The 60,948-nt window shown below is 35.1% G+C and overlaps 1 protein-coding gene across 1 annotated transcript; it reads left to right on the forward strand.

Annotated features, from left to right (window-relative positions):
• The first annotated feature begins 8,387 nt into the window (after window positions 1-8,387).
• ar (androgen receptor) lies at window positions 8,388-58,408 on the forward strand. Its single transcript, XM_088924483.1, has 8 exons — window positions 8,388-9,961; window positions 29,155-29,306; window positions 32,789-32,905; window positions 49,006-49,281; window positions 51,298-51,442; window positions 53,363-53,493; window positions 54,816-54,973; window positions 56,547-58,408. Exons 1-8 carry the CDS (start codon window positions 8,520-8,522, stop codon window positions 56,703-56,705), a joined length of 2,580 nt encoding a protein of 859 aa, XP_088780609.1. The 5' UTR covers window positions 8,388-8,519; the 3' UTR covers window positions 56,706-58,408.
• The last annotated feature ends 2,540 nt before the right edge of the window (window positions 58,409-60,948 follow it).

Here is a 60,948-nt window from a genome sequence, read left to right on the forward strand (position 1 = left end):
TAAGAATTACAATTGAAAGCAGTTTGTATACATATTTCATTATTATACATAGTTCATTTGACAGCAGCTATATTACCCTGCAGCTCTCAACTGGCTATTCATTAAAGCTAAGCAGGGCTGAGCCTGGTCAGTATCTGGATGGGAGACCTCCTGGGAAGCTATGGTTGCTACTAGATGTGGTGTTAGTGGGGCCAGTGGGGAGCACCCACCCTGCTCTGTGTGGGTCCTAATGCCCCAGTATAGTGGCGGGGACACTATAGTGTAGTGGGTGTTGTTTTTCGGATGAGACTTTAAACCGAGGTCCTGACAGTGGTCATTTCTGTAACATGATATGACATAGTTCATTCTCACCATCCATAAAGTCAGCTTGTACTTCTTCATACTCCTTTTACAAGGCAGCCATATCGACTAAGGCCTTGGAGTACTCTCCCCTTTTCATCCAATGTATAGTAGTAACTACTGTAGTATAATACTGTTATTCTACAGCTTTCCTAATGTAATATATAATATAATAGATAACAAGAAAAATAAAATAAAAATAACAAGAAAATACTCATTATCATTACACTGGATTACAATTTTTTACTATATTTTTGTATCGTTTTGGCCAATTCCTTGGCATTTAAGTGATACGAAGATATCAGTATGAGTAAATTTTATGGAAGTGCCACTCCTTGATAGTAATTACCTAATGCACTTAGGCTTTTTTTACACAATAAAATTGCACTACAGACAACAGATTTGCTGGCTGCTAAATATACAATCTAATCAGGTGTGAGAACACAGTAAAAAATGAAAGGGATACGGACTGTAGACAAAAGCAAAAAAAACATACCAGTATTTTAATGCAGTTTAAATATTTATGGTTAAAATGTAGATCACAATAAATTACCTCTTAAGGTTACATTTTTATGAACCTTCACAGGCCTTTTTTACAGAAATCTTCAACAATGGAAGAAGAGACTTTAAAATGTGCCAAGGCTCCTAATTGCTAAATAAACTCTAGGTGGTGCATATTTCATAAGCCTTCAAAACCTCAGGGTTGCTTATTATCTTTTGTATTCAATTTTTCATAAAAAAACCCAAATCCAAAGTGGGGATTAAAAGAATGTGGATGGAAGTGTCAGTTTTAGAAGCCTATGAACTTTTACTGCTGCAGATTCTACCATTAACATCACACAATGACAATTTTGTAGTATAGTAAGGACAGTCATTATACCTGAATCTTTGCCATTTGAAATATTGGCCACAGAATTTGAGATGAACCTTCTGCATTTGTTCAAACGCAGTTCACATTACAAATTCTCATTCTCTTAAAAGAAATAATGTCATTTATGCTATATTTTCAAAGGTTGTGGAACTAAACTGAGTGTTAGATTAAGCATTACTACAGTTGAAACTGGCTGTGTTTTGAACTCCATTACAGGCACTTCTACAGATCTAGTTTTTGAAAGATCTCTGGTGGAATATTATACCTTTTGTGCTTCAGTGTCCAGCTTCCTTCAGAGGTATCTTTTGAGTGAGGCTTAATTTTCTTTTACTCTTCTGTAGTTTCCTGCAAGATCTTACTTCTTTTCTTATCTTCTCATATTATTTTTTTTCTGTTAGAAGTGACTATGTTGTTCACCATGTCAACAAATTATTTGGGCAAAATTAAAACTTGAAACTAGACTTCACAGAGCTCCGTTTCTGCTGATTTTCAATACTGAATACATTTGTCAGAAGCAGATTAATAATGTAGTAAGGATCACTGGCAAAACATAATCGAAGCAGAACCAAAAAATACATTGTAACAAAATGTTTAATTTTCCTAAAAATATTTATTTTAAACAGAAAATGGGAATTCTGTTATTACATTCTATGAGGCAGAGCTGTGCCAAAAACTTTCAGATTGTTTTCTCATTTTGACCAACATAGCCTAAATGTGGTTATGCTTCCAAACTGAAACACACGATGCTGGTAAATTTATGATCTGACATCTCCGAACTTATTTTTGTTCTTTCGATGCAAGTTAAGTGTTTACAATGCTCCAGAATAATCATGTTTGGTTCCCTGAAATCAAATTTAATGTAAGGTTTGAAATCCTTACATGAATAGAACATAATAATCATCATGGTCAGAGTAGTACGCTAATCAGCTATAGTTTTTTCAGGCAAAAACAAAAAATTACTGATTCTCACATCTGAACAGAAAAAGGATCTGTGAAGAGCAGTTTGCAAATTAAAATGTTTACATTTCCTGTAATGTAACAGAATATGCTGCGTTAGGATGTCAGTATTTAAACTAATAAACTTATTTCTTTGTAATATCATCTGTATTATTTACTTAACATAATGTTTTTAACTGCTGAAAACTCCCTAAGTGTACCCATAAAACAATAAACTAACATACTGTACATTAAACGAAATACTGCAAAAATAGTTGTATCAGAATTCGGTTGCGACCACAAGGTCATCTGGATAACAGGTGTATGTCAGAAAAGTATACAGTATGTCATTTAAAAAACATAAAACAGAACAGTAGCAGTGTTATCTTGCTGACCTAATATAACCCCTGCACTGTTCAAACATGCACAAAGACTTCCATTAGCTTTTGTATACATTTAATTGCTTTCATTTTCCCTGTTTTGTTTGTTACCGTTATGGCTGACAAATCAAACATAATATGGACAAAGGCTCATAATTTTAATTAAACTTTTTACGTTTGACAACCAGATGACCCATATGATTGGTGGGTCAAAAGTTACATTAAAAATTAGATGAGTTTGCAAATTAAAAAAAAATCTACATTGCCTGTAACAGAATATGATGCATTGGATTGTTGATATTTTAACTAGTAAACTTATTTCTTTACAATATTATTTGTATTATTTATTTAAAAATATAATGCAAAAAGCTTAAGCTATTTTGCTAACATTCCTCTGGGACAGTCAGGCAGTTTTTAAATACCACTCTCCACTTGTGGCATATGGCAGAAATATTGCCTACACGAAAACCAAGCAGCTGCTGCAAGCTACTGGTGGACCAGTAAGTGGCAGTCTTCCCCAGACCAATGCCCCAGTAGAATGACTATGGGAGGTACTGTCTTTCAGATGAAAAGTGTTATGAGGTTCTGACTACATGGTCATTAATGTTTCTGTGTCACAGTTTGTAAAAATCAGGTGTTTTAGCCCCGCTTTGCTCTTGAACAAAGTGGTCTCCCAAAATTTCCCTCTTCATTGAACAGATAAAGTAATTTTTCTAATGGTGATAGCACATCACTTCAGTAGTGGATGAAGTTGGTCCTTTCCATCTATGGAAACTGCTATGCAAAAACTTTTCTCATGTGGAGACCAGGGGCGGTGTGGTGGCTCTGTGGCTAAGGATCTGCCCCTGTGGCTAGAAAGTTGTTAGTTCAAATCCTGCAGACGAATCCTACACCATTGTGCCCCTGAGCAAGGCCCTTAACCCCAGCTGCTCCAGGGGTGCTGTATAAATGGCTGACCCTGTGCTCTGACCCCAAGCTTCTCTCTCCTCATTTATGTACCTGTGTGTATCATTGAGAGCAAGCTGGGGTATGTGAAAAGATAAATTCCTAATGCAAGAAATTGTATATGGCTAATAAAGTGATCTTCTTATATGATTTGGCCCATGTAGTTCTTTTGGTATTTAGTAGCTTTTAAGCTGAGAATCTTATACACCTATTTCTTGAAGGGAACAATGGTATGGGCTGTTACAACAATGTTGACTAGTTTCATCTAGATTCTTAATTAATGTAATAAAGGCGCTTCCACTTCACATTTTAATAGTGAACAACCTAGTTTCCACTTTTGTGGAAAAGACATCCATAGGTCTGATATTGTCAGTGCCTTTGAAGATTTTGAATAGATGAATCAGGTCTACTTGTTGTCTTATCTATTGTTATGTGAGCAATTATTTTTATTATAGAGACATGGCAGTGACTAAATGGAGGGCTGCTGCACTCGGGCAAACATTAAAAACAATATATTACAGCAAGAGCCTTTCATTACATGTGTAAAGATAATGGCACTGTGCAGTTCACACTTCTTCTAGGAGATTCACCTTTATATTAAATAATGGGTATGATTGAGGGAACCATATTGAGTATATATTGTATTTTTGGGTGTTGTATGCATATGGAAAATATATGATTGCTCCATTGTTAATGCAGATTTCTAATGTTCAGAAGCTATAATGGACATGTTCTCCATTACCAAATGGATACTTCATCTAAATTTCATATGAATATACTGATTCCCTGCCAGGTATAGATTGCTCCAAGATATTTTAGAATTGTGGTATTTAGTATTTAATTTCCCTTTTTTTCTGGACAGCATGCTCTCTGTCAGCATTGGGACTGTGCAGCAGACTTTCTAAATGTACATTAGGAAGGGGAATCAAGGGATTACAGTTGTTCTTTTATCTCGATCTCTGAAATCTAGAAGCAGACCTTCCTTATTTTAATAATACTAAAGCTTTAGCAAAGTCCCTATAGTCTGCAGGTCACCAAAATGGATGGATGCAGTATTCATTCTTAATTATAAGGGAGAAAAATCAAAGAAGTAAAAGGGATGGCTTTCTGCCCATCTAATTCAGTGTATGGGGTCATTACTTATGTAAACCTGTATGACAGGTACACTAGTTAGCCATTTTTAAATGATTTATTTGTAATCTTTTTACACATATAACTTTTCTTCTTATACTATTTTCATGTTGAAGAAATATATGTGTGTTGATGTTGTTTAACTATGTCGTTAAATAAATACACTAAGAAAAAAATAAAGAAAACATGAAAGCCATATTCTATACTAACCACATTCTTCACTTACATTCTATATTAAGCAAAAATTAAAAACAATTACCTTTCACTGTAAATTTCAAGCAGATTTGAGAGTAGAAAGGCATGTATTCTGTGAGAAACAGATGTTGCTGAATCCTGTCGAGTATGGACCAAAATCAAACAGTGAGTGTTTTGTATTCAGTGAGTTAGGTCTTGTGGCTTACATGAGTCCTTTTCTGTTTTAGAACTGAAGACAGGGAGATTTGGGTACTTAGAACAGGTATTACATTTGTGGCACTAGAGTTTACAAAGCTTTACTTAGTCATAAATGGGTACAACAGGGGTATCAATAATGTGTATTTATCCAAATGGCCCTATTGAAGTATACCAGCCAAGTTTTCCAAAACATCCTTTCAGTAGTTGAAAAGATTATAAAGGCATTGCCAAGCCTGCTGTAGTACTGCCCCTTTCAAATGCAGATACTTAAGTCAGCTGAACTGAAGAATCGCTCATATCATAATTTTATAAAATACACAATTGTAAGTGAAACTTTCATAAAGTTCATTTGTGTGCCAAATGAAAGTTGAAAAATGTTTTTCACTAGTAGGTGAACTGAAACCTATTAGGTGAAACTTCAGCACTCAATGACATGTGCAAGTTTCTTTTTTAACAGTATCTTAAACAGTAATAGAGAGTAATTTCAGCCTAGTAATAAAGATTACAAGTCAATAACTGGAAAGGTTAGTTAAGGTCACATTTGACAAAACTGATTTAAGATTTCAGAACCAACTATAGAATTATCAGTCCTTAGTTACATCATAATACATTATGAATAATAGACATCTAAATTAATTAATATCTTAGGATAAATAGTTTTTGAAGTAGAAATGCATTTTGCGGGAGACACTGTTGTACTTCTGCAGTTACAATTACTGAAAATACCAAGAATAATAAAAGAAACAGTGAAGACGTTTATTTTATACCAAAAACAAGCTTTTGAATAATTATTTTTCTCCTGCTAAAGTACTGTATCTAACCATCTGCAGTTTTTTTTCCATATAAGTGTAGCTACTACTGTTTTGTGACAAAAAAAACTAATCCAAAAATGCATTTTACTTAACCAAATAAAGAACTTTAGATTTCCCCAAGTTGTCTAATCAATTGTTCTATTTATTTTCCAATTTGATTCTTTTTGGGACAAAATATCTATAAGCATAATCAATATTTTCAGTTTTTCTTAATTCCAGACAAGGATAAAACAGCCTTCATTTTTATTGTTTTTGGTATAGATGTGTATGTAAGGGTTGCAATTTGCAATGCAATGGCCTTTCAATAGTATATCTGTCTAAAAAAACACCCCAAAAAGAAAAAAAACGTTTTGGTTTCTTGCCAAAAAATTCTGTCCTTACCTTTTCTATTGCTGAGAGTTTAGGCTGTCATCAAGTCATACTTTTATCTTTGAATTCAGCAAGAAAATACTGACAGGTGGTTTTGCAAATTTGGTATGCCTTTATTTCAAGAATGCAGAAAGAAATTCAGAAAAGTTTTTTTTTCTTCACTAACAACAAAATAAACTGAAAATTCTTATGATTTCAAGAAGCCTCCCAGTGAGTGCATGGATGCCTAACTATCACCCTGTGAAAATACATAACTGTAGACTGTAAACTGTCAATATCAAGTATAGTATCATTGTGATAGAGACAATAAATAACTTTGAAGGGAAAGGTTACAAAGATTACTGATTAGCCTATGTGTGAATGAAATCATAATTTTACCTTTACATAAATGACATTCAAGACAGAAAATACGAAACATATCTGTACAAAAAAGGAGCGGGTGACGTAATTATCCTGTTATGTTATTCAATCGCATTACTTTAAATTCTGCTAGATGAGCTATCCTGATTGCTTAAACAGCAAATCACCAAAAACGCTAGCTACTGTAGATATCCGCAGATAGACCTAACAATACATGTATTGTTTATCCTTCACACATGATGTATGCATAGGTCAGAGGTTGTTATTAAAAACAACTACTGATTTGTTTTTAATCAAACTTTTTGACCCCATATACGACGACGAAAGCATTATTCACATACTGTATGAAAAATATCGCAAGTGAGCTTTACCGCAGTAACTAAAGTTTATTCGCGTTGGTTAGCTCATATCCCAATAACAAGCCTAACGTTGCGTGCACATCTTACATGAAGCAAATCAGTCTGTGACTGATCCAGTCGCTTTGGAGCAATTGATTCGATCTGTACATGGTGAAGTCCCAATTGTCCCACTGTTTTACCTCCCGTAACCTCAGAGTACACTCCCAACACTCAGCCAACTGTCTCATCCCGAAATGTCCTGGGGGAAGGCAGAAAACAGTTACAGACTTAATGTACAGTAATTTACTAGAATTTTACATTCTTAAACGCTTCTCATTCCAGAGCATTTATCTAGGACTATTAACAAATATTTACAAGTTAAATTTAAGATTTAATATCATGTATGGAATTTAAAAAACCTGCCAGATTATTGCTCTGAATAATAACAATAACAACACATATTATTATTATTATTATTATTATTATTATTACGAAGCATGTTAATTGCAAACCCACGCAGTGGTTCAAAAATCCCCGAACCTTATCTCAGAGTAACTATAAAATAGATGTGTTCATAGTTACTTCAAACCATTATTTAATGATGAAACAAGTTGATCATTACACCTCTTGGTTATATTTTTAAACTTTGTTTTGATTGACACTGCAGACTGGCCGTAACCCAGGAAATTTCATATTTTTCAGCCAGCAGGGCTAGATGCCAAACTCACTGGCAGACAGCGAAAAGACATGCAGTAGCGCAAGGACTTTGGAAGATAGCATTGTTGCTTTACGTAAACTTGCAGCAAAACAGGCAGTCATTGCGAAAACACAAGCTTTTAACATTGGAACAGAGAGCCGTGCCGGTAGGTCACAAGCAGATGGAAAATAAATATTCTTAGCCAGGACTGCTAATGCTTTCGACGGTCAAAAGTGTAAGAAAGCGTCGACTGCGTATGATGAAAGTAGCCTGGACCGTAGCACACCGATCTAGTGACAACATCTTTTAAAGATATTTCCTCTAAAAAAACTCCATGTTGTCATCGTGTATTGCCAGGGAGAAAGGCTCAGAAGAATACAGCCTTCACAGGACAAACGTCCGAGAGAATAGCTAAAACTTTTTTATTCTTCGAATTGTTGAGCTGCATTTTATTGTGTCTGGGTCTTGAACATTGTGGCCTGTTGGATCCATCTTCTGTTTTTATCTGTTACTAAATTAGGATTTTGTTGGCTGTAGTTTTGCTGCTACTGGTTTATTGCATGCAGCTTTCGTTCTGTATATCGGTTTTAAATTGATGCGCTGAGCTTCTTATATTTAGCTATACAATTCTGTGGAAAATATTGCATGTATACCTTTGAAGGCTAGTCTCCGAACCGAACTAAAATAACTGATATTTATTTTATTTGTTTTATATAAAACCAGTTCTGCCGCCTTCTTATTCCTAGCAATGTCTAGGTAAATTTCATTCCTATTCAAATCTGGGTTGTTGGTATCCAAGTCATTTTATCGCTCGAAATAATTATAAAAGTTTTTGAAAGAAACTTTTTGCTGTCGTTAATGGAATTATTCAGTTGCGTGTACGCCAGTGAGGCTTTACAAATAACCGTACAACCTATCGCAGTGCCTGAAAGGCGCTGACTGTGGGCTATGGAGATTCCGGTTGGGTTAGGAGGAGTTTGCGACTCCCCGAACACTGTGTTTCGTGGAGCTTTCCAAAACGTCTTCTATAGCGTGCGAACTGCGTTTCAGAGTAACAGCGCACTCTGCGACACCCTAGACTTTCCAGGTTCAAAGTACAGTGTTTTGCAGAATTCGGACCCCTGGGAAATGCGCCAAACTAACCGGCAGTTGCCCCACAGAGGACTATGCATTGGAACGTCGCATATTTCTGACACCGGCGTAAAGGAAGTCCAGAGTATTAGCTTTCCCAGACAGACCGATGTTTTAGCCAGATCTAGCCATTTTGCGAAAAGATTACTGGGCAGCAGAAGTGAGTTTTCATCTGTGACAAAGGCAGATGATGTGGAGGAGGGAGCTTACGGCTTTCTCCCTGGCTTGCAAGGCAACACGGAACAAAAATCTTCCATACCTATTCCGCCCCATCACAGAAAGGAGACTAAAACTCACGGTGACGCCCGCGTAGAGAGTAGTAATAGCGATTCTGCTTCTACTACCATATCAGAAACTGCACGGGAGCTCTGCAAAGCCGTTTCAGTATCTTTGGGTTTGAACATGGACCCAAATGAGATGAATGACCTGGGAACAAGTCACGATCCATCTCTTGTTAGTGACCGAAGTCAAGAAAACTATCTCTTTCAGATGCATTTAGCAGACCGTTCTGCAAACGGAACAGGTGTCTCGGTAACAGACTACAAATGCCCCATTGCAAATGATGGAAGATCAGTGCAAAGTCATGAGAATATTCGGATGTTAAAGGGAGTCCACGCAAACACTACGCCTGAGGTAGTCCCTTCGCAGCATATTAGTGCTGCGCATTCTAAAGGGGATGGACACGAGTCAAGGTTGAATGCAGAACTGAGTAACACAACTTGCGAGGACTCTGAAAACCACATGAATATGGATGGAGGACACACTGTCTTTTGCCAGTTTGACCAATCGGTGCAACCGAACCCAGCAGCCTATGGTCAAAACGACCCATTGTCAGTGGAGCAAAGCAACGTTGCGTCTCATGGCTTGTACAAATGTGGAGCTTTTCCTAATGCATCAGAAGAGAACTCAGAAGACGTCGCTGCTTACCCGCCAGAGTATAGAGTCAGGATTAAGAAAGAAGTAAGCACCGAACATGCGGAGTTATGGCCTGTCCAGTACAGATACAGTGATAATAGTAATGCACCTTACGGACTCATTAGACAATTTACTCATCCTCAAAATAGCGGCCAAGGTACCGGTAGTTCTTTTGCCTGTAATGCTTATGGATACGGAAGAAGCTGTGGTCTGGTTGCAGAGGATGGAGTTTCACCAGAACAATGGTACTCAGGTGGAATGGTGGGCAGAGTGCCATATACCAGTTCTTCATGTTTGAAAAACGAGATGGGTGACTGGATGGAAGTACCTTACACGGACATCAGGTAAGCATTTTTTTTAATTAGGACTAGTTAAAACATAAATGAAAGTTTGTCAGATTCATTATGTTCCCACAAATCAGACATTGCCAAGTTTTTCATGTTGCTGCTATAAATGTTTGCTACAGATTTTATGGTTTAATATGAATGTGTATAGTTGCCTGCGTTATATGTACAGTACACCACATGTGTTGAAGAATAGAACATAAAAAGCAAGTTACAGACTTTAGTTTTTATTTAAGTAAACTGGCAATGTTTTATACTTGTATTACATAAATTACTGTCGTAGTTACATGAAATATTAAACAGTACACACAGTAGGTAGAAAAAAATAATATTGAAGTAATATGTAACAGACAAACAACAGCTTTTTGCCATTAGTATCTCATAATTAATAGAATAAATAATAAGGTGAAGTTGTTTAAATTTTGTGATGTAGAATTTGGAACCTAATTGAGTTGATATTTACAAGTCGTAAGCTTTCGGCGTACTATTGTAAACAGTTTGCTTTAAATACAAACATTGACTGTTTAAAATGGGCTCTTAAACTGTATTCAGAACTTTAACACGGTACTCTAATATGTAGTAGGTACAGTTTATATGAGCACATTATGGGTTTTATATTCTCTGGACCCTTTTGAATTTCTGCTTCCTCGTGCTTTCAGTCTCCACATACTTTATATTGGCGTAATATTGACAGCTCAGCTTTTTAACAGACACGATAAACGTCCTAGTGTACTGTATATACTGCAATAGTCCGGCAGTTCTATTATGTTATTAGGATAAATTCAATAAGTGTCATCTTTTATTAGGCCAAGTAGCATTTTCTTTCTGATGTTTTAAAGTGTTCTCGCTTTTTCAGTTCTCTTGTTCTTTTGGGGTCTCGGCATGTTTAAACCCAGGTACATTTTAGTGTATGTAAAACCTAAAAATTCACAAGGAGCTCAGCAATGCTTACACATAACGTTTTCCTCGAATTATTCTGTCTCCTTAACTTATTTTATTTCATGTTCAGGGCAAATGCTGAAATTAAAGCAATATTGCAAACGGACACACCCTTGATAAAACAAGTCAGGAATCGGAAAACTGTATTGTATTTATTATTCAGACCAAGGATTCCATGGGTACAGTAACAGTATAGTGATAATTCTAACAGTTTGGTAGCCCCCTGTACTGCGTTATTGAAATACAATGCGCGCTTAGTTGTTTGCATGTTAATGCGGGTTATCTCCGTGCGCTCTGGTTTCTCCCACCATGCACAGACACGCTGGGTAGTTACTCACATTGAGTGTTGTACAATCTAGCCTAAAAACTTAAGTTCTAAGATGTGCTTTTGTGATTGTTTTTTTTTGTATTTGTCCTGTTTTCTTCTTATTAATTTGTAAATTACCGATACAGTATGTGTTCCTTATATGCTGTAAACGCATTGAGAAGATTGCTTTTTAAGGTGCTGTAAAAAAAGTTAACGAAGTTTATTGTGACTTCTGCCACAACTAGTTTCAAATCCAGATCGTCGTGGTCCCTATATTGTTCTGAAGAGAGATGGTGAAAGGGAATACACAGTGGCTCATGGTGCCTAATTTGTTGATTTGGTCAGATGAAAGCGAAACTAAAAGGCAGGAAAACGTGAATGCCACAGATGCATTAAGAAGAAGACAAATACAGTATACAGTACATCCATTACCAGAAATCCTACTGTTGCCGTTTAAGGTCGGGGCAATCTGGAGTCTTGCCACAGAACAAGCGTTGTAAGGTGGGATCACACCCTGTTTAGAAAGCCAGCCTATTGCATTGTGCATAGACAGATGGACAAACGCATGGACGGTTTAGAGACATTGCTTAAGTACCCGGGAGAAAACCCATAAGAACATGCAAACTCCACACAGAATATGACCCAGCCCAGAAACATACCTTGGAGCCAAGAGCTGGTGAGGTTGCAATGCTGAGCTTTACTTTACTATTTTCATCCTGAAAGAAAACAACTGTTAAAAAATTAGAGCAGCATTTGCAGTTGCTTCTTAATACTACAGTGGAGCAAATATACTGTATATGTCTTTGGATCTACAGTTTTTACTGTGTGTATACTACGTTCCTTAGGGACTGTACAATAAAGAGAGCAGAGATTATTAGGTTACTACTGGCCAGTAACCGTGGAGAATGAAGTGCTTTGTATTCTCGGCATAGCACTCTTCAGTAGGCACCAACATACAGTATGCTTTTGCAGTTGGGAATAAAAAAAAACAATATATTAAAATATTATTTTTGGTTTATGCTATTAAAATTAGAAGTGTCATTTTAAATTAAGTTTTTTGTATTATGAAAATTCAAAGTCAAACTTAGTGTGCTTTCACAAAAAAAGGGAATTTGTTAATTGTATTGCTATATCAATTTCCCTACGGGATTAATAAAGTATTATCTATCTATCTAATCATTTTAAAGATAACAATTATACTGCATAAATACAAAAAAAAGCTGCTGTACAAAAATAAACGTTTAAGATCCATAACAGTCTTGCACGGAAGAACATCAAACCTGCTCTCCAACACTTGTTTTAAAAACGATCTTCACATAATCTTTATGTCTCATTTGAAGAGTTTATTTCCACTTTCTTTTAAACAAAAGCTCATTTCCTGAAAATCTTTCTGCTATATATTATTAACTGACCCACAGTTTTGCTGTTTCCCTCCCTTTTCTCTCGCACATCACTTGTCCAGATTACATTTTCTGAATGTACTGCCAGAATTTACTGCTAATTGTGAAAGGTAACATTAAATGATTAGTTAAAACAATATCCCCACATGATTGAAAGCAAAACATATATGAACGCTATAACACACCATAAATACAGTACAACAATTTCCCATCACATCACAAAGACAGTTACAGAACACATTTTTCATTATATTTTTCTCAGTTGTATTTTTAAGTAGTGAGATATTTCCAAACTTTGAAACCTTGTTATATTCCACTTGTTTATTTTTGCATGTGCAGTATGCATACAGTATATGTCACAGTATGTGCTGTAAATATGAACTGTACGTCTTTATACATGTGTTTGAAGCCTTTATAGTGGGGATCTGAGTCAGTCTGTATGTTGCAAGGAACAGAGGTTCATTTTACGGTAAAAAGTTAAAAGAAGAAAAACACGTTTTGCCTATGGAGCCATTTTTTGGTACTGAATGTGGGGGAAAGTGGAAGAGAGCAGCAGTATGAAGGAAAGGAGGACAAAGGGAAGACTGTGAGAAGTAGACGAGGGGGAGGTGAGAAAATGGTGGCAAAGAGATAGAAAATTGGAAGATAAATTCCAGGGGCAGAGTGGATGGCAGAAACCTTCAAATAAATGAAGAGATTTAGAAAGAAATTACTTGAATAATTATTATTTCCTCCTACTAGTTCTCACAACATCTTTCTTTTGTTCTTTTAACCATTGTATTTCTGATCTCTCAGTCATTCCCCCACACACCTGAAGAAGATTCCACACAAAAATGTTTTTATCTTCTTTAATAATTTACTGTTCAGCATGTAATAAGCCTCTTTTCGTTCATTTAGTATACACGCAGGTCTGTTTTAACACCATGTTTTCTTACCTCAAATATCATTTGATAAGTATGTTCGATGTATGATTTATAATAGAGTCCATTTGCACACATTTTTGTATGCATGCACACATTTTGCAAGAGATACAGTTATTTCTACAGTAACTGACAAGTTAATGAAAATAGCTTGGCATTCCAGTCTAAAAGTTGTATTGTCTAAAATAAAGTTTAAAATATTGTAACAATGAATATTTTTTAAAACTAACTTTAAAAAGTTTCTCATTTCTTTATGATAACATCAGCTAGACTTGTTCAAAGTAGTAGCCAGTACATTTAATAACCGCTGTTTTGATTTTCTTCAGAGTAAACTTGAACAAATTAAATCAAGGTCATTATAATGTTGTCATCCATATGAAATAGTTTATAACTGATATCGACTTCTTCTAAGCATAAGTTTGTTTCAAAATATTGCGTTCATGAGTTCACATAAGTCTCGTGTTAAAAAGAGACTGTATTTTGAAACCAAAGTTAAACATATCAGAGTTTGTAAAACTCTTATACATACTGCAGTGTACTGGCTGAAAGTGTAAATACGCGCAACATACAGTAGATATGCAGAAAAACTCGATAAATCCAATAAATAATATTAAATTCCCTTAAAATAAAATACAATAATAAAACCTATTCATCTGGAATGTAAAGATGATTGTATAAATTATACCAAAAATTACTTTTTCCATAGGACTCTTCCTTTAGCTTTGTGTAATGTATTAGACGCCCACCTAGTGATAAAAGCCGTTTTTATAGTTAAATTGTTACTTTTTACCAGTGTTTTTTTTCTCAGTACATAGGGGTTATATGATCTATAAATTGAACAATATGTGAAGCTTTAAATGACTTAAGAATATAAAAAGGTTAAAAACGAGAAGTGCCTGTTTGTCCATTAAGCTACTTCTTTGATCTAAAGGATCCGAGAATCTCATCCAACCATTTCACAAAGGAGTCTTGGCTATCGGCTTCAACAACATGGCTGTATTTTCTGTTGCAAATTTCCACCACCCTTTGTTAATTTAACTTATCTATAATGTATGTGCAGTATACCTAACGTCACAACATAAAAGTTTTAATTTCTGTAGAATTTAAATTAAAAGAGTTAAGTGCATTATCTTCATTTCAATCTACGATAAAAGTCTCTTCCTTGGAATACTTCATAAATAAGCTTTCTAGAAATTCTGCATTTTCTTCAAAAAACAGTTGAAACAGTTTCAGGGAAATAGGAAATAAAACATCCTGTAAATTATACAAGCAGCATACTTGTTTGTATATGAAAATGAACATGATAAAAAGCTAGGAGACATGATAAAAATCTTGATTGATTTGTGAAACTATTTTTAATAGCATTTCTATGAAAATGTTTATTATTTTGTGTTCCACACTTTCTCCATTTCCGTACACTTTAAGAAACATTTTTATTATCACTTAATTATTAGCTTGGAACTTTGTTAGTATGGTAATATATCATTTTCTGTTTTTGAAATGTATGCAGGCCTTACCATTCTTCTAACAGTTTTCATTTACTCCCTTAGCTAGCATTTAAAATAAACAATTTAAATTGAATATCCAGAGATGTTTATAATAACGTGTACAAATACTGAGAATTCACAACTGCTCTATGTTATTGTTTACTTTCATTCATTTGGGAAAATATTTGTCAAAGTTTTACAGCATACGTTTGCACTGTATGCTAAATGGTAGTGTCTGATGAAATTGAACTTCACAGCTGCTTATTCACTTCCCAGGCATTGAAATATATCGATTTCCCACTGTCCCTGTAATGCATGTAGAAATGTTGTTGGCACAGTGTTTTATAAAGTATGGATAAAGAACCCTGTGATTTCTTTTGCATTCATCACCATATATTAAGAGTATTATATTATGGAAGTGTTTCTGAACATATTAATACCAGATCTGGTTATCTTGGGTCAAAAAGGTTTGTTTACATACAGTAGTTCATTAAAAGAGAAATGATTATCATTTTATTATGTTTGACATGAATACTTAAAATACAAGTTGCTTTGTATGAAAACATCTTTCCATCTGCTAGGTGCTGTTTTGTTCCCTGTAGACGTTTTGGTTTTATCTGATGGAAACTCTCCATCAAGAACTGGTTTGTTACATGGGATTAATGTGTTGTTGCAAGTAGTGTTTTAAACCAGACCACAGTGTTTTCCAAATGCATATTTAAGGGTGTGACATTTCTTTGTTTAAACATTTGGAATATATATTTTAATCAGAATGGTCCTCAGACTTTTCTTTGAGTGAAGTTCGTATTCTCTTTGTTAAAATACTTCGTATACGCAGTGCTTGCTTTTTGGGTGTGGTCAGATCAAAAACATGACTACCAATTCTCTGGCAAAGTTTTCCAAGTCTTTGGCAAATATGGGAATTAGCTTTTAGCTTTTAATTAATGATGAATTATTTGAAATCTGAAATCTGAATCGACAAGCAATAAATTCTTCTTGTGCAATGTTAGTCTACGAATTTTTTCACGACAGCTAAAATGAACTGACTGAATTTTTTTTTCCGCAAAGTTTAGTTATTCTTCAACAACTGAACCACTAATTAGGCCGTACGTTTGGCAACATAATTATGAATGAAAAGTGAATGTCTGTGGGGTGTTTTACATTAGTAGATTCTGATTGAAAATAAGACAATGCTGGCCTTATCTCATTAAAAGTTAAACAATAGTTCTTTAGTTATATTTAATTGTTTATTTTATGTCTTGTCATTGTGTGTGTTGTGTCCTAATTACTGCATACTGTATATGCCACTGTAGGCCATTATCACTGGTGAATTTGAATTCATAAACATTAAATATAAAATTAATTTAAGGAGGTATAGATTTACAAATCCAAAATAAATGATTTTGGTTAAAAAAAAGCCATTTTACGAATGGCAGTTTGCAGAGGTCAGTCCATAGCTATATTTCAGTTGCTTTGGTACGTTTTATAGCTCTCTTGTCAGATTTAGCTAATTCTTTGATGGAAAAAGATCTTTAAGTTCTTTTGCATTGTTTTGCTAGTAATTATAACTTTGTGTACAACCAAAGAATGATACTTTGTTTTAAAAACCTTTTTTTCCTTTACTTTTTTACTTTAACAATTTAGGTAATGTCCACCAGCTTAAAGAATGCTGTGGAAACTAAAAAAAATGTTCCTTAAGTAAAACCATTTCCTATAATTGTGTTAAATTAAATCATGTATAATGTCTTTCCATACTGTGTTACTATGCCGAAAATTATTCAGCCCTTTTCTGCATTATACCTGTATATTTACAGGTACAAAAACACAATTCTTATCTAATTATAAAAAGCAGGGTGCATTAGATACTGTGAAGATCCCCACAGCTCATTTTGCTGCATTTTCTTCTGCTGATCTTCTTGCATTAATGGGGACAGTACATTAAGGCTTACGTCTTGGCAAATATGATGTGATTCTAGCAAAGTGAAATGATAGTTTGGCGGCAGTATTTGCCCTTCACACCAGCGGGGACATAGACATGATGCAAAATTGAAAAGTTGCAGATCCTTGGGAAGGTACTGTATTTTTAGGCTGTAAAAGAAATAGGCAAGAGGGTAGTCTGTAGGAGCTAAAAGATGTGCTTTTCACAGTAGATAACAAAGAAATAAACAGTCACTCCATTAATAATAATAGAAATTCTATCAAAGTACTTTTTTCTTTATCCTTTTGCTTTCTTTAATGTGCTAAAACCTGAAGGTTACACATAAATCCAATGTATGTTTATTTGTTTGAAAATTAACTTTTAAATTTATTCTCTAATGAAATATTTGTTTTATTTCCTGTTTAGCTCCTTAGCTGCCATGTGATTATTCCCCAAACAAAATCTGTTTTTTTTTATTTTGCTCTTGCATGAGCTATCACAGCCTATCTACCTATCTTTACAATAGAGCAGAATGACAATATTGTGTCTGAAACTTGTCACTAATTTCTTATTTCTCAAGACAGTTATAAAATAAACAAAGATCACTGACGTCTGCTAAGATACTAATCAATGGACGGTGCCTTTTGTACAGTTTGGCAAGAGACAATGAATGACGACATTTCAATACCCACATGGATTTATTAAAATTAAGATTATTTGACTTTTCGACACAGTTCTAGTTTGTCTTTCTTTGACATCCCTGTTTTTCAAATCAACGTATTTGCAAATGTTGTATATATTTTTATAATAACGTATAATGTGTGTATTACTTTAACAAGAAGGTCATATGGGTGCTATTTATGTGTATGAAGTAAGTTTAAAATGTCACTAGGAATTACCCTAGGAGTTACCTTCTCTCTTTGAAGTGATCAGATTCTGCTCTGTTCCACTTCTGCCAGTACTTCAGTAAGAATTTGACCTACTTGTAAAGTGTAAATGTAATACTGCATTTTAATTTTGCAAAAAGCATTAATCCTGAATTGTTACCTGCAAATCCTCTTTATTTATGTAGTTCATGAATGGTTATTATAAGGGAGTTTATGAGAATATATAGTTTCCCATAAAGCCCAAGTATCATGCTTACAGTATATAATTACAGTTAGTGAATTGATATGGCCATTATATCATTTTAATTATTTTTATCTTTGGTATTTGGGAGTTTGTAATTAGAAATAAATGTTATTTTAAGTATCTCTTGTTGTTTGCCACTGGCAGTGTTATTGGATTTGGAGCTAGTTGTCACGGGTGCCAGTCCAGGCTCCCGTGAAGTGCGTAGTTTAGGACCCTATGCAGATGGTATAATTCGGAAGTAACTGGAAAAGGACAACTGGGAAGACACGTTTAGGATCAGGATGAGATGACAGACACGGGGGTGTGACGACAGTGATCCAGTGCTCGGGGGGGGGGCGTGGCACAGGCGAACAAGTCCAAACAGTCCAAAAAGGGAAATTGGGGCGCAGTCCAGGGTCCAGGTGAGGGGGAGCCATCCAAGACAGATAAGGTTAAAATCCGGAACGGGATCCGGAACAGGAACAGGGAATTAAAAACAGTATAATGAGGCCAGGCGCTCCGAGCCCAGGACTCAGAAGGTCAGGAAGCTGGGGAATAAGACCAGCCCTCGGGCTACCCACTAGCCCAGGGAATAGGAAAGGCTTGTGGCATCCATCTTCCAATGCTGAGCTAGGAATAGTGGGAGCGCCAGGCTTAACGGGGCAGGTGCATGTAATAAACTAAAATACGAGGGTCGGAGCGCCCTTAAGAGGAGGAATGCCAATCATGGCACTAGTATTAAGTCAATCAAATTTGTGCTTTCATAGTGTTTGTCTCAGTCAACATTGGGCTAGAATTTTTAAATGACTTAATGGTTTCTTATTTTGCCAGCACAGTAAACATTCAGCATCAGTAGTATGTTTAAAAATTATCGACTAAATGTACACACAGAAACAATTGAAGGTTTCTCTTATAGCCTTGCATTTATTAATGGCTCTTGATTTATGAAGATGTCAAAATGCATCTCTGAAATTAAGAAGTAAATAAATCAACGTCATTTCTCATGTACTTGTGCCATTGCTGTGATGTCTTACTCATGTAGTACCACCATAATTATATCTAGAATTATATCCAGCCTTAGTGTGTTTATGTGCTCTTGTGGTGATGTTCTCACTCATCCCTCCAGTGTCACTTTTTATAGTTGTACTGTATTTTCCGTATAGTATCACAATATTCCATCACCATACGATGGAGGCTTGAACGTCTTCCTCTGATTGTGGGGTTGGTTCCCTGCTGGAACAAAAGATGAACCCCTGAAACTAGACCCTTTCATTAAGATTAAGCATAATGCAATTCATTCATTTCATGAGAACTGGCTGTCCTCATAGTGCTATCATTTTATGGCCTTAGTAGTCAGAAGTGCTGAATTAATCTGTGAGACACCGTGATTATTGTTACTTATGTCTAAACCTTATATACTGTACTACTTGAAGTTCATGTGGGGAGTTTCTTTGGACAGCAAAGGAACAACTAAAGGTTAATTTCCATGCTGAGATGTAGAAAGAAAAAGCACAATGTTTTGGCTATTGAGCCTTCTTCAGGTGTGTGTGAGATTTTGATAAAATGTATATACCGTATATGTGTGTAATAAAAAATATGTAATGCATACAACAACATGTTTAAAAATGTACCATAAAACACACAACTTATTTAGTTGAGAGGTGTTCTTAATAATTTTGGTCCTTTTTTTGATGGACTTTGATGGAATTTGATAAATTCTTTTTTGGTCAGGGGTCGAAAGATAGCAACTCTTGTTTAAATCAAATCTATGTCCTTTAGAAACTTAATGCACTGACATGTTCTGACTTATAGATCTTCGTTAGCGCAAAAGCAAAAACATCAGAGAAGAAAGAACACATACAGTATTCTTTTAAGAATTAAGGAGGTTAATTACTAGTTTTAGTTGATCAATTTCTAATCGACAAAAAATCAGTAACAGACACAGCAATCAATAAATAAACACAAAACAGCAACATTAAGCTATGAATCAAAAGGTAGTCAATTAAAATAGTTAACTGGGGTCATTAAAATGAAATGTATATTAAAGGATATACTGTATTTAATTCCTAACAAAGCCCAAATCATTCTAACATACTACAGTATATGTAATGTAGTCATCCAATAATCTTTGTGTTAGAAGATTTAAGAGATTTCCTCCATCTGTGGAAATCTTGACATTCTCTTCACGTTTCGTAACACTTTTCATCTCAAAGGATACCAAAATGCATCACACATAGGATAAGACCCACTATATCTACCACTGAAAAAAACACCCACGTGGGTAATGAATGGCAGCCATTATACACTAGCAGCTGTAACATACAACAGATAAAGTAGAGAACTGAGGAACTGCTTCAGCAGCTGAAATAAGAATGAACTTTGGAAGAGCCAGGTAGTGCAGTCCCAGAGTGGAATTTATGTAGAACAACATGGTTAACTCCCCTGCTTTTAAACTTCCATGCCATCAAATCATTAATGAGTCATAAAGTAGTCAGGACATTGTTTCAATGTCTAATTTTAAAGACAGTACCTCGTAAAATACAGTGTCGTGAGACATTATACTGTGCAAAGTAAGAGTGCCACCTACTGGTCCACCAACACCATTTTACAGCAGCATCCTGGTTTTCACTAGAGGCCTCCCATTTCAGTACTGACAAAGCTCAACCTTGTTTAGCTTTTGAGAGCTTAAGAAATCAGACAAAAGGAGGTACCACTGTATATTAAACATGAATTGCCTTTAACATTACATACTGTACATTGATCACATTTACAATTACTGTTAGGAATATTTCGCAGTCTTTAATTAATTCAGTTTATTGACGATAATACATAGTTTCTTTTTATGTGATGAGCCACTTCCTTTGAAAAGCACACTTTTTATCATTAAGCATTGTTTTCTTTAAGGAATTAAGATCTGAGTATTTGGCTTTCTGCAATGCTTCTTTCAAAGTACGAATCATATCCCCTTTATACTTGGAGCAAATCTATTTTGACTTGTGGGCAATTAATTAAAAGCAATGCATTTTTGTTTTGGACATAAAATATGACCCATTGTCATGGGTGTTGAATTTTTGGAAGGAATAATGCTCTATGATCAGTAGATCTGAAAAGAAAAGCAAGGTAGTTTTTGTTTAGATTTTGTTTGTAGTAAATTATTTAGCACTCTTGTTCTGAGCAGATAGGCAACACTAGGGTGATGGCACTGTGCAGTATATCAAGGCTTAGACCAATTTTGCATTGAGATAAGTGATTTCCTTGATTAGTTCTAATCTCCCTTTCAGAGACATGGTGAATGATCAAAGTACAGTATGTTGATGTAACAGATGAAATGTTCATCTTTTCTAAGAGCATTGTTTTGAAAAATTTGTGGGACAGTGTGGCCCAATTTGCCTCATTGAAAACTGAAAACAGTTTCTGGGGATGCCATCCCATGGCTGGAAAAGTAGTATCTATTTTCTAGCCTGATCTCGGAGAATAGTAATGTCAGGGTCTTTTTTAAGTAGTGAAACCGCTGACTCCCTTTGGGCCGTTATCTGGGCTTGTAATGTCTCTTATGCCTTCTGCTGCATCAGGTGTTCACAGTTTGTACTACATCATCCATGTTTTGGTTTAGTTTTCCATTCTTTAATCCACCAGGGATGGTAAAACCACTAGTAATCCCACTGCTGCCACCAGATTGTGACAAACTCATCTAATAACAGATTTGTAGCAGGCTGGAGTAGCTTGTCTATTGTTTTTTTTCTTTTTAACCTTATTTTCTCCACATTACACAAACACATAAAGCAAAATCCACAATATTGGGGACAGTTAGCGTTAACAAGAAACACAGTTTACTTATAACGTCCTCATGTCAATTATGTAAAATTTAATAAATTTAATAATCATTTCATGGAAAGTATACAATTTGGTGTGTGACACAACTTTAAAAAGGCCATAATGAGGATCCTTCTGATTAACTTAGCTGGTAAAAACACTTAGTTGCCCAGAGCCTTTTCAGCTCACACCAACAGGTGATTACAGGCAAGTGATGATGTTGCCTTCTCCAATTGGCACAGAACTTCCAATATCTGTGATTTGTTGAAAAACTACACATTCCAAGATGGGCGGGTCAAAGGTATCTGCCTACACTTCCTCTTTCTACCCCGTGTGCAGTCACAGGATTCGTAGATGTGATCCAAGATGTGAAAAAAACACACAACTGGCTATTCCCAATTGGGTGGGTGCAACAAACAATTTTTAAATTTAGGAAAAATAAGAACGACTGTGTACTGTCACTAGTACAGAAGCGAGTCAAGAAGTTGGAAAAGGAAGAGGGAAACCACCTACTGTTTATGGAATCAAGTGTTCCAAAAAGGCACAAAAAAGGACATTACTAATTCATCTGGCAGACAGTTTTATTCAAAGCACCTTGCATTGGCACCCAATGTAAGGTGTATTGCTGAAGACTACAATAGTGGTAAACCTGGGAGCTGAACCCATAACATACAAGCTGTGAGTCCAGAACCCTAACTACTGCTGCTGCAATAACCCACCTGGAAGAAGCAGACACATATGTACAAAGTCTTTAACATTATAACCTATTGGAGAGGGCATGGTTCTTTCAAGGAGGACTGTCTGATCAAGTCTTATCAATACAGCCACTCCTGATCTTAAAGTCTTTCCAGGTCAGGCAACCTGAATATAACTTTTACACTGATATTTTATTTATTCATAAAATGAATCACATTAAAACATGATTATACAGGTGCCCTGACATTATCATCTCTTTCACTTGCTTTTGAAATGATTAGTGAATAACCACCAGGAGAAAATGTTTTAGAAAATGTGTAGAACATTCTCAAGTATGACAAAGTCAAAAACTTGGTTTTGATTTTTCTTTTATACTTAACAGATATAAAGGGACTGTAAAGCACATTTGACTAAGGAGGCTTTTTTGGTAACATGAAGAATGCATGTGTTATCAACACAACAAACTCTTTTTTACAGCACGATCTGGTCTACATTAGGACAAAAATAAACTGAAGAATTTTTTGGTTCAATGAAATTATCTCCTTTTGTAAGTGAGCAGATGAATTGTTCTATCTTATCTAATTGTTCTTACTCTTTATAGGAGGATCTATACAGTATTCTTGGGTTATCGTAGTGGGAACAGGGACTTTGAACTAAAAGGGAAAGCATATAAGTGAAGCCAGTGCTTCAGTAGACTTTAGGTAAGAGTAATATTTTTTTTAAGGTTTTAGAAAAACCTGTTTTATTTCTCTGTAAAAATAGGGAAATAATTTTGAAGCTGAACGTTTTAGTCCACAAAATAAAAGGAAATAATGAAAAAGCATGTTGGAAGAAACCAATCATGAATGTCAGTCATAGCAACAGGCCTAATTAGACACGTAGTAAAACACTCAACAATTTCTGTTAATCCTAAATTATTTTATACATATAAGTATATCTATATAAAAATGAACTGCTTTTAAACAAAACTATTTGATTATTTACACAGTGTAATAAAACATTGGCAGATAACATTTTTTGCACTTATTTCAATAGCAGTCCTGAATTTGAACACCAGATAGTCTGGAGAGATGTCCTGGGGGCTTTAGAGGAAAAAGCTTATGCTTTAAGGATTTAGGATGCAAAACTAGTGCATTTGATGAAAGCAGTGCCCTTAAGCATATATTCTTTTATATTCACGGTATTTGTACAATGATATACTAATGGAGCCTTCCAAGTTATTCCAGTTGAAAGCATGAACTCTGAGATACTGCATGCAGTTTCAGAAATAGGGATAAAAATATCAATTCATATTAACATAGTAAGTGGGAACAAGAAAGCAGTTTGTTTATTATTACTATAATGTGTTAAGCCACGTGCTGAACTCAGTATACTGTACTGTAGTACAGTAAGTCTAATTGTAAGTTGTATTTGGTGAATATTTCCCAGTACATGCTGCATAGACCTGCATTTCAGTTTTGACTCTCTGCCAAGAATTGAAGATGTTTTGAGTACGATTAGAGAGCCATTACGCTTGGTTACCAGTTTTGTCCTTGGGTTTGTTATGCTTATGAAAACCTTGGCATCTATGGAGTAGGTCATCATGGTATAGTTATGTCTGTACACATAGTCCAATCAGTAAGTCCTCAGGCAGCAGAACTTTTTTTTGTCCTGCCAAGGAACTTCACACCTTCCTCACACATTTTCTGTAGTTCTAGTTCTTAGTTCTTTTCTAGCCTGGACTTAATGAAAATCTTTCAAAGAGCTCAAATCTACCTGGAACTGAGGAAGGTTAGTCCTATGTATAGCAGTTGTACTATCAAAAGCCCATGTACTGTAACCCTAACGAACTCTGGCAGAATTGATTACATATGGAGGGGTTAAAAACAAAATTCAGGATTTTGTATTTGCATGTTGCGTGCTTAGAGCTTGTAGCACTGTATGAAAGCTGGCTGCATTGAATTTAGACCACGAGCAGACGTCATTATGTTTGAAGTGGAATTTAGAATGTTGTTAGTGTGCATCACAGTTCCAAACCCTTATGTCCTAGTTTATGCTGTACATGTTTGTTTTTCTTTTTGTATAGACCAGCATGTTTTGGAGGCAAATTAATACTGCAAATTTAGTCCTATCTTACCTGATCAGTCAGCCCACATGAGTGGAAAAGTTTCTAAACACTTCAGGAACACTTAAACAAGGCACACAAGTGCCATAATTCATCAAGTTAATACTGTATATCAATGTGAACTTTTTCAATTAAGGCTGGAACATATTTTTCTCTGGGGTTTTCTCTTCTCACAGTGAGATGGAGTGTGTCCTTTTTTGATTAATCAAACGCAAGCAGAAAAGATCAAAAGACCCCCAGATCCCCCTTTTAATGAAAAGGCAGGCAGGTGTGCTTTATTCAATGATAAGTCTGTTTTTAAGGTGCTCCTATTCACAGAAGAAGCTACCGTGAATAAGACCATAATTGACTAAGTGTAGTAATAGTTAAAAATACTTTAATCTATTTTTAGGTAGCATACTATGTACTGTATACTGAGTCTTTTTATATGACTTGGGCAGTACAATATAGAGATTTAACAACAAGATATTGGGAAGAAGTACTATTTACAAATTTTAACTTTTGTTTTTCCTTCTGATCAACACATTTAACTTACAGTAAGTAAAAGCAATACATTTCACCATATTAATTTCTTTCAAACTTTAAATGTATTATTTCAGAGCAAAACCAGAAGGAATGCGCTGTTACATTTTGTCATTATATGAGACTATAATGGGATTCCTATTGAGGGTCATGTAAAGAAAGGACAAAAACAGCTCTAAATATTTAATTATAAAGAGAACTTTTAAAGCCTTTAGTAAACATCAAGCTAGTGCTCCAAACCTGTACCTTAAATAAAAGTTGTTGCACTTCACCTACAGTAGTATACCTTCTTGCAGCATAGATGAGAATACATTATATCCTATATATACTGTAGAATATACTGTACTATAACAACATTCATAACTCTTTATGACTTTTATTCTGAAAGACATAACTGATGTATAAATGTTTATAATGATTGCCAAGGTGCATCTTATGATATGTTTAAGGTTTAGAACATTTTATAGGGCCAACATAGGGCTGTAGTTGTTCAATTATTATGAAGACTTCAACTGGTCATAAAGAGTTATGAATATTAGTTCAAGAAGGTAGCTGCGTCAGTATGCGTAGGCTCCAAAGGACCAAGTAAAGGTTTATTCCATGCTGAAAAGAGAAGAAAAGAAACACAAAAGTTGTATTTCTTTTCTTCTCTTTTCAGCATGGAATAAAGAGTTATCAATGTTATTTTAACATGCAATATAGCCTAAATCATACAGTAGGAACCATTACTGGAACATTTTGCTTATTACAAAATGACATTGTAACTTGCTTGACATGAACCTTACAACTTTCGCAAAACTGCAGGTAATCCATTTTTTCTGGATCAAAAAGCTCTAGGAAGCTGTAACACGCAAACATATATAAAGTATCACCTCTTGAGCAGTACAAAGACTTTAAAGTCACTGTTCTCCGTTGAGCTTCATGAATTGTATCATCCAGTTACAAAATAGCTTGCAGCATGCCTGTGGAGCACGTTAAGCAATTGGCCTATTTTGCAAATTGGCATTTTAAACTTTTATAGCATTTTAAGCCACTCTGTAAGTTTGCAAACAAAGCATATCAAATTTGTTTCATGATGCAAAGCCACAGAATGCCTCTAGGCCAGAACACTTGAAAGACAAGGGACAATGACATACGCAGAGAGGGACAAGTTTTTCTTAATTTCTGCCTTCTGCAACCTGATAACATGCTGACATAATGTTCTGAATGCCTGAGAAAGATAAAGTTTATCTTATGCATAGATGTAAGTGTTGATTTGATACCTTCAGTTTTGAATTCATTGAAAAGAATGTTGTCACACTATGGAGAAACCAGAGTTTTTTGTTTCTCTTAAAGTACATTGCACACCTGTGGGAAACAATCCTGATGGCTCCTTCTTTGCCTCATTTCAAAAGCATTGTATTTAGTCGATCAACCATTATATTGTTTCACTTCTACAGGGATGTAAATAGCATTTGTATTCTTAACTTTACTATCTCGGATCATTTGGTAAACAGTAGAACATTGTGGATTTTTTTGCTGTATTTTATGATCTAAAATCTTTATATCTGCACTGCCTTTAACCATTATTCACAGAGGATTACTGCCAATTCCATATTTGCCAAGATAGAAAAGAACTGGCATCCACTCCAGCAATTCAATTAAATTTGTCAAAGGGAAAATAAAACACAACGAACCCTTTTTTATTACTAATGAAATTAGGTCTGCATCTCAATTATTTTTCCTAGATGACCATTTCATATCACATCACTAAAAAATAAATTGCAAAATATAATTGAATGCAAATGTAATTAAATATTGTATAAAATCATGTATGATACATTTGGAAATAGTTTTTTTTTGTATTCATATACTTTAACTTCTGAAAGCTTCCTTTAACTGGACTTTGTCATTCATTTTGTGACAAACATTAGTGGGGTTCATTGTAAACAGATTTCTAATTATTTTATTGTTTGCAATGTTTTCCAGACTATTTCCATAACATTGCTGCGGCTGTTTGTTATTACCAAACTCCATTTTATAATTCTTTCATGACATGGAAACACTTAACAGATCAAGGTTTGCTTTCAAGCTGACTTGCTCCAGTAACTTGACTGATCTGGTGCCCAGGTGCAAATAAGTTTCGGAACTGGAAATGCATTGTGTAGCTACACCTTTTCAAATGTGTAATGATGACTTTTATGCTTGGTGGCACAGTGGCTCAGTGGTTAGCATTGCTGCTCTGTAGTTCTGGAGCCCTGGGTTCCACATTCCTCCCACAGTCCCACAACATACTGGAAGGTTAATTGACATCTAGGAAAATAGGAAAATTGGCCCCGTTGTGAGTCTGCCCTGTGCTGGACTGGCATCCTGTACAGGGTGTATCCTTGCCTTGTGTCTGTTGCTTGCCAGGATAGGCTCTGTAACATTGTAACTAGTTTCACACATTTTGTTTAACTGCATTGCCAGGCATAGAAGAACTCTAGGAAAAAAACAGTGACAGTTCAGAATTTTAACAACACCTCTTATCCATTTGGACACAGAACCTGTTTGATGGAACAGACTTTCCCACATATGATTTCCAAGTGGCTTATCCTAAACCTAATCAGTGTGCAGATTTTAGCTATGGTAATATATAGGGGATAGTGATTCTGATGCTATTTGATGTTACAGGATCTTTGTTTTTCTTCTTTGTTTTATCGCTACTCTGCTCCCCCCCACCCCCCCCCCCCAGTTAAATATTTTTAAAGGAAAGTAGATAGATAATGTTCAGAATGCTTTTGATAATTTTAACAACCTAATATAGTAATAATAATCATTTACATAATTTACAGTTATAAAGTGCATTTCTAAACCCATAGACATTGAACACAGATAAGGAAGCAAATGAGAAAACATACAGTACAATAAAAAACTAAGAAAATAAAACAAACATACAATATAAACTGTAATGCAATCAGACAAAGGTTCTTGTAAAAAGGTGAGTTTTAAGTTTAACTTTGAATTCATATTTTGAACAGTCAGAGGAAGGGCATTCCATTCTGTAATAGTAGCAGAAAAGGCATGGTTACCAAAAGTCCAAGGTACAGTGAGCAAAGGACCAAACTCATCTGAATGGAGCCTAAAGGAGGGAGTGTAAACATGTAGGAGTTCAGAGATATATGATGGAGCCAGATTATTCAGTTTTAAAAGTTAGAAACAAGATCTTATATTGAATACATGACTTTGTTGGCAAGCACTGTAGAGATTAAAGTGTAAGAGTGATATGCTGCCAGGGTCTGGTGTGAGTTCGAAATCTAGCTGCAGAACTTTGTACACATCGCAATTTACTGAGTAGAAGTTAGAGTTATGGGAATTCAGGATAATGTATATACAGTATTTGGATTAATCATGATAAATAAAAAACAGGGCACATATAAGGGGTGAATGCTCAGATTTGGTTGTGGGAGATTTGTATTAGGATCATTAGACTTTTTAAGAATACATTCGATTCTGATATAGTTAGTAAGGTCAAATTCACAGATAAGGTTAAAATAAAATGACTATCACTTTTTTAGTTTTACATAGAGAAGACTACTAGGTACTGTAGTTAATTCAAGTATTCAAAATTTTCAAACACATAGGTAAGGTCAGCCTAGTGGACATACTGTAAGTATAAATTGTGATGAAGTATATTTTAAAATATAAAGAAGAGGAGACCCTGTTTCACACAAAGGCCAGGAAATCTGGAATCATCTGTCAGCTATTCAAAATTTATTATTATCAGTTGGTACTGTGACATTTACTGTGACATTTTTCAGAAATAGATTGATTTCAAACTTGTAACTAAGTGAGCTAAAAGGCTAAATGGCCTCTTCTCGTCTTTTTAATTTTTCTTAAAGTTCTCCTGGTTTTTAACCTACAGTACATTTTTCTGATTGTTCAGTAATTTGAATGGGAAGATCTCAGTTTGGTTTCAGATTTGTGTAATCACCCCACCTTTGTTTTTCTCATTTAAGATTTGAGAGTGGAAGAGAAAATTTGTTCCCGATGGAGTACTTTTTTCCGCCTCAGAGGACATGTCTGATTTGTGGAGATGAGGCCTCTGGTTGTCACTATGGAGCACTCACATGCGGCAGCTGTAAAGTGTTCTTCAAAAGAGCAGCTGAAGGTGAGTCCTGAAGTGAACAACTTCTATCATGGCAGGAGTGAATGCTACTCAGTGTTTTAAGAAGCACTTTTGAAAAATTCCTATTAAGGTATCTCCTAAGTTCTCCCTTTGGTTGTATTAGATTCTGAAAGTAAAATTGGAATTAAATTTGACTTTTTTCAAAGTGTCATGAGATACCAGAATGAAAACCATGATTTTCTGTTTGAAGTAAAATTACAGTGCTTTTAGAAAGTATTCACCCCCCCAGAACAATTTCAGATATTGTTGTGTTATGGTCAAAATGTTTACTGCATTAAACAGTTCTCCCCCGTGATTCACACTACACAACAAAAATAATTTTATTATGCAACAAGAAATTATGAAAAATTAGCAATGAAAATGTATTGTTCACTAAACTATTCATCCAGCTGAGTGAGTACTTTGTGGAAGCAACTTCTTCTAGTCTTCTTGGGTATGTCTGTAACAGCTTTGTATATCTGGATTTTGTCATTTTTGCTGATTGTTCCTTGCAGATTTGCACGAGCTTTGTTAAGTTGGATGGGAAGCATCTGTGAACTGTAGTCTTCAAGTCCTTCCACAGATTCTTAATGGGATTCAAGTCTGGTTTTGCCTGGACCACTGAAGAATGTTCTTGTTCTGAAGCCACACCAGTGTTTCTTTGGCTGCATGATTGGGGTTGTTATACCTTTTTTAAGGTGAATCTTCACCCCAGTCTGAGATCTATCTCTGACCTAGGTCCTTCGGTCACTCAGAAGGATGGCCTGCTCTAGGAAGAGTCAGGGTGAATCCGTATTGTTTCCACGTCCTTTCAACTTTCAATATAGGGTGAACTTTCAACACACTAGATATGTTTTATACCTTTTACCAGATTTGTACCTCCTCACAATTCTGTAGTGGACAGCTATGTATATGGACAGCTCCATAGTTTTCATGGTAGAGTCAGAGTTTTTGCTCTGACATTCACTTTCAACTTAAGGACATTATATAGATGTATTTCTTCTGAAATCAAGTCCACCAATTGAAATGACCACACATGGACTCCTTTTAAGTTTTAGATAGATTACACATGTGCACCTGAGCTCAGTTTGGAGAGTAAGGGCGATGAAACTTGTCAAATCAAGACAAAACATGTCTGTTTTTTTAATTCCATTATAAACATTTCTACATTGTTAAGTAATTTGTGTAGATCAACGACAAAAAGTTCCATAAAAATGTGTTTCTATTTAATGTAACCAAATTGTTAAAAATCCATGGGGGGTGAATATTTTCAGAAGATACCATGGTTAATTAATGGGCTGTCTTCAGAGTTTTTTATCTTCACATTGTAGTTTATATTTTTGTTCCCTTTGCTAGGGAATGGGTAAGTCTACTCAACCATATATATTTTTGTTTAATAAAACATATCTAAGACATGAAACTGCCGTAGGACTATGGCATATAATAGTTTTTACTTTGCCTTATACTACTTATGATGCCTCAGGGGGCATCGTGTCCACAGGGCACACAAGATAGGCAGGTCCACACAGTCACACCCTGAGACAGACTGGTAGTTTATAACAGTGTGCTTTATATTTTAGACAAAAGCAAAAAAGAAAACAACAAACTAAAATAAATCCTTTTTGAGCTCCTGACTAAGCTTTGAATTTCCTTAGCTAAACACTGGGCAGCTTCACTGCTTTTTAACAAACAAGCAAAATGGCTTTTCACACTCACACTTAGTTTTTTTTCTAAGAATGTTTTCCTCAAGTGAATTTCTTCTCTCCATTATTTGTGTTTCCAAATCACTCTCACGGTGTCTTCTTCCATGCTTCGTTCTTCTTTCCCCCTCTCTGTTTGGCATCAGCAATCTAGCAGCTTGATGATTGACTTATATAGGCTGGAATAGGGCCCACAGCTGTTCCCTGTTCCAGTAACTGTCTGCAGATGCCGTTTTGTGAATGGTTTCCATTAGTGGCCATCATGGTATGGACAAAAGCATCTGTGAGTCGTATATTGTTTTGGAGAAAGTACCATCCCTCAGAAACTGCATCCCTTGCGGCATCACATACAGTAGATCAATTGAGATAAAAATAATAAATGTGGAGTCAAAAGTTAGATCTTACTTTGTCAGACAAGTAATAATGAAAGCAAGAAAAATATGGACAGCATGTCAGACTTGGTGCCCATATTTAAAATGATTTGGAAGTCTGTGATATTTCATGTGTGTTTTGTATTTTGGGAATCCTCTTACTTAGACAGTTATTATTTATATCTTGTAATGATGCCACATTGGACAGCCCATGATGACAGACATCACAGCCCGTTGGAAAGTTTTTGCACCTTCTTTTTCTCAGTACTCTCCTCAGTACTCTTTTCAGAGAAAGTTTAGGACACAAGGTGAAATATGCTCACGGCTCTGTCGGAAAACCTCTGTATCAATTTCTCCTTCTCACTGCGTCTGAGCGATAGTGAACACAGGATCACCAAGCCCTTTGCTCGTGGTATGCGAGACACAGTGAACCATATGCTAGATGACACCACCCTCAGCTACACCATGTTTACTCCTTAAATTAACCTTTTCTATTCTGTCACACCTCTCCATCTTACAGGCTCGTTGCAGCCCATGTCCCTAGCCCTTAAGTCACAGACTTAGGGCAGCAGGACATGAACCTTTAACGCTAGTCCCTTTTGAGCAGTACCAGAGGAATTCCCTCTCTCAGTCATTCCCGTTTGGCTATAACCACCTTACAGAAGCTCATTGAATCACATGCTTCTACACCTGCAGTCACTTAAAGATATACTGTATACTCCTCAGGGAGAAGCTCTGCCCTTGGCTTTCCTGCCTTGGGAGGCATTACAGTCTATACATGAGTTGTTACAGTCAAGAGTTGAAGTACCTCTTAGTTCTAGGTTCTCTTGAGCTTTTAATGTTATGGATGTGTAGAGAGGAATGAGAATTAGATTTGAAATGTTGTGGATTAGGTACTACAGTGATTCATGTAGGCAGCTCATGCTAAACTTACATTGAGTTGTTATGAACAGGTGTTTGAGGATTTTGATCAATGTGATTTAAAGATTGCTGTCATGCTTTTTTTTCTCACCCAAACTTAACTGTACTAATTACAGAGGCTTAGAGTAAATTTCTCTTGTTCAAAGCTCACATGTATCCTAACTCCTGCTTATGCCTAAGATGTCTAAAACTTGTATACAGAAGTCCATTATAGGTTTGAAAACATAAACCCACTGAAAGAAAAGAAACCAAGTATTTTGTTACCTTCCAAAAAGCAAACAGTAGAGAAAGAATGGTTTTGTAGGTCTTACAAGTTCAATTCATATTTAAATATGTGTTTTGTAATTCTTTTATTCAGTGCACTCTCCTCCTGACAACTTTCAGATACCTCATTCATTCAGCTGATTGCATGTTTTAATCCATCACTAGTAATGTTTGTGCTTCTTGCTAACTTGTATTAAAGAACTTTGTTTTGTGCTGGTTGTGTTTCAAGGAAAACAGAAGTACCTGTGTGCCAGCAGAAATGATTGTACCATCGACAAGCTGAGAAGAAAGAATTGTCCTTCCTGCCGCCTCAGGAAATGTTTTGAAGCTGGAATGACCCTGGGAGGTAAAAAAAAGTTTTTTTACACTCTGTGGCCAAAATATGTATTGACAAATATATTTACAAAAAAGCTTATACAGCTCATACAGAATTGTAAAAGAAGGTTCCTAATATACTTTTGTTATATAATGTGCCGGAATGCACAATTTAAGACAAGATTAAACATAAAATCCAATTTCAATTATCTCGTTGCTGAGATGAATTCCTTTCAAAATATTCGTTGTCTTGAGCAGGCCAACTTCAGATGTGGTAGCTTAGCATATCTCCCTAAGGCAAACTGCATATTTTAAGCCTTCAGACACAAACAATCTTGTAGAACAAAAGTAAAGTAGGAGTTAAACACAATCTGCATGGAATTATGGCACTGGTATAATATAATACACCATGGCAGAGCAGGAGTGGTTATGGAAAAACAAAGAGGTTTCTCATAAATTCCTTTCAGCGATTAGTAAAACTGGATTTGGTCTCCTGAAGTACTGGAAGAGATTAACTGAGGTACATTTCAGTAGTATGTCTGGTAAGGATTTGGACCAGTAACCTTAATTGTTTGGTTGAACATTGGGAAAAGGTGATACTGTACATCACCAGGGATGTTGAATTGTCCTTAAGGAGCCCACACAATTGTTAATTGAGCTCTTTGGGTGACTGCTTATGATAACAGTTGTAAGTAGTAAGTAGTTTTGCAGATTCTGTCCTAACCATTTTTCATTTTGTTTTTGCTTACGCAGAAGTGTTCTGTAGTGCTCATCACAGATGGGTTTCAGATCTTGCAGTTGATGGAACCTCACTGGAAATTTATGAAAAGCAACATAGACCAAAAGTAGAAATTTGTAATGATGTGTCTGTCTTTAATATATATTGTCTTTTTCAGAGCAACAAATCGTTGTTTTTGGCCTCAGTGGATAATTATATTTCAGCTTTTAACCCTTTCCTAAGAAGGAAAAGCAACCCTACCTCATGCTCCCCATATATTTCCTGTCATTGTGACACCCATCACCATGAGTACCCATCTCTGAATCTCCCTCTCCTTGTCTGTCACTCTGTTTTGAAAGACATTGATGCTAGGCTTGTAAGCTTACATCTAAATACAGTAGTCTGTCAGTATGTAATGTAACATAAATGTTTGAATGGCTGTAATTTAGAAAGCTGTGGGTTTGCCATTACTTTACTGATCTGGTAGAACATTAAGCAGAAGTTCAGAATTTTAAGGTACTTTTTAAAACTTTTTAATGGTTACACAGTTATGTGAAACCAAAGGGCCACTTTTGAGAGCTAAACACATAAAGAAGCATTTTGCCTAGTAGTCAGCCAAGGTGTAACTGCTTTACTGGCAGTTGGTTGAATCAAGGCACTCATTTTGTATGAATGGCTTTTGCCTTATCCCATCACCATCTCAAATATCTCTTAAATTACAACCAAGAAGCATTTGTGCTGAAGCTAATCAATTCTCTAACTATCCTGCAGCATCATTTGTACCTATTCCATATACTTTCATCCCAATAAAATAGCAGTTGTTTGTCATGTTGGTCCCCAGGATTACAGCATCTCTGACTAATTTCAGTACTGTGGTCAATTTTCATTTTTTTTTATTCAATTTTCTTATTCTATTAATACCGACAATTGTAAGAGACACCGAAGTGACAGGAGACAGGTGAATTAAAGACTCTAAAATGTTCATAATTCAGGACCAACCACAGGCAGTCACACAGAGAAAATGTGCCGTAATGCATTTTTACATTTTTCACCTTTTTATTGCAAATGGCAGGGATTCTTGCTACATTACTGCTTGTACGAAAGATGAGCTAAGAGGCAAATTACTATATAATAACAGAGTCATCTTTTGGTCATGCTAGCTGCTCTTTTGATCAGACTACTGAGTACAGTTTCACATTTAAAGCTTTGTAAGAGAGCAGATTTTAGTTTTAATGTTTAATGGATAAGAGTACAGGTTCTGCAAGTCATTGAAATGGAGAATTACCAGTTCAGAAAAAGGGTAATACTAAAAATTGCAGTAGTCAAATGGTCATATGTAAGCCTTTGCTCATTATTTTTTCGTAATAATACAATTAATAGTTATTATTAACGTTATTATGTTTGGTTACTACACATTGTAAGGTACTGTTTTGATAGTGTTTGCAAGATGGAAAGTATAAAGAATCACTATGTCCAACACAGCTCAGATTCCCTGTAAAACACTCAGCTTTCTGATACGTATCAAAAAGCAATATTAAAAGGGCCATAAAAATGTCAGATAAAAAACTGAGGTGGTGAAAATGAAATGAAAGGAAGTATGCAGTCATGTAGTTATGATTTCAACAAGGCCTGCCCAGAATTCATCATTGGAAATTGGAAGTTTATGTTCCTAATAAAATTTAAAAATGCACCAAAAAGCATTAGGACACTTATAGTTAAATAAATAAGGCTGATTTAATTAAGTTATTTTTACACATAAGCAAGCACTTAAGAAAAAAACCCATCTTGTTCCCGCACTATTCATACTGTACTAGGTAGTACTAATTTATTTGGCTATCACTTCTGTCCAAATTGCCTTAATTAATTTAATTGATTTATCTGTGGAACATTGTACCAGAGCAATCTGAATGCTAGTCTTGGCTCAATGGTACCATCGCTGTGTTCCACTTGGGATTCGAAGCCACAGCTTTCCAGTTGCATGCCTAGAGCCCTCGCCACTACTCCACATTGCTACCATATGGTCATTGAAAAGTCACTGCAGGACTTGGAACCCTAACAGTAGATAAATGAAATAGTTTAAAGAAACTGGATATCAAACATTTGTATGTTATATGTGGCTTTGGTAAGAAATTACAGTATGTCCATATTCCCTCTCAACATTGATATAATTAGTGATATCAAGGAACACGAAGAAGCCATATGGGCATTATGTAAACTGGCCAGACAGGTTTTCAATGCAATCAGTTCATGATGTTTTCATAATATTTGACAGATAAACAACAAACGTTTATCTGTTGACACGTAAGTCATTATGGATGAGCAGGCATTTAGATACCAAAAGATTATCTTATCATGATTGTTGCAACAGATTTCTGGTCTTAGAAAAGTGATTGAACCTAATTTTCTTACAGGATTCTTACCTGACCACCTTGTGTGTGTTTTCTGGACCTGACAGTGTGGAATGTTCTTATTTTACACATGATTTATATGACTTATGAGCTCTCGCCTGACATTTAACAAAAATTGATAGATTGCCAAACTGTTGCAGTTTTCATTGGCTTATAAAAAGTCTCTCAGCACTGTCAGGAAGAAAAAAAAAATATTGGATGCTTTTTCTTTATTTGTGCTGGCGTCAGTTCAGAGGGGTGGAGAAAGACAGAACAGTTCACCCTGACCTATTTATTGTATGCTGTATGCAGTGCGTCTCCATTGAGCAGTGCCAAAGTAAGATGTTTGCATTCCTCTCATCTGAAAATCCAAGCATAAGACATTTAGAAGGAACTTTAACAATTTTAATAGTGGTGATGAAGTGGTAGGGACTGGGTGTCTGAATTGGAGCACACTGCTAATAATACTGAAATCTAGGGTGCATTCCCTGTCTAGTTCTATTAAGGGAGAGTGTGCTGATCTCTCTGCCTCTTTTCATTGGTCTGACAGAAGTGCTTGTTGTGCCTCTCTGCCCTGTGTATGGATTTGAGTAAGGATTATGTTTACAGTACATTTGTTAGTATTTATTTTTCTTAGAACTGTACTGTATATATACACTCAACACAATCAATACAAAACATAGAATGGCTGTGTTTTACTCATTGAATAGATTTAGAACTATGGAATATCTGTGTAATTATTAAAATAATATTTTGATAACCTTTCTGTCCCCCAAAGAAACCCACATACGCATTTTTCACACTAAATGGGGACATAAGATAATATTATGGTTATTAAAGAAGGCAGATATGACATTTTAATGTAGCTTAAATGTAGGTTAAATTAGTATGATATATTTCATGGTTATAGATATTTATCTACCAAATTATTATTTCAGCCAGAATGTAGAGAAGTGCACAGTTTATTATAGAATTGACTGTATGTTTTACTGCAGAAAACAGTTGTTTAAAAATTATGTAATGTTTTCATATTTAAACAGTTTATATATTATACGTAATTCACAGAGATAACACACATTTTAGATACCAGTAAAAAAGATAAACATAAAGCAAGATTAAATATACTGCAAAGAAACTAGTAGATGTTCATTTTAAACAGTCAAAAGAAAGAAAAATTAATAGATTTCAGTTCTTCAGTCCTCAGGTACAGTATGTGTAAATAAGGCTGCACAGCTGCAAAGTTGTGTATTTCCCAGCTAGTCTCCTTCACATTAATGATTCTGTCTTACTGTACATACAGATATTACGTTTTGTGAATCTTGAAAAAAATAAATACAGGTCTTGTATTTTGATTTATATTTGGCCAAGATTTAACCAAACATTAACCCACCAGTTATTTACAAATTTCGTGTTTGGAGATTTCTGATAAAACAAAAGGTTTTTTACTTCTCACACTTAACACCTGCCATCATGGAATGGGTGTGTAATTTGCAATTTTGGCAGGTGTATTGAATTTTTTATTTGATCTGGGTCATTGTGAGGTTATTCTTCATATCATGTTCCTGAACCTATTCAAGCACATCAGATGAATTAAATTAAAATTATACTTTGAACAAATTACTGATTTGATTATAGCAAGACCACAGGAAAGGACAAACCACAGCATGACCTCATTCCTAGAGTGACACAGACTGACCTTTTGTGAACTTTATAGCTTGCAAATAGGTTTTGGATATAGACACTATACTGTAGCTTGTGTCGCCTAACTTCAATCCACACGGATTCAACTGAAATGAATTTAAGGGGATTAGGAAATCAAATGTTAAAAAGTTCCCATAAATTGCCCAAGAAAAAACCAAAGGACTGTAACTAAAGCAGCGCATGCAAAGCTTTGCACACCTTTCTTAGATTTTGTCCTAGATTAATAAGATTTCTCTGAAAAGTCAATGTTGGATTAAAAATAGAAGAGGATGAAAACAGATACTGCAGTGAATATCTGAAGGGGTTATGATATTTATTCTTGGCTTTCGCTTCTAATAGCATCTAAGCACTTGCTTCTGTTTTGCTGAACCTTCCTAACCTTCATACATTTAAAAGTTAATTAATGTATTGAGTGTGCATAAAGAAGAAGTATTAGCTGCCAGTCCGGTATTTAATATTACCCTTCTGCAGAAGCTCCTAAAAGGCATTAATGCATTTGCAACAATGGTAGATTGGTACAGTTAAGCACTGTGCTTCAGGGCTATGACCTGCTGAATCTAGGCACTCTGAGATTTTTTCCCAGAAGAGTGTCTGAGCTCACAATGAGAACTGAGCTAAAAAAAAACTTAAAGCATTTCAAACCAAAGTAAAACAAAAGCATAGCATACATAACCTCCAACCACTTCCATTATATCACATGAACAGAGCAGTGAAAATTTCTGGTTATACTGCTGACATTGAAGATTTGAAATAATGTGGTGTAATAAGAAAGGTTACAACTGAGAGGAGTTTTAGCCCCTTCAGTAGGTAGTAGATAACTGATTCAGGCATCTCACCCAGACATTTCTGGAAGGAAGTCAGGGTATTGGCTTCAACAACATGGCTGAGTAGCTTGTTCCATTCTCCCACAACCCTTTGGGTAAATAAGTGCCAGCTGTTTTTGGTTTTATATGTACTTCCATGCAATTTGCAATTTGTCCTCTGGTTCTTGTTTTACTGTTCATTCTGAAGGAATCAGCTGGGTTTGTCAATGCCGTTGAAGATTTTGAATGCTTGTATGAGGTCCACTTGTAGTTTTCTCTGTTCAAGTTTAAAAAGGTTCATTCAGCCTGTCAGTGCAGGACATTCCCTTAAGCCCCAGAATGTACAGTATCTGGTTACTGTTCTCTGGACGGAAGTTGAAGTGGCCTCAGTAGTGGGGACAACTGCTAAAATATTTACATTGGAGATTTAAATATAGTATATGATTTAGCAATAATGTTTGGGCTAAAGAGGGGGTTGAATGTGAAATAGATAACTCTGTATTACAATATACCGCGTGTAAAACAAACCGCAATAATATGAATGTGTATATACAATATCTATGTTAATTAAGTTCGACAAACAGTACAGGTATCACTATATAATTTCAAAACATTTAACAGAGATATCTAAAGGTACTCTGTGGATCATATTTATTTTACTAAAAAGCATCATTGGATGCTTTTGGATAGGCCAAAACTATCGGTTATGCTGGCATGAGGGGCAGCATTGTGGAACTATTGTGGAAATTTTGAATTTGAGACTTCCACACTCGCTGACCTTGCATTCCAAATCAAAATAGATATGACTGCTTTGTTTTTAGGCATTTCTGGCTTAAACCAAAAGTATGACAGGGAAGATTGAATTGGGATTTTCAGTCATTTTTCAGTTAAAATTTCAGTTAATAGCTGTATAAAGATCGTGTTTCAAGACTTCTTAATACCAAGTCTGCTGATACATGGTAAAATTTTGCTTAATTTTTATATTTATAAATCCTGACCTAGACCTTAGTTAAACTCATATTTGATTATCCAGCATGCTTTAAATTGATTCTTGAACTTCATGAGAAGATCTTTTGTATAAAAAGATATGGAACCATTTTATTATAATATCGCTTGCTGTTCTTTGAGACATACTGAACCTGACAACCAAAATTATAAAGAAAGTGCTTCTTGCTTAATGTACAGTAGGTAGCCTCTTCACTTGATGGTTCTTCACAAATATTTAGAAGTTCATAAGGGGTTCCAGTGTTGTAAGGGAAAAAAAACCCTAAAGAAGACTACAGTATACTGTACATGTTAAGAATTGCTCAGCTAAACTGAAATGTGATTTTGTGTGAGCTTAGTACAAGTGCTTAATCTAGGAACATAAAATGACTCTAAGCATTTGTTTTTACTACTTTTGAAACACTTAAATGTGTTTCATCTCTTAATGCCTATTTCAGAGGATTCTCCACAATTATACAATCATGCAGATCTATTGCTGTCAACAATGATCTGTATAGGGTTTATATCTGATCAACGCTAAAGCTTTTTCAGTGCTGTTCCAAAATAGCTCATCTTTCATTGTGCAGTTAGAGTTTAGGGGTAAATTGTGGTATGTTACTATAATTACAGTGTTAAGCACAAAAAAAAGATCTGTTCAAAAGGACATTAAAATCTATGAAGTGTATGTTCTGTGCATTTTCACACCAATGCACAACAGTAAAGTGTACAGGAATCCAAAGCACAGCACGAGCTCAGATTTATCATACAGTATAGAAAATAAGTAATGTACAGTATGGGCAGTATGGTGATATCATTTTTACTAGTTTATGAATAGCGCACAATTGATTATGAATAGAATATATAGTGCTTGCAACAACATAATGTAATAGTATGATGCCCCCATTACGTATTACAATAAGTACAATAAAGTCTTAAATTTTTTAGCCAAGGACTTTTTCTTAGTTACTACTGTTTTTAACTAGTCTGGCTAAACTCACTTATGGAAGGAGCTTTTCATAAGGCAAATCTAACCTTCTTCCAAAAACTGCAAAATTATTTTTTGTTTATTCTTTCTGTGCGTGTAAAAAGCACCAATCTTAATTTGGAATTACACTGTATATTTTCCATGTTAATGTGTGACTAAGAATTTTTTAAAGCTCCTTTCTGTTTGCTGTGTAAGCCCACCAAAAACTTTAATGCCAGCATGAGGATATCTATGCAATACCGAGCTTCTGTGTTCATGTATATCCATTATTCAGTAGGAATGAGCACTAAATGTGTGTGTAATTTATCAACTAATAAATTAATAGCAAATTAACTTTAAACCTTACTGTTGGAGTCTGCTTTTACAGATGCACATTGCAAAAAAGATTTATTCTTAATACAGCATTTTCTGGTACACTTTTACTGCATACTCCAGGTAGACTATAGCTTAATTGTATGGTTTTATTTTAAGGCATTTAATTCGTATGATTTTTTTTTAATTAGTCGCCATTTACAATACATTCTGTAGTACATGTATTGAGAACCTTTTTGGAAAACTGCAGCAGAATGAATTATCATGTCAAAGTCAAAGTAATGTATTAGAAACATTTGTCCCTTGTATCTAAGAATTGTTTTTTTTATTTTCTGTTTGTTAGGAGCACACATCTTCAGGAACTGCAGGCAGTATTTGATCATCTTTATTGTGGCCGATAAAAAGCAAACTGTTTGCCAAAAAATAACTTTGGCAGAAGTATTTAGGTCAATTTGTCCAAGAGCTCCCTCCAAAGTGCAGTCTTTTTTTTTTCTTCTTGGCTTACAGAGCAGTGAAAGTTTCCTTTGTCCTGTAGCCAAATTCGCTGTTTATAACTATTTTTATTGCAGGTGTTTTGTTTTTGTTAGCAAAACTGTTCAGATACTATATGTGGATCTAAGGCTAGTCAGATTATACTTATTTTACACTAGAAAACTCTTGCAAAATGTTCCTTGCCCTGAGATATATTTGAGTGCCCTTACATGTAACAAAAGAAGAGTATTGAACAAATGCATTGTGGTGTTTTTTCCAGTGTTTTGCCTTCGTAAACCCAAAACTACAGCTCAATATGTAACAAAACTATTATGCCAGAAAAGATTGTATTGAAAGATTTTTTGCAGGATGCAATGAAGATTTGAAGTGAAGAGCTATCTTTGGAGCGTAAAATGTTTTTGCCTGACATTCTACTTTACTAGCAATTTACACGCAGGTCTTTGACTCTTAGGCAATTTGAGTTTCTGTCTAGACTTCAAGTGCAGAACTACAGATCATTTTATTTGCATCTCCATTAGTTCAACGCAAAATAGGAATTTTCTCCTCATTTTGTTTTTAAGCGCATTTTATTTAGTCTAGTGTTTTTTTTTCTTTGATTTTTGAAATCCACACAAAACTTTTTCTAAACAATGGACAGATTTGTAATCGCTTGATGAAATGCTGTACTGTATTTTGTTAGTTAAAAGATACAAAGGAAAAGATATGATGAGCGCTGCTCCAATGCTGTTTTAGAAGGAGACTAAAACATTCAGATATTTTATACATTTGTTGCTACTAAACAGAACTAACCCTGTGTATACAACAACACTGTCAGCTCTCTGTATGTGCCATCAGAACCTGTTTTGCTTTGTGGAGTGGAGTTTTAACTGATATACTGTAAGATGTAGTCAACAGCAAGTACGTTATTTACTTAATTGGAGCTCACATTTATGTGTTGGCCTAAAAAGTAGGAAAGAAAATTAATGTACTGTTGTAATTAAAAAAAACATTGAACAGCATTTTCAAATTACCTCGTGGCAGCCACAAGCAATTACCCAAACGACCACTGATGAGTCAGTCCACTTGAAACTGATAAGGTGCACCTGCATTTTTTCTTCCTTTCTCTGACACCTCCTATCCCTACCATATCTCCTTATGTTATTAATTGCGTAAATCTTGTAAATTGTATAATTTATTGTATTCTACTCTGTAACCTTAATTCTAACAACTTCTGTCCTATCTCTCCTTGCAAGCTTGCGGAAAAAGCATTTCATTGCCGACAACCACCGCTGTATGCTGTATTGTTTTGCATTTGATAAAAAAAACCTTGATTGATTGATTGATTTAAAGCAGAAAAAGAAAATCAATGTCGTTTACACTTGGTCTGTGGAAGGAAGAAAATGCCTATCTAAACTCAGTAAGGCTAACCAATTTTGCACCATTTTTATAATCAATGTCAAGTATGAAGCTGATTACATTCACAGAACAGAAATATGGAACTCAAAGCATTCTATATATACATATACATATAAACATATCAAACGTATACATATCATTCAAGCCTTGTTAAATTCAATTGGCAGTACTTGTACAATTTTGTCTATTAGAAAAAACCTGAAACTCTACAGAGAAAAAAACCATAACAGATACTTTTTGTGTGTTATTTTAAATGGTTTCCAGTTGTTTGTTTTTCATTCTCTCTTATTTTTTTGTTTTAGATCTATAAAATAGTTTAAAAGTACAATTAACACTGCAGCCTGAAAGGAATGTAAAAATGGTAACTTTTTAAATATCTTTTATTCATGATGTGAATTTATTAAAATATGTACTAGTTGTTACACACCGCAAAGCCAACTTAGTCTCAGAACCAAAACTGACACTGGTTCTGGCTTTTCAGAGCAGAAAAGGTTTGTGTTATGTTTATTTTAAAATAGTGAGCTAGTTGATGATATTTATCATCTGGTGGGATAACTTTTGCTATTCAATTTCAGTGTGATAGGGTGATTAGTGAAAATTAGCATGATCAAGCACTTTCTTTCCTTTCTGTCCTTTGTCATTTTTGATAGATCTACTGATAGCCCCTGGAGTACAATACATAGAGTGGGCAAGCTCAAGTATATTTTAAAAGTACCCAAATTAAAACGTCCTCTACTTATAGGTGCATGTTTTACTGTTGACATAATGGAAATATTACAACTGCTGTTTTTGTTCCAAGTTAAGAAGAGAAGAGAGATTTCATAAGTAAAGGGAGAGGGCTCTACATTGGGCTTTTTCAGACTAAACCTAGATCATTTGAAGCTTATTATGGTGGTGCCATGTGATAAGTCTTCCCCACGGCACTTCTTCCCTCCCAGCGAACCTACCAAAGGGCAAATCCTTTGCTACCATGTTAGATTTAGCCTCTCCTGACTGAGTAGCAGACTATACTTCCAGGCAATAAGAAAAACTCAAAAACCCTGACTGCTGGAAAATTAATGTGGCTATGCACAGAAAAATCTTTTTGTCTTTTTTGTATACCATGCTCATGAAAGAAGACTGAAAAAGATCGTACTAAGCAATGTACTGTAAGAACTACAATACGATGACAGTTTATCAGTTTTTCCAGGTGTTGATTCACCTTACAATAAACTGTCCGCAGGGGAAAAATGCCATGAGAGAAGATCTGCCATGTGATTTGGACATCAAAACCCAAGCCTTTTCTTTTGTTTTAAACAGTGGAACAAGTGGGGTGGCCTCTTTCTCCTCCAATTAAGACAAGATGAGCTTTGGGAGAAGTAGAGTGAAAAACAGAACTATCTGCCAACTATCCAAACTTGTAATTATGTGATGCCTCATATCAAAACCATGTGAATCATCTCAAAGCCCAACCCTAAGCTCTAACAACCCTCAGGTCATTTAAAATAGGCACATGGTAGCCTACCATACCAATTCTCACGCAATGTTTCACTTGTGCTACACCTACACAGTGCCCTCTCTTGCAATTAATTACTGGCAATCACGCCATAAAAAATGTATTTATTGTTAAAAAGCAAACAAACATACCTTCAGTGCAAAGTATACCTGGTAGCAGTAACAGTGAACTGTTTGGGGGATGGATTGAAAGTGAATAAAAATTATATTCCATAGGAGTTACAATGTCTTATTTATATGTAGTGCTATACACGTTTGAGCTGGCATTGTGTTGGTTTTCTAAAGATATACTGTAAGTGTCCACAGGAAGGTTAGAGATAAAAATAAACATTTGTCATTGTAAATCTGTTTTCCAACATTTTTACATATTCATATAGAGTACTTTTACATATATTTGCATATATTTCTTGCTGTGCTAGCTATCGAGTTCATTGACCATTAATGCTGTATTCAACAATTACATCATAATCACATGCAAATGCAGGAGCTTCTGTTTCTTGCTCCTGATACGTTTGGAATTCATAAATATTACCTGGTCCTTTGAGGTTGTTTGTCCCTTATATTTTCCCCTTGCATATTTTCTTAAGACCTTCTGCCCTCTTCCATTCTAGTTTAGATATTTTAGAATATGAAGTTCTTGTCTAGTTCATATGCAGTCTGTCTTGGCCATACAAATGGCCTGTGCCTTAGAAATGTTTCCAGTGACCGATAAAGTTGAAGCCTTCTTTAACACACCTGATTCTCAACCATACTGAACTGTACTTACAGATTAACACTGCAGTCCATCGTATCCTGGTGCAGGCAGGCTCCCCAAGAACTGATTCTGCTCTTCAGTTTATTTCTAAAATCTTTGAATTTGTTGTTTGTCCCAACTTAAAGAACAAGTGTCTTTTCCTTTTTTTACTAGAAGCCAATCTATTCTTTGGACAATACAATCCCACCTCAGCTTCATGAAGAAAACATACTGTTGCTACCACAGGGTCTAGGTTATGTATTGTGCTTGCAATACTGAGAATAGACATTAATGTTGGAAAAATGCTCTATAAGCACACTGAAAAAATTATCATTAACTGCCCGTGCAAAAGGCCTTTATAGATCCAGCAATGTTGTTTAAAGTTCATCAGGTGTTCATAAAATCCCTTTATAGTCAAAACTGTTCCTAAGATAGAAGAAGAAGAATGGCATTTTCTCATTAAAACATTTTAAATCTGATTCAAAAGGCTGTATGCTGTTACTAATTTACTTTAAATCATTGTTGTAATTAGAATAAGATGCTTTTTATTGGTTGCTTAATTGAATTTTTGCATTCAAGAACATATTAATACTGACAGCAATAAGTGTTAAGTTTAATTTTGTGATGATTTGAAACAAAAAAAAGTTTTCACATCAAAATATATTTTAAAAGGCTGGATAATAGTCTATTCTTTGTGCAGTTTTTGCTTTTCCTGGGAGAAAATGGCAAGCTTTGATGTGTTTGGAGGTGCTGATGAGCAGAAAGAGAGAGATTTCTTGAAAGAATTATCCTCTCAGAAGAGCAAATAAATGTTCAACTAAATTCAAGTTTGAGCTGTGACTGGTAAAGACAAAAGCTGTATCTGCATTTACTCACTATTAATTGTAAAATGCCTGTGACATTGATCATGGGAACTGCTAATGCATACCAAAAATATGCATTAGTATATTTATAACAACAACAATATTAACAACATTTACAGTATATCAAAAGCTCCTCTTGTTCTGTTATTATCATAAATATGATAACTTTATTCAATACTTCATTCGTTTATTCAAAACAGAACAAATTAAAGTGAAACCCAACCTTATTACTGGCTAGTAGAATAAGTAGGTGTATAAATGATATGTTAAATAATGCATTTTTTGTTGGGTGTATTAGCATATGTTTTTCATATATTTTTGTTGCATAAAGTTAAATTATTTTGCAAACTAGTGTGGAATGTGTGTGGATGAGCACCAAACAGTAAGGGGCAAAATGTAATTGAAAATCAGCCTGTGCAGGAAATATTCTAACAGAAAATGCCTTAAAATCCTAAGAAAACCTCTTGAATTGGTTTTCAGTTCAACTAAATTGGACAGAAACTGTAGAGCATTTCAGCAATAGTATTTATATGGATGACAGGATGATAGTTCATGGATTTCTTTCAAAGGTACTGTATGTAGATTGAAGTGCTTTACATTTATTTTCATGGCTGATTTGAAATAAAATAATAATCGTGTAATCTTGAAATAAAAATTAACATTCTTCCAGAAATCAACATTTACAGATAATTTAAGAATGTAAATATTTCTCAAACATAGCCCTCTATACTGTATCTTGTACATGTACTGTACATACAATTTAGCTATATATAATTTAAAGTTATATACAACTTTATCATACACAAACATTTTTCAAAGCAAACCCTTGAAAGACATCAGACTTTAATAAAGCATCAGTTTGGAGCTACTATACACAAGAAACAACATTATATGATAAAAGCTAAAAAAGTTCAAAATCCAAAACAACAGGTTGGATAAACTTGATTAAATAATTATTTCTGGTTTTCTAATATTTTTTTCTGAAATTTAGAATTAGCCTTGAATTAGAATGATCCAGGTTACACACAAATGTCTAGATGTTAGTAGATATTGTCATGACACTGTGAATTAAGAGAAATGAATAAAAAAGAAATATATATTAGGTAAATCCATAATTTACTGTCCAGAATAAAATTGTGGTGATGACACGGTCTTTATACAAGCAAAAAGCAATCTAGCTATCCATCTAGCTATCCATCTCAGAAAAGCACATTTTCTGAATCCAGTTTGGAAAAGCTGCTGACAAATGAAAGTTATTATTTCAGAAAACCTCTCAGTCATTTAGTGTTTCCATTATCCATTATTCACAATCTAACTACATTGAATTTAGAAGATGGGTTTTATTGTTTTAAATCTACCCTTTCATTCTCCTGTTTATCCTTAGTTTTTTAGAAGTGCAATGGTTGCTAAAGCTTTCCTTTCCCTTTTGTTTTTGAAGTGGTTTGGGCATATGTTTGATCGTAGGATAACTGGGAATGTCAGTTCACCGATTAGAGACCTGTATTAAAAAATAAAATATTTCAGAAAAACAATAAAATGAGAAAAACATAACGTTTTCGGAAAACAAAAAGCATAAAAGTTTATACCAAATGCTACAGCATAATTCTGCGTATCTTGTTTGTGGTGTTCTTATGAAGAACTGCTTCCTGAGGTTAACCACCTGATTTTAGGTGTTTACTTCCATGCCAAGATCAACAAGCCAGGACACATCATCCTCTCTTCCTATAACTGTCCAACTACTCACCAATTCTGTTCTCTTTTACAGCTTAATAAGACCATTTGGTGAGGATCTTCCTTGATAAATTAAGAACACTAACCATGTTCTGCAGCAGTTTGACAGCTTTTGGTTTCAGGGCCCGGAATGTTTAATCTCCGTCATGGACATCACATCTCTACGCACCGTCAATCCTTATGACAATAGTCGCACAGATCTCAGACACATATTTAACAAATGTGCTGAAACTGTCTAGTTTTTGCTGCATGAACCCTCCAAAAATAAACTGTAAAATCTCCTTTGTTAGTCTTTCCGAATCGGTGCCTGGTTTTGAATTGGCCAAATTATTTGAAACTGTATCTGCAGGTGGGTGCTGTGAAAAATAAAATCTGAATTGCTCCCAGAAGATACTGCATACCAGCTGCTGCTTTTTCACATAATGTACATTATGAATTTTGTTTGCGACTCTTTTAATATTTCAATTGAATGCATACAATACGTGAATACTCTGTATTATTTATGTAACTGTTGTACTTCTTTGTATTATGGCCATCTCTCTACCTGTGAAACAGGGTTAACAGATCTCATTCTGAAAATGCCAGAAGTTTATGAAAGCACTGTTGCCTTACAGGTCTTGGGTGCTGGGGTCATTCCTAGACTCAGGCATCTTCAGTTTATAGCCTTCAAGTCCTCCTGTTGTTCACATGGGTTTTCGCCAGGTGCTGTGGGTTCTTCCTACATTCCAAAGATAACTTACCTTGATTAATTGGTGTCTGTAAATTGTTTCTGTTTTCTGGTCTGTGTGTACAGTATGTCCTACAGTAGACTAGAGTTTCATTCATTGTCCTGCCTTGTTCTCTTAGTTTCCAGGTTAAGCTCTGGGTTGGCATGACACTAACCTGGATTATATTATGTAACCAAAATAAAGAAATTATAATAGCTTGTCTACAAAGATCATATTTATTTTTCTAGGGGCTATATAATGGTATCTTGGTAAATATATAGATGTTTTCACACATTACTCTTTCACACTGTGTGAAGATGTATGTCCCCAAAACACTGCACATCATTCAGTGTCAGCGTAAAAATTCCAGATTATTGAACGCAGCACAGAGTCTTTACTCTTAGTAAACAGCACAGGATTGAGAGAGAGCTTGTGAACCCCCATATAATTATAGGAATTCCAATTCTTTACAATGATACCCTTGTTTAATTAAAACCCGCCTCCTCTTAAATAAACAAAACGTTTATTTTTAGAATATATAGTTTATAATGTAATACATGCATGAAGGATTTTACATTTTAGGCCTATAATGCAGCAGTTTGTATCAACGCAGTGGGTTCAGAAACTTCTTCTTGGCACTGCAGATGGGTTACGTTAGTCCTCAGAAAATGGTACTTGTTGGAAAGGACCTTGTTAAAAATGATTTATACCTTTGGTAGAATCTGTATTTCTGTGCCTGTGGCATGACATAAAATGAACATGTCCTTCTATGTTTAATAAAATGTATTAAATATAAAATGATCTTGCCTGTCTCTTTCTTTTGAAGCTCGGAAGTTGAAGAAGATTGGACAGCTGAAAGGTCTAGAAGAAGCTGGGAACCAAAACCCCATTGAGACAGTCCAGTGTATGTCTCCAAAGCCCAGCATCACTACCCACACCCAGCCAGTGTTCCTGAATATATTGGAGTCCATCGAGCCAGAGGTGGTGAATGCAGGCCATGACAATGCCCAGCCTGATTCAGCAGCTTGTCTGCTCACCAGCTTGAATGAACTGGGAGAACGACAACTGGTGAAAGTTGTGAAGTGGGCAAAAGGGTTGCCAGGTAAAGACCACTTAAAGTTCAAAGGGAGTTTGTATAGTGTGAAGTATAAAAGTTCTTAAGTTTAATGTTTCTAAGAACAATGTAAACTGGGTAGCTGAATACTTGGCATTGCATAAAGTTGGATCATCCTTTTTTTCCCCATAATAAAAAGTAGCATATCCTGTCCTGTTATTTTTAAACTATTTTATGCAAACCTAATGTAAATGTCTTTTATGCAAATAAAACATGAAATTTTACTATGAGAAGTGCTGCTAAACAACATTGAGGTTTCATAAAAGCCACTGTTTAATATAAACAACACTTTTCTTGAAGAAGGAATTTGCAGAAATTATTGCAACTCAAATTTTTTTTCAGACTTTAGGCCCTGAAGTTTATAGATCTGTTTATTAAGACAATATCAGTTCCAAACTTGGATATTTACTGCAGCTGTGCAGTATTAGTTCTAATGGACAGAAATACTCTCCATGGGAAAGCTGACATTTTAATTCGTTAGAGCTGAAGGACTTCCTCATAGATAAACTGGCCCATGATGTTGCCTAATCTCTCACGTCTGGAATTTTCTTAAAATATATTTTGCATCCAAGCAACAATCTTCAGAGTCATTTTACAACTGAGAGGAGAGTTCCGCTAGAATTTATCAGTTTTGAATAGCATTTTTTTCACTTGACCCTGAATTGGAAGACTTCGTTTAGAAAATGGATGAAAGCCTTTGTTTTTATTTAGGCTGACCACATACTATACTATGTTCTCATGCTGTTCAACTGATGATAAAGCCCAATAGTAACAGGAAATTCAGTTCGCTTTAATTATATAGAGTACCGTATGTCAAGTAGAGTGCTGCAAAAATGTGAAAATGAAAGGTAATTGTTATTTTTTTATCAGTTCAATGATACATAGGATTAAGCCACTAGAGAGAAATAAGTATAAAAACCTGCACAGAAACATAGAGCCAACATACTCACAACCTGTGATAAAAGCAAACTAAAGGATAAATGCTTGTCCAATTTCCAAGTTACTGATGATATTGGACACCTGACATCAGGATTATTATGGAATTAACCTGTACATGCATGACGAAAGGATATCAGGAATGTAATTTTGAAATAACCTGTTCAGTTGTCTATTAAATAGTGTAGTACATAAGAGTATAATGTTTATTAGTGACATACAAGGTATATTAAAATTTTAATTTTGAAGTTTGGATAAATAAGAGCTCATTTTAGTTCTGTTTTTATAACCCACTTGTTTTCTTTGGATGTGTGTACAGTACTTAAACATTTAGCTTGCAGGCTTTCCTTAAAGGACAAAGAGAATGGAGGTGAGAAACAAATGGTATCACTTCTCAATTTGCAGTGATATTTAACCATGAAACAACCTACAATGTTGTATACACAAATATAGTTTCTAGGTATTATCTTAAACAAGCTACAAATGTAAGCAACATTCTGGTGACTTTGTAGAGTGTCACAAAGTTCTATAGTCTTTCTGTAGTCTGAGTTTTTTTTTTGTGTAGAGATGGAAGAATCAGTGGTTGTCATGGTTTTATACCTCTTCTCTGTACAATACTCCCTGCTTTTCTTTTGAAATATCAGGATCAGCACAGTAAGAAAGTCTGCTTTTTATTTTGGATTTGGACAAAGGGGAGTTGGTATTAACAATGCCCCAAAGATTAAGACAACGTAGTGCAAACTCATAGAAGTGCCTGAGAAAGCATCTTGTAAACAAAATGTCGTTTTGGACCGCAATTAATGCATGTTCAATGCATTTTACAGTGTGAATTGAGTCACAGACTTTTGGCTTTGTATTTTCAGGCTCATTAACTGCCATCACAGATGTAGTAGCATTTCTTTTCACTAACACTTTTTTTGTAAAGTCAGGTTAGCAAATCTCTCAGAGAAGAGAACATTGTTTTCACATTGAATGTTTTATGATGTTAATGTTCTTGATGTGTAAGAGCCGTATCACCATTTGCTCTTAATATTCCTCTTTTTGTTTTCTTCATGGAATCTTCTGCAGGTTTTCGCAGTTTGCATGTGGATGACCAAATGACTGTTATTCAGCACGCGTGGATGGGGGTTATGGTGTTTGCCTTGGGTTGGAGGTCCTATAAAAACGTTAATGCCAGAATGCTGTACTTTGCTCCTGACCTTGTATTCAATGAGTAAGTACTGTACATCTGTGAGGTCCAATTTTCCAAGTAATGGGGATTTTGCATAGCTGAAATAACTTACGTTTCTAGGATATGTGCCAGGATGCTGTCCTCCTTTTTATTTTCTCGGAGGTTTACTCTAGTGCATTTAATGATATTTTTCAATTTTGTGACAAAAGAAAAATGTTTTAGTGCTCAAAACTCAACATTAGCTAAAATAAAACTGTTTTTTTACCTAGAAAGATTCACTAATAAGAATCATCTAATACATTGTAAGTTCTCTGGGGAGCTCAGACATAATGTCATTTGATTCTAACCCAGATTTTAATATTGCATTTTGCATAATCTTTCTTTTGCTATGTAGCACTCTAGATAAAAGAGAGAAAACTGTAAAAACTAAAAATGCAATAGGACAGAAAATATAAAGTGCCTGTATGGATATAAAATAAATTGGTCAAAATTATTCATTATATTTTGATTCTAACTTCTAGGACAAATTAGTTCCCATGTTTCTATTTTACTGTAGATTTTACTTATTTGGGTATTAATTATTATTTATCAAGAAATTGACTAACATGTGAAAAACTGTTTGCAGAATTATAAAAATGTGCAAATTGAAAATGTTCTGTTGATACAATGATGTTTGGTCATGCGGAGATAGTAAGGCTTGAATGTTGTGTGACAAAGAATCACTTTCATTATTTCTGTTCTGGCTAACCATTTTTCCAGTGTCATTCACTTGACATTCTAGGAGTAATGAACTATACTATTTAACAAAACAGCAGCAAAATATTTAAATTGTCCTGGTTCAGTAATTTACACCTTACTCCTGAAAAGCTAGTATAATTTGTAATACAGCTGTTCATGCATACATATATCATCAACTGTGTCTGTATTTATATAAAATCTTTTGTCTTAAGCATAAGTACTGTAGTATTATTGGAAAGGGTCTATGACTGTAGGATAAGAAACAAACAAATGATCTCTTGCTTATTTGGTAGCTATCTATATTCTGGACCCATGTCAGGCTTTGACATTGGAGAATCTATGTACGTAGAAGTTTTTCTACCAATGCACTCACAAACTGTTTGAAAATGCCCTGCTTTTTCTCTCCTTAGTTTTTGTTGATTACCATTCGCAACCCCTGGTTGTGATCTGTGGTTTTTAGTGGTTATACTGTATGTATGCAAACAATTGCAGCCCTAAATCATACAAAAAATGTAATGTTTAGACAAGGGTTAAAAAGGTACTTTTAAAAACAATAAAAAGATCTTTACTGTATATGGGTTCAGTAGTAAGACAGTAAGCAATAGCTAAATGTTATTTTTTTAATGTCGTCAATATATATACTTTTACTTGCAAATGAAAGTCCACTATATCATCTTAACACTGTCCATTAGCAGATTCACTCATCATAAGAAGAAACTTGACTATGTTTTCCATGTGCAGTGTGAATTCATCCTTTACTATGCATCTCCCAGCCTCCCTGAAATGACACAGTACACAGGCAGGTAGACAAATTGTGTGAGCCAAAAAATCGTCATTTTTTGACTGTGATCCTTAGGGTTTGCAGCACCTTTCAAGCTCCAGAGGGTTACATCTATTTAACAGGCTCACACTGAATGATGCCTTGCATTTCCTAGAAAGAGGCTCACACTGAATGATGCCTTGCATTTCCTGGAAAGATTCTCATGTGTGAAAAGTGGGTGTTCCCCATTTAAAGAAAGCTTGAGTCAATGGAAATGTAGCTATTCAGTCATGTTGGCTAAAGCAGAATCACTCAAATAAAATTAGAACATGCTTTGAAACTCCCTTGTTGATTTAGATCCAAAGACTGAGGCACAAATGGTTGAGAATAAAGATTAAAGGACTTTTTTGATGTCCATATGCATAGTCTTATAACATGAACTCTTCATCTCTATCACTTTATAGCCATCGGATGCACATCTCAAGCATGTATGACCACTGTATTAGAATGAAGCGCCTTGCTCAAGAGTTTGCCTGGCTTCAGATCACACAGGAAGAATACCTATGTATGAAAGCATTGCTCCTCTTCAGCATCAGTAAGTCTTTCTTTTTCTGAGATTTTTAAAACACAGTTATAGAATGTGCATATCTTTAACAATAATAAGGACGTTTTTAGGTACATAAAGCTACTGTATACATAAAAGGAACAAGTAATAGGTTTATTCCATGCTGAAAAAAAGAAGAAAGAGAACACAACGTTTCGGCCGTGGAGCCTTCTTCAGCTTGTCCCTTTGCAGCCTACACATGCTGACGCAGCTACCCACCTGAACTACTACTGTATACATAAAATACTGAAATTTGTGAAGGGAAAAAGTAGTAATAAGAATTAGCACTCTATAAGAAAATAAATAAAGCATAATTATAATATCTGAAGTGTTATCATTGAACAAATTAAAAAAGCTCAACACGAGAAAACATCTTGAATTGTCTTCTCATACCTAAATATACAAGATCTTTCTTCAAGTGAAGAGGCTCAGCTGTATTCTGAGGAACTGCTTTTAATGAAATCTGTAATCTCATGATGAGTATTGTCTTGAAAAAAAAGAGTTTTTAATGTTTTATATGATTCTGATAGGGACTTTCGTGAAAGTTTTTTTTGATAAATGGAATTTAAAAAAACACGTTAATGAGGAATAATGACACCCAAGAATTAAATAATGAAATAAGAATTAAATATTTGAGAATATTTATTAAGTACTTAAGTATCAGGGGCGGAGCGATGGCTAAGGATCTGCACCTGTGACTGGAAGGTTGCCGGTTCAAATCCCACAGCCAGCAAAAGGAGTCCTACTCCATTGGGCCCCTGTTAACCCCAGCTGTTCCAGGGGTGCTGAATAAATGGCTGACCCTGCGCTCTGACCCCAAGCTTCTCTCTCTTCCCGTCTGTGTGCCTGTATGTCTCATGGAGAGCAAGCTGGGGTATGCGAAAAGACAAATTCCTAATGCAAGAAATTGTATATGGCCAATAAAGTGATCTTATCTTATCTTATGAGATTTGGGATTTTATACCTGCTTGTCTGAGGGCCAGCTCACTTGTCATAGGGTGAGGAGAGTAGGACCACCTTAAAGGGTGAGGAGTGAGCAAGGATAGCTGCAAAAGCAACAAAGGGTTGGAAGAGGGATGTGAAACAAAACAGGAAAAGAAAGATTTGTGCATGATATGCTTAGCTTTCAGAAGATGACATTGGGAATGTTTATGATATAGAACAACTGGAACAAAAGCAACTTGGTTGTCATCACCCTCCCAAACTTCAGTTAAGAGCTACCATTTAACAATTACTAGAGCTTCCAGAATACTATTATTTCAGACTTGATCTAAATTTTCTTTATAATTTTTCACTTTTATGTTATGCTCTAGTTCCAGTGGAAGGCCTGAAAAGTCAGAAGTATTTTGATGAGCTGCGGACAAACTACATTCATGAACTGGACAGACTAGTCAGCTCTGGCAGGAAAACCTCGTCAAACTATTCTCAGAGGTTCTTCCAGCTAACGCAGCTCATGGATTCTCTTCAACCGGTGAGAACTGGTTTACTTCATTATTCAGAAAAAGAAATAATTAAATATATTGGGGATAAGTACATTTTTTTTCAGGATACATTCATTTGTAGGGTTTGTTGCATATTGCGGGAAACATATACAGTAATTTCAGCAAAATCTAAAATTAATTTGGAAACATTCTTCTTAATCCATTTATATTGTTTATTGTGTTTTACCTACATAATGTACTGTGCTTCATAAATCCCTCGTGGTTACAAAGAAATGGCTTCTTGTCTATGCCAACTAACCTTCTCTTTTTAAAAATTTAGAGATTATTTAAAACACTGACATAAAGGTTTAACTTTAGTGTGAAATCAAGTTACATTAGGTCACCAAATTAAGTGGGTGATGCCAAGATATGCATAGTATAAAAATGTAACTGCAAAAACAAAATTGCTTCAAGTTGAGGCAGTTAGTTTGCATTGCGACCCCTGTCAGCTTAATAGCTACAGTATGCAAATTATTCAGTATTCACAGTTTATGAGCTGGAAATATTCTAATTATAACAAAAACCTTTGTTTTATATAGCACCTTTCATGGTACATCTTCTCAAGGTGCTGTAATATAAAATACCGCACCATGAGCGTCAGGGTATTCAGTGTCTGCTTTCACAGCCCAATAATGAAGTGCAAAACTGGCAGTAAAGCACAGGCATGTATAAGCAATAGGAGGAAGGCCGTTATCACCATCAAAGCTACCACCACATGAACAGACAAGTAGTAATTCATTTGCAGTAGTGCTGGGTGGTCTCGATATTGGAGCTGCCATCTTGTGGCATAGCCAGGGGCCTTTTTCCTGAGGCATGTTCCTTTGGGCGGGAGGCAGAAAGATTCTCAGCACTTTATGTCCCAGGAGAAGAGGCGGAGAAATAATTTACTGAGGTGTCATTCTCGGTTTAGTCAATTTATAACATGGATAATACCATTTATAAAGTTCAGACACTAATGAAAAAAAATCACCAAGGCTTCCAGTTGCCTCTGCGTGAACTCTGCCTATGTATTGTGGCAAGTCATTAAGATGCAATTCAAATTAACCATAACCATAGTATTTTTTTTGTAAAACAGTAAAAACAGTAAAACAGTAAAAATAAACAGTAATATACAACGTCTGCCATTCTAAGACAAATGATTGCTCTTTGAACGTTTGCTTACATTTTACTTGGTTCTGGAAATGTTTGCAGGATGTAAGAGGATGTAGGGATGTGTAAATTACTCAAGGCAAAATCTTAACATCTCATTTTCACATTTGTGCTTCTTGTTATTCTAGGTCCTGACCTATTTGCACTCTTTATTTTTAATTTATGTACATTTCAGTGCAATGACAAAGTGCTAATCTGATAGTAGGTGCAAACATTCAGGTTAACAACACTCTTAACTCATCTAACTTAACTCATCTTATTTGCTGCTGCTAAAGTTCATATCCATAAGACAGAGTTTTGACCACAGATCATTTTAACCACATCTTGGCATCACCCTTAAACCCTTTCAGGATTATAATTATATTATAGGTATATTTTGACTCATATTATGACTTTTTTTCTTTGTTTTCAAAGATTGTGAGGATGCTCCACCAGTTTACCTTCGAGCTGTTTGTCCAGGCCCAGTCATACCCAACAAAGGTCAACTTTCCAGAGATGATGTCAGAGATCATCTCAGTGCAGGTGCCAAAGATGTTGGCTGGAATGGTGAAGCCAATCTTGTTTCACAAATAGCAACAGTGTGCAAGACTATCAGTTAACTACCTTCTGTTTCTGCTGGTAAAATATTTCTGGAGAAGGGCACTTTCAAGATGCCAGTGTCCAGTAAATTTTCGGGTTTTGCTTATCTAATGGCTCAATGTACTGTACAAAACCATTCTATTATTACAGTAGTTTGGCTGCTTGTCAGACGCAATTTAGATCATTTTCTCAAGCAGCTGGGGTTTTAGAGTTGATCGGAAGCTACAGTATAGGGGTCATCTTGGTACAGTACTTCTGCATTTCCAAGTATTCTCTCATGAAAAGCCCTGACAGATATTGAGGAAAGTAAAATGCAAGGAAGACAGAAGTACAGTCCTTTTTACTGACTCTGTAAAAAGGATGCTTGCAAGATAACTACAGGTGTACAGTTCATATCTATGCATATCATGTGGTTCATGCAAATACTTCCAAAGTGAAGTTGTTTTAAAATTGCATTTATGCTTGCTCAACTGAAATTGCTGTTGATGTTAACCAAATAAGATAACAATGGACATTTCTTATTTTACCTGTATGAAAAATCTTTCATTTCCTGCTAAAGCTGTGAAAGCATTCACATTTTTTCTGTAAAAAAAACTATACTAAGAAAAAAGTATTTCATGGTACAAAAGCAGGGTGTAGCAACTGTAAATGTTATTTTCCAGAACACTTAAACTGAATCCCAACAAGTGTCTGTTAACAGAAAATGTTTAGCATAAACTGTACTATATGTTTTCAGGGCAGGGCATTGTTGGGTTAAAAATGGGTTTTGCTGTACTCATAGAAGGCACAAAGATGTGATGATTTATCGCACCAACAATACATAGGAGCAGAAGATCTATGACATTACACCTTAACTACCTAGTCACTAGCAAAAACCTGCAGAGCAGACACAGAAAAGCATTTAGAGAGCAGCCACCATCCAGAGTAATTCTGTATCTTGAGATCTAGTTTCAAATTTACTCAAACTAAAAATAAAAGGCATTACATAAACCTATTTAAAAACTCAGCAGATTTGGAAGAAATATTAAAAGCAAAATTTTGCTGTTCAAAAGGTTTCCTTTTTTGAAAAGTTAAAATATAAATATCTAAATATAAATAATAGCTTAAAAGTGCTGTGTGTGTAAATATGTTCAATTTATTTTAGCTTGCTTAAGCAAACAATCAAACCTTTACAAGTTTTATATTTAGACAATTTCTAAAAATATACTGTAATTTACAGTGAAACATAATATTGCTGCGCTGTAGTTAACTGCTGGTACTAATGTCCTAAGTGGACAAGCTGTTCTTTTTTACTCTTAAATACTGACAAAAGATTCACTTGTACTGGTTAAGCTTTTGACAGAATATGTTTTTGTGCTTTAAGTCTCTTAAAGTTTTCCAATTGATCACAGTGCTTTCAGTTACTCGCACAAAGGCAAACCGAGTCTTTTACTCATTTTCTTTTGCACTACACATTCACAAATTTAAAATTCAAATCTGGTGTAACTCAAAACTGTTTCCATTTACAACTTTAAACAATATTATTTTTGTTCAAAATGCAATTGTTTTACGTGTTGGTACGTGTTGGGAAGAGATGACTGTTAAGACTTTCTTTCGTAGATAAGCTTTCAGACTATAGTAGGTTGAAGGATAGATCATCTTTGAGAAGTATGTTATTTAAAACAAATAAAGGAATTTTGATAACTTATTTATTTTAATCAGTTTATCTGGGCATCATTTCTCGTCTGTTAAAAAAGATTAGTAAAAAATATTTTGCTTTCTACAAAGTAATGAAACACTTTCTGTAAATGGAGCTGTTAAATAGAAGTTTGGGAAGAGGTCAAATTGAATCTTGCATTTTCACTCTCACACTTAAATATTTTGCCTGCTGAACTCCTTCACATGCATCTTTTCTCACATTCAATATTTTGGTTTTGGCAGTGACAGACATCTCTGTTAGACCTTATTTTGTAACTTCTGGCTTTGTCTCACAAGCCACCCTCATCATTCACCTCCTCTGAGCCAGGAAAGGAGTTTCCTGCAATCTTCTTCTTGCAATCTCAATCAATCAACTCTGCATGATAAAAAAACATACAGTATGCTCTTTTCTTCCAGTTCTCCCGATGTTGTTACCCCCATGTGAAACTCTGGCACAACTTTGGCCACTTCCTCTCCCATTCTTTCCTCTCCCTTTGTTTAACCCTCCTCTTTCCTACGGTCCCCACTCACTGTCTCTGTTGATCATCCAACCTACTGTACCTATGGCCCCTGCCTTTCTTCCTTGTCCCTGTAGGACCCCTTATTAGTCATTGATATTCACTCTTCCCAAAGGGTGTGAGTACACAATGTGAGTCTGCATTGGGCCCAGGCTCCTTGTCCTCACCCCTCGCTGGCTCCAAGTGCTCATGTCAGTCACAAGCCCTGGCTGATAAGTTTCTCAACCCTCTTTCTTGCTGGTGTCCAACTGATACAGTGTCTGCCCTCAACCTTTCCCACTCCCTCCCCACCACCCCACAAGCTTCTTACCCCAGCTTCTCAAGACTCCTGTCTGCTCTCAGGACTGTCATTTAGTTGCTTTTTTCTTCAGACCCATCACTTTGAGAACTTTGCTCTAACTGATGTCTTTTGGAGCTCCATGTGGAATCCATCTTCATCTATTCAGCTGGATCAAATGGACTAGCTCAAAGCATCCACATTCATTTAATGAAGCTATCTAGTTCTATCAAGTTCTATCTCCTGCATTTTAACACAATTCTTATTCACAAGACACTATGGCATACATTCTAAAATTGCTGTTCCTCCAAAAAAAAATCATAATTTTCATAATCAAGCAACTCGGTGAAACAAAGCGCATACAACAATAGCTCCATCATTGAAGATTCTGCATCTGTGTTTTTGGTCTCTTTAAATCTTCATTGGGAATCTTCTGAACCTTGACTTGCAGTATTAGCCAGACCAGGTGACACCAAACAATGAAATATTAAGTACACACTCCCTTTATCCATTATTTTGTTCCAGTAATTAGAATAGGACTGAACTACTGAAATGAAGAAGTTGTACAATAGGTCAGTTGTAATCTCACACTTCTGCTCTCTTGCATTTAAATATTTCGACTGCTAAGCTCCCTTTCCTCGTATCTTTTCTCAAGCCCACCCCTCCAACCCACCTTCACCCTTACAGCTTGCAGCAGCCTCCCTGGCTTAAATATTAAAGTAAAGGTTGTCAACCTTGCTGATATGTCAAAATACTGAAATTGTGTATTATTGTTGTTGAAATTTTAATTGTTGATTGGAAATTTTATTTGGAGAAGGATAGTCTGCTAAATAAAAACACAAATCTTGAGTATCTTGTGTATCTTGAGACTTTGGTACACATCTTTTTACAAAATAAATTCAAAACCACTGCATAAACCAGTCTTGGAAAAAAAAACTGGAAGGCTTTGCAGAAACAGTAAAAACTAAAGTAAAACTGTAGCTTTTTAAAGTGTTTTAAAGTGATAAGCAAATTATAACCAATGATAAACTGGTTAAAACAAATTAATTTTATTTCCTCACACAATAATCCCACACAATTCAAGAAACACATATGATGAAAACCATTAAAAATACAACATAATATATTTTGGAAGTAGCTATTTTCAGTCATCATTGTTTTTAATCCATTTTTATCAAGCATAAATTAAATGCTGAAAACTCTTGTTTTTGTGATTGTACTTTGAATAATAATAGAAAAATCTGCAGCCAAGACTTTGTAGATATTCCTTAAATTCAAATATATTATTTACAGATATGCATGCAAAAAACAAATATTTGTCAGTTTTATAAACTACTTAATGATTATTGTGCAAGATCTAATATCTCAATATTCATAAAAATGTGTCTAGTGCCGAGTTATTTGTTTTTGGTGATTTTCTGACAGTTAAAAACTCATTAATCAACCATCCACTACAGCCTGTAAATTTTTTGTAAATAAGCTAGAAAAAGAATATTTGTTTCCAGCAGTTTTGTATCTTAAACAGTTTTAATGGTGTTTCAGGGCTTACAATGTCCACATTGTCCTCAGAAACACTGATTGCAAATGATCAAGTAGATCTCCCTAACACAGCTATCTAATACTAAGCATTTTAAGTGTCCAGTGCTTTTTTATCAGTGAAAAAAACACATAATGACATATAATCATGCCAAAGAGGCATAGCTTTCTCTCTCTGCACCAGCAATAAATGCTTGATAAGATTTTTTTACATACTGCAAAAAAAGGT

Source organism: Atractosteus spatula, chromosome 9, assembly GCF_055471065.1.
Source record: "Atractosteus spatula isolate fAtrSpa1 chromosome 9, fAtrSpa1.hap1, whole genome shotgun sequence".
Taxonomy (NCBI): Eukaryota; Metazoa; Chordata; class Actinopteri; order Semionotiformes; family Lepisosteidae; genus Atractosteus; species Atractosteus spatula.

Coding starts and splice junctions, on each gene's coding strand:
- ar (XM_088924483.1), top strand. CDS start 8,520: ATGGAGATTCCGGTTGGGTTAGGAGGAGTTTGCGACTCCCCGAACACT. Junction 29,307..32,788: donor CTTCAAAAGAGCAGCTGAAG/GTGAGTCCTGAA, acceptor TTGTGTTTCAAG/GAAAACAGAAGTACCTGTGT. Junction 54,974..56,546: donor TCATGGATTCTCTTCAACCG/GTGAGAACTGGT, acceptor TTGTTTTCAAAG/ATTGTGAGGATGCTCCACCA.